Here is a 72,089-nt window from a genome sequence, read left to right as displayed (position 1 = left end):
CATTAGTTTTCAAGAAGCTCTAGATTGGGCCTGTGGCCCTGGTTATTCAAATTGTGGCCCTATACAACCTGGTGGGTCCTGCTATGCGCCCAATACTTTATTCGCCCATGCCTGATTTGCATTCAACAAGTATTATCAAAAAAACATGAAGGCACCGGGGTCCTGTGATTTCCAGGGTGCTGCAATGCTAATAGATGTCAGCCCAAGTAAGCCCAATAATATTAATATTCCCCCTTCCCCAATTTGCAACTCTATTGTAAAAAAAATGGAATGCATGTTCATTTTATTGTACAGTTTGTTTGTTGTTTGAGCAGTTGATTTTTCTGCAGGCTTCTTCTAAAATGCTTGTGCTTTTGTCACTAGCCACGCAGGTTACCCTGGCTGCTTCGACGCATTCAGGTAAATTCATGCGCTCAAGTTTTACTGATATAAACCATTTAGCGTTCTCTGTCAAGGTACAGAGTACTTCACTGGAATGGCTCCTGTAATTCTGCATGCATGACAGTATATTTTGCAACCCAAGAACAACTGGTTTTATGGTGCAAAATAATGTGTTCGGTATTTTGTTGTGTTTTTCAAGGTCTGGGCAAGAAGTTGCTGATGTGAGTGGAGGGCCAGAAAAGAAATCTTGCACTTCTGCGCTCATGCTGCCTTTGTTTCTATGGTTGTCTCTTATTATCACTCTTCTTGTGCCTTAAGAGACTAGACTTCCATGAATGCAACCTAGTTGCAGATTTTATGCTAAATTTGTTAAAAGCAGTTGGCAAAACAGCCTAGTTGAAGATGTTATGGTAAATTTGTTTGCTAGAAAGTGTGGTATTTTGGAAACACTGGCTTGCTCAAATTTTGATTTTGATTATCAGGCTATTATAGAAATGAGGTGATAAAATTTGGAAGGAAATGAACACTGTAAAATATTAGGCTTGATTTTCTTCTTGTAGTGTGGCTTATACGAGAGTCGAGCATGCCCAAGGCTTCAAATTCAAATGAATTTGACTGTAGCTTTAATCATTAAATATTGTACTTTTTCCTTCCTTTCACCTCTACAACTTTTGATGTCTTTTAAATGATAGTAGTGGTTCTCTGTTCTGATCAACTTTGCAAAATTATAAATCACTCATAATTCAAAATGGTTTTAGAAGACAATGCAAACAACAATATTCTAGGCACATTATGAATTTAATTTTTGTGATCACCTATCCTTATGAAAGAGAAGGGCCTTGAATCAAGGATCAGTGCAAAATGTATAAGGGCCTTGGATCAGGGATCAGTGCAAAATATTTACACTGGGTTTCAGGAAATGATATCTCATTTTTCACAACTTTTAAGAACTAGGGATATATTATTGTTATCCTATAATTTTAATACCAGGTAAGAAATGGTGAGCCAAAATCTTATGTGAGGTGAGCCAAAATCTTATGTGAGGTGAGCCAAAAAGTTGTTGAAGTGTTATGATTTCTTTCCTATGTTGTTGTGAATAATATAAAATTGCAATGAATTGATAAATATCTTTGAATGGGAGAGATGCATCTCAATGGTTATAACCTATTGGTAAGTTGCTTGTAAAAGGTGCAAGGCCTATACACAAACCCTTAGACTGGGAATGAGTTGATCACTTCACTAATTGGTTTTAAAAAGCAATTCAACTTTTTTATTTGGACTAGGAATGAGTTGATCACTTCACTAATTGGTTTTAAAAAGCAATTCAACTTTTTTACTTGGACTGGGAATGAGTTGATCACTTCACTTTTTGGTTTTAAAAAGCAATTCAACTTTTCTTTCTTATGAAGTAAAAAGTAAAAGACAAAAAATTCTGCATAAATGTTATTAGAAGTATGGATAAATGTTGTTAAGAGCATAGACACGGTGTATCAAAACTTTTAATAGGATATACCTTTTAATACCTTTAATATATGGCTCTTAAATTTTATTATTATTATGCCAAGCTTTTATTAAAAATGAATTATAGGTTGCAATTTTTATTAATAAAATTCATATTTAAAAAAAATTAAAATAAATGTTTTTCATGACGTTGTTTCCAATTTTATATATATATATATATATATATATATATATATATATATATATATATATATTAATTTTATTTAATTTATTTTTTATTACGTAAAAAATTAATTTAAAAATAATCTATATATTATTACTACTATAATTTAAATCGCTCGCTAATCAGTTTTGAAAACATTTTAACCTTTATATTATTTTTAATTAATTTTTTAATATTTGTGATATTATTTTTAATTAAATTTTTTAATATCTCTGCGTTCTGTGTTTAGTTTGGAGGAGATATAATATTTATAAATAAAACAATAGTTTGGAAGAGATATGGTATTTGTAAAATTAAACAATGTTATTTTGGTTTGGAATGTGTAGGCTTAAATTTTTCAATGTGATTTCTTCCAAAATTGTTTTCAAACAGAAAAATGTTATTCATATTATATTAAAAAATTAAACTATAAAACATATTAAAAAAAAAAAAATTGGGTATTTAAAAAAATGTGAAATTTTATTATTAAGGTTTAAAAAAATAAAAATAAGAATGTTTTGTATTATCAAGATTTAATATATATTCAAATGTGAAATTTAGATAAATATTAATAATATTAATAAAAATTAATATAGTTTTATTTAAACTTTAGAGTTCCAATTGTTTGCAAGAATCAAATGTCTCTAAATAAAAACCTTTCTACAAGTTTTTGCATTCAAAAAAGGTTAGTAACCATAAAATATTTTATAATACACTATTGAACAGATATTATAGTAACAATAAAATGGAGTATCAAATAAATAAAAATAATAAAACATAATGTCAACACAATTAAAAATTAATAACAAGTAAAAGTAGTCGTAATAATAAATTGATTGAACTCAATTTGTTATATTGTAATCTTGTTTTTATTAATAAAATTAAAACAAATTTTCACAATACATATCATTGTAAAATAAAATTAAATAATAATGATTCATACAAAGCATATAATCAATAAACGTATAAAATTTAATAAATTTAACTCATATAATTAGAAAGAAAATTATTTTTAAATATCTAATTGTGAAATATATAAATATAAATAATAGTTATAAATTAATATCCATTTTATCATATAAATTAAAATAATTATCCATATTCACTTTAATGGAGTGTTGGAGCATATATATAAAGAGGAAGGAGTGAAGAATTCTCACTTAGCTACCATCTGAGGCATTAAATAGGGAGCTAATTATCCCATTCAATAACATATTTTTATTATTATGACTATATAAAACATTAAACTAGAAATTTATCCCTAATATTATTAGAGTTGCCTTATTGTTTTCTAAAGGCTAAGAGTTTCCCTATTGTTTTCTAAAGACTTCATTACAACCTACTTGTGGGATATTTCTTACGTTGCATCCCCAATTGTGTTATGCTTGTGAAGGCCTAAGCCCCCTTGGTCGAGATTTCCAATGTTCTTCCGTTACATTTGATTGGATTCTTTGCATAGTTCAAATGCCCATCAGTGTGAATGTGGTTGGTAAGAGAAATGGTGGGTGGGAGGGCCAACACTAAGATTCCATTGTGGTCTTCTGGAATGCATTTACACCAACACTGTTTGTAAATTTGTTAAATTTCTAATACTCTTTAGTCTTATTATTACAATGTTATGGTTTTGGTTTAGGAAATTGGTCTTGTTATCCTAGTTAGAGGCTTCTTTCATATGTTGTTGTTTGTGGGGAGATTATTTGGTTCTTCTTTAGTTTAAGAAGGACCTCTACCAAATGTAGTTCCCTATCAATTTTCACATTTTTTATAAACTTTATAGAGCTTAAGAATATGTACTTATTCATAAGAGGTTATTGTTCAAATTTAGAGGGGGTAGAATATGGACACCTCCACTGAAATCCTTGCAATTTGGTGTTTGTTGTAACTTTAATATTAGATTATTATTATTATTTATAAAATTTTGAAATATATATTTTTTCTTATTATATCCAAAAAATAGCTCAATCACATAATCAATACAATAATTAAATTAATTAAAAAATATTTTATATTAAAATAGATTTGTTACTTAAAACTTCCAATAATATTATTTAAGTAAATACATCTTATACACCAACGATTTGGTGTGCATCCTTGCAGCTTTTATATATATATATATATATATCTATATCTATATATATATATATATATATATATATATAATTTTGATATTATTATTCTCTTTTACCTGGTTTTAAATCTTGGGGTCCCTATTGAGTGACATCTTTATTCTGTGTGATAAGGCTCAAAGAGTAAGCTCTCGTGCGAGTCTAGACTTTTGCTAAGTCATAAATTCCTAATATATTTAGCTTACGGTTATTGGATATACTCTAGCATTATAGTGACAATTTCTAAATTTAGCATTTATTTCTTATAATTAACAAGTATGAAACTCAACTCATTTAATTGATATTTTTATATTCATTTTTTTTGTCTTTTTTCATTTGAGTATTTTTTTCTTTTTCCATATAATGAGACACATTAACATGCTTTTACTTTTAAAACATGTTTCTTCTTTTCTAAGTAAGAACAGTCAAATGTTGACTTGGAAAAATGCATGGCTTACAGTGTAAGGGCATCTTTCCGGTATGAAATCATCTCATTCTTTTTTTCTTATTAATATTATTTTTAACATGTTTCTTCCTTTCTCGGTAAGAATAGCCAAATGTTGACTTGGAAAAATGCGCGACTTACAGTGTAAGGGCATCTTTCCAGTATGATGTCCCAATTAGACTTACAACGTCTCATTTTGGATGGGATTCTAGTACCAAACATTGTGAAGTCCAATTGGGACATCATATCTTTTTAGTATGACGTTCCAATTAGACATTACATCGTCCCATTCCAAAGGGGACTCTAGTTCCAAATAGTGTGAAGTCTATGTGGGACATCATATTTTTCGAGTATGATGTCCCAATTAGACTTCACACTATTTCGGACTAAAGCCCCAAACAATGTGAAGTCTAATTAGGACATCATACCAGAGAGATCCCCTTAGAATGTAATTAGTGTATTCCACCTAGTCAACACCAACTGACAAGGATTTTCTCTTGGTTAAAAGAAGTAACTCACATGGGTTGATATATGAAAATGTAAGAAGGGAACAATCAAGAAATCATAGGATGAATGGTTATGTGAGTGTGTAGAAATAGGAGGTAAAAAACAAAAATCACTTTCTCATGCAAATTGTGACATACTTAGAAAGGTGCATATTAAAGACTATGACTCAATATTTTGGAAGAAACTAGTAATGGGAATGGGGGAAAGTACCATTTTTGAAAAACTTGGAAGACCCAAATTTGAAAAAAAATAAAAAAATCAGCATGTGTGCATGGGAGAGGGCAAGAGGAGAGAGACTTTGGGTACATAGTTTTGTAAATACAATAAGGACAACCAATTTAGATACCCAATGGAATCCTATGTGAAATTCATCCAAGAAATTGCAATTGGTCCCTGAATGGAAATATCTGTAAACATGTATTGAAAGTTGAGATGTTAGTGAGTAACACTATTTTGGGTGAAAATGTAGCACCTGGTGTCAGTGATCCCACTACAAAAAGGCCTAGAATTTTATTTGATTTGAATGAAACACATATATTGGGCCCAGAAATCCAAACAGAGCTTTCACCATGCTTTGATTCTCCTCCCAATATGAATTATCATAATGAAAAAAACATTGATAATTTAGAGAATTTCTCATATAATATTGAATCAACCAATGTACGACAAGATAGTGCATTCTCTGAAGATGATGAGATGAAACGTGTTAACTCATCAACTCATGAAAAATTGAGATCCATAATACCTACAAATTTGGAACATGCATATGCATTGAACAACTTGGTAGACAAAGCATGTCAAGAATACAACAAAATGTTTTTCAATACTATAACTCCATCTAAGATCACTACCAAGAGAAAACATAGTTTCTTGAGTCCAGTAAATAAAAAGAGGCGATGTGGTCGCAATTCAAAATCAGGGACGTATGAACTACAATTTGAAAGGGTGGTATGAGTTCATGCAAGGAAAAAAAGAATGGATGAACAATTGGAGTCATATTCTCAAAAACAAAGAAATGTGGACCACATGTCTGAGATAATGCAAGATTCTATTATACCCAATATTGGTATGGAAATTTCATGCTATGCATTGTTTTATGTTAAATGTGATATATTATCATGTTCAACACATTTGCATAACTACATGAAATATTTTTATTGTTACAACTGAGGGACCCACATCTCACAACATTCCAAATTGTCGAATTCATTTATCTGATGAACATGCTATTGAAAAAAGATCTAGCATTGGGAACATTGCTTCATCCATTAACATCCCAATATCCTCCCCAAGGGTGCTCCCCCCTATTGTAGAACCAATTAGGATGTATCATCGCCCACACCCACCACCTTTTTCCTTCATAAATTCTTCCATCCATATAACCAACTTTGTAATACCTTCCCAATGCTCATCCCTACCCTTCAGTCATTCACCATTCTCATTTTTTCAATCATCCACCCTTAACATTCCAATTTCCCCCTTAGGTTAATTCCCCAACCTACAGTGATTCCCACTATCGTACAACCGGTCAGGGTGCATCGTCGCCCACACCCACTACCTTTTCCCTATTTCACTTCCACCATGCCTTTATCCAGCACCCATGAACCATGCCTATATCCGTCACCAAGTGCTCCACCATCTACCCAGGAAGGACTGTCTTCTCCACTGCCTCAGATCCTCATGGCAAGAATGAGTATTTGATCAAAATATCATCATGAATTAATGAAATTGATTATATGCCTTTCAATTTTTACAACTAATTGATTATTGTAATTTTTGCAGAGATATCAATTTGGAAATCCACCTGGGAGTGCCAAGAGGGACGAGGATGACTTATAGACCCATACTTTAGATCGAGCACGATGTTGTTTTTCCATTATGTCATTTATGGGCATGAGATTCCATTATCTATGTTGGAAATGAAGTTCTATTTTGTAAAAAAGAAACATGTATAGTTGGACCTATTTTGAATAAAAATACATAAATTTAGACTTGTGTTTATGACATCATCTTGATTGAATTTTAAATCCTTATGTGGATGTGATGTTATATTCTATCAATGTTACATTACTTTTGATGAATGTAGTTGTAATGGATTTTGCTTTTATTATTTAAAAATTATCAAGTTTACAAGTTAAGTTACTTTTATATCTTATTTCTGTATATGCGCAATTTTTGTATATGGAAGTTGCGCATATATGGTAGATGCACATACATAAAAGACGTGCATACACGGAAGATATGCACATATAAGAAATTTATGCATATACGGAAGATATGTGAATATACGGAAGTTGCGCATATATGGTAGATGCACATATACAAAAGATGCCCATATACGAAAGATATGCACATATATTGCGTATATGCACAATTTCCGTATATGCGTAATTTCCGTATATGGAATTTGCGCATATACGAAAGCTATGTATATATGGAAGATATGCGGATGTCTTCCGTATATGCACAATATCCGTATATACACAATTTCTGTACATGGAATTTGTGCATATATGATGCAAATACATAAACGACGTGCATATATGGAAGATATGCACATATAAGAATGTTAGGGATATATGGGAGATATGCACATATCTTCCGTATATGCACAATTTCTGTATATGTGCAATTTCTGCATATGGAAATTGCGCATATACGGAAATTGTGCATATACGGAAGATATGTGCTTATCTTCCGTATATACATAACTTTCTTATATGTGCACATTTCTGTATACGTGCAATTTCTGTTTATGGAAGTTGCGCATATATTGTAGATTCACATATATAAATGACATGCATATACGGCCAACTCCAGCTCGTAGGTAGAGTAGCATTGCTCATAATCCTTCAGTTTACGTGATTCATAAGCTATGACCTTCCCTTCTCGTGTTAATACTCCATCGACACCCTCCTTACTTGCATCTGTACATACTACAAAGGATTTTTCTGGATCTGTTACTTTTAGCACCAGGGCGGTAAAAAGAAGTTGATATAGTTGCCCAAAACTTTAACGACATTCCACTATCTAGTGGAAAGCAAGCCCCTTTTTCTAAAGTGAAGTCTTTGGAAAAGATATTTTTGAAAAGCCTTTAATAAATCGGCAATAATACCTTGCCAGGCCCAAGAATGATCTTATGTTGACAACGTTTTTCGGAGTGATCGATTCCATAATAGTTTTGATCTTTTGTTGATCCAAAATATTTTGCTTATAGATGTGTTAAATAATTACATGCATAAATTGTAGCTTAACATAGAAAACTTAATGTGCACATGAGACAAGAGGAGAAACACATAAAGCATGAAAGAAGACAACAAGACTTCATAACGGAGTTTTTCTGACTTGGATTACATCTTCAGGCCTTGCTCAATCAATGGGGAGGCCTTTATTCATTAAGTGGCATGAGAAAGAGGAGTACAAGTATCAGTTAGAAAAAGGAGTCTTACACCTCCATACTGAAAATGTTGAAAAAATGCATAATTCTGATGGAGAAACAAATAGTGCCATTGCATTCGTGGCATCGAGAAGAGCTGAAACCATATAAAATTTGTCAAATTCTGACAAAGTGAAAATTGGGCCCTCCTGCAAAATTTTACCGCGAACTGCGTGCACTTCCTCCTTTGCCTAGGCACACTGACAAACTCTATTTAATTATAATATGGGTGGAAGATTTCTCAATAATTCTATTGGTGGAGTTGGTTTGATATCTATTTAATAAGGAGGAGGTCAGGCACTCAAACCCTGCCTCCTCCTTTTATAATACATCGAATCTCTTTAAAATTTAAACAAACCCTTTTTTTAAACTATGGGTCGATTCAGGCCCGCCTTGGGTGGCCTACCTAGTGTACCCACCTCCGCGTTTGCAATAATTTTTAATGATCTATTGTTTTGTTTGTTCAGAGTGGGCATGGTTGGGTCTATGCCCCAAGGGTCGACCCATCACCTGTTGTTGGTTACAGTGTCAAGGTCTCGGAGGGGTCGAGGGTCATGGCCCACCCCTCCATATTTAACATTACAGTTACGTTTGGGTGGCGGGGTTGGCGGCCTGCCACCCCCTTTTTTTAATATTTTTTTGCTAAATAAAAACGAAATGGCGTGTTTTTGAAAATTTGGTTTTGGACCATATGAGTCTTCTAAACTAGGCCACGATTTCACTCGGAATCTAGCCAGAGTTGCCCGGATTCCATCTGCTAGGAAAGTGCAAATTGTGTCCTTGTTAAACCTACCCAGTCATCAAAAGTCAACCCAAATTTGACTGCTTCTATCTCCTTCAAATGGACTGGGATTGGAGTGTCATTCGCGCTGTTGGAATCAAGGCGATGAGCACTTCGATTTGATTTCAAGTTCATCACCTTTCCACCACTTTGAATTTTGAGCTTTTCCCATGCCAATGTGTCTAAAGATCCACCTAGATCAATCCTCCCCATTGAGGAGCTTTGTTATAGACATTTTTGTGCCTTACTGCTATAAGAATGAAATGTCCATAATTCAAGGGATCCAAAGTCCCTAAAGATGTTGTTACAGCTCCTAAAGGAACAAGGTCAACCAATGACAGCTTCTCCCAGAACTTCTCCACCAAAAACCACTCAGAAATAGTCAATTCAGGATCAATTCAGAGGCTCCACTAGCTGCCTGCGTTGAAATGCAGAGACTACATTGGCTAGGTGCACTGCAACGCAGGTGGAAGCACTACCTGGGTGTGCTGAGTGGGAAATGACAAATGGCAAGCTCATTCAACGAGGTGGAAAGACCCTGGAAGCTTCCAGAATCTTCTCCAATGACACTTGCCTCAATGAATTCGACTAGTGATGAGTAAGAGGTTCTCAACCTCCAAGTGGAAGCAAGAACTGACAGAGAGAAGCCACAAGTCAAAACATAAGCTGACTCATCCTCTCTGCTTACATCTATATATGGATCTCTCACCCAGAGGTTCAGGAGGGCTGGAATTTTGTACTTTGCAGAGAATTGTTGTTGGTTTGAGATTGAGATTAGTACATTGGGTGATTTATGCTTTGTTGGAGGAGAGGAAGGGATTCCTTTGCTAGGAGGTAGATGCTGGATCGGAACTCACTTGGTTGTATCTCCTCTTGGACTTTTCTTATTCTATCAATAAACTATTTGAGTTTCTCCTACATGTTGTGTACCAATGATGTTTTGTTATGCTTACATGTTTAGCTTAATCTGATCTTGAGCTTTTTATGAATGTATATCTGTATCTTTGTGTAGTTTCTCTCTCTTGTGATCTTGCAGGAATTCGGTGAAGCTGGGCCGGTGAAGGAGCAAGAAGCTGGGAGCTACTGAAGAGAGGAGTGATTTGGATCGACAAACTAGCGGAAGACACAGGTTAGTTACATCCTTCTTCCTCATTTACATTTCATAAAGAAGAATACTCAATTAGTTTACCTTGTTTGTTGCTAAGGCACTATCACACCTTAGAGTGGGATAGGGGCATTCCGAATTGGATACTTTCCCCAACAACAAATTGGCGACTCCACTGGGGAGAGTATCTTGTTAGTTTATTTGTGTTTCTATTGTTGTTCTTCTCATAAACTGAGGAGTGCCGAATCGAAATGCATTTGCCATTTTCAAATGCAAAGTAGAGATCTGCCACTCTAGTCCAATCACTGGGCCTGTTTTTATGATCTAAACAAACAGATCCACAAGTGCTCTAACAGCCCTTTGTGATAGATCTTAGTCCTCCTTTAAATCATCCTCCTAATTGTACCTAATTTATAGCTTTTATCCGGCCAAAAACTGTAGATTAAACTGCAAACCGTGACCCAAAACCGAGAGACAACTCTCGTTTCTGCTTTAGCGCAGACTCTATGAAGAGGTTCTGCATTTCAACGCAGGTCCCGTGAAGGCTACCTGTGCTGAAGTTCAGTTTCTCTGTGCTGAGGGTGCGCTGATCAGCCCTTGCCTTGTGCAGCTGTGGTTCCCTGCTTCCTTTTGCTCAGTTTTATCTCTATTTTTTTGCAGCCTGTTATCAGTCAGTGTACCTATCTGAAACCCCTTTTATTTGCCTCAATTCCACCTCAGTTGTATAAATAAATTGTATTTGTTCTTTGTGTATTTGTTACATCATTTGCAGTTTCCCATTACAAAAGTAAACTAGTCATACTTTCGCCCTTAGATCTAGACGTGTCGTAAGTGTCGTTTTGATCTTAGGAGTGAGTTTGTTTCCTGTTCACAGTTGATTGAGCTTTTACTTTTGCTGTTTGGTTTGAATTTATGCATTTCTAGTGTCTAAACAAGTAAATCATAAAGTGTCGTAATCGTCTTTTTGATTTCGAAAAAGGAACTTGTTTATGTTTTCACTTGAAATCGAATTCAAATTTGTACAACAGCTTTCTTTTTAGGCATCAATATTAAGAAAGTGAAAACAAATGCATGCATATGTGCATTTTCATTTTGATAGTTTGCATGCTTTGATTTAGGAAAAGTGCATCTACAGTGTGCTCTATGCTCTTTGAGAAAAGATTGTGTCTTTATTTTCCCCTTGTAGCTAGGATTTTCATTGTTGAAAAGATATAAAAGCTTGCTTATCATCTTTAGACTGCATTTAGGAATTGTATCATACATCTCGTGGTGATCCAAAAAGGCAAACTTCTAAGAAAGATCAACCTAAAATAAATTGAATGAACTTAAAAACGCTTTGTAACTTAACGCACAACATAGAGGTCTAGGCTAGAGACGTGTTCCGGCGTCGTAAAACCTGGTGACTGTCGATCTCGATGATGGTTGGGTGATTCCTCCTGAGAGACGATAGCGCCAGTACGGATTGTGCTCCCACGTACCGTCGAGTATATATTGGGAGACCCCTATAGGCATAAAACCTTTATCCTTAGGAAGCCGTGTCAGCTGCCCTACTAATCGCAATGCACTGAACACAGCATTCGGGAAGATTGATCGCCCGTACCTTAAAAAGTATTATGCGGTTTTGCGAAAAGTTTGGCACACCCTCTACCTAGAACTCCAGAGCAGTTCCTTTTGGCCTTCTTCAGACTCTATAATGGGAAAAGTCCATCGGAGCATTTGTCACTTCGGGCTCGTTAAAACATCGAAGGAGACTAGAGTCATCTTTAGCTTTTTCTCGACTCTTTAAAATTGAAAAAGCAAGTTGTGTCTAAAGCGTCTAAAATTCATTTAATTCGGAAACATTTTTCCCCTTTTTGTATTTTGGTTGATCGAGTAATCCACAATCGTGGAAGAAAGTCAATTGAAACCCTGTCGTTCGCGAAGGCTTACGAGTCAACCGTCTTTGTCTCTGGAATCGAAAACAGTACGGACAAAGCGAACTCGTTTAACCGGTTCGAAATCTCCTATCAAAGTTAGAACAAGTGTTCCAACAACATTTGAGATTCCGGTTACTCCAAACATTTCTGGAAACACTGCCTCTACAGAAGAAGTTCAATGGCCACAGAGGGACAGTGATACTGATCCTAGTCTGAGAGCAAACACTTGTGTTACTGAACCAGTTCCATCTGTAACCGGTTCAAAGAGTCTTGTTCCTCAAACATCTGTCGCTGTTGATTCAACCCCTTCTTCGGCACCAGAAATATTTTACGGACCTGACATTCTTCCCCTTCCACCTAGTTTGATTGCGATAGAGGAAATTGTAGAAGATCCACAAGCAAGTACTCCAACACATTTTGGAGTCGGGGTCACTCTATTTTCTTCGACATCAGAAGTTAGTCTACCACCAGTGGAAGTTCCTGTAGAATCGCTAGGTAATCTTTTTGATAGTCTCAAAATTTCTGAACAACCGTCAACATCTAGGACTGTGTCGACTGACACAGCGATAGCAGAACTCCCTGCCGTCACTCCGACAATGTTTGTCGGCATACCATCTGTCCCGACTAGTTCACAACCGCTAGAAGGAGTCCATCCAGGGACTATTTCGACAGTATGGTCCGTTCCTGTTTGTTCCTTCGGAATAATATCCGGCAACTCTTATGTTGAGACTCGCCAAATTGATCCATTTGGAGGTCACTTTGGGCAATCCAGTCCCCAAGGGTAGACAATCCCCTTGAGTTCCGGATTGCCACCGTATGGGGGGCAGTATGCCCTTTCATTACCCCCTCTGGGAGGATATCCATACGGGAGTTCACAACAGTATTCAGGTTATACTGGAGTTACATCAAGTAGTTGGGTACCTATACTACCCCAACAACCAAGGGTTGTGTATTCTATGCAACAATGTGTACCTATCTCGAACATCCCGACTACACCAGCTATTGTGACCGTGTCGCAAGTTCAAACGTTGCCTATTGTATGTCAACCTCAGATTTCTCAGGTTGTAATGCAACAGCCCCTTGACCCTGTGACTCAACCACAATCGCCTACTGGTGGGGCGACACAGGTCCAAACGGGTACAATTACCCCACACCTTGGTCCAACGGTTAGTATAGCGCAACAGAACATGGCTTCGCAACCGTGGCTGGTGCAATATCAACAACCACAATTCCAACAAGTATACCAAGGTTCTGAGCAGCAGATCTTTACGAACAGTGGACAACCGTACATTCAAAACGGTCAAAATCAACCACTTTACAGTGGTCATGTCCACCAACCGTATCAGTCATACCAGCATCAATTACATTATGCTGGTATGCAAAGGTCGACTGCTCAGGCAATTCCATCGTATCCTAGGTATGCTTCACCTAATCTGAATCAACAGTTACCATTCGTGGCAACTTTAGAGTTACCCAATTTACACCGGTTAACAAACGATCCAATTGCTTACGCCCCTTGGTGGCCAGCGATTCCTCACAAACTTCCTTCAGATATTCCTAAATTTAATGGAAATCCAGGTGAAGACCCATCGAATCACGTGATGAAATTTCATCTATGGTGTTCATCAAACACCCTAAACGATGATTCGATAAGGCTTCGCCTTTTTCAGAGGACGTTAACGGGTCCAGCGACAAAATGGTATATTGAATTTTCTAGAGCTTCGTTCGACAATTTCGGCACCTTAGCCACGACTTTCTTAACCCATTTTCAATTACCGATAAGGTATGAAATGGGAACAGAAATCTTAACCAACTTCAAACAGACAACGGCCACTCACATATCTGATCATATACATGAGTGGCGACGTCATCGTAGGATGGTAAAAACGTACGTTCCCGATCAGCTATTAGTTGAATGGTTTATCAAGTCGTTACTTCCTGCCATAACGGAAGATGTGGCGAAGGGGGGAGTCGTAACGGAAGAGCAAGTTATCGCTCGTGCGCAATATCTAGACTTGGTCTATACTCAGTCTGGCACGCTCTACGATAAAATACCTAACACCCCTAGACCGGAATTCTCAATTCCTCCTCCTCCTAAATCAAACAATGACTCTCATGCCGGTGATGGCATGATTGGCACGACAAACGCGAAATCGACAAAGGCCAACTCCAAGAAGGCCCGTAAGATTTCAGATCAAAATGCAAAAGATGAAATTCTTGCTTCGGAAGTAAATGCCGTATCAACAGATAAGGGCAAAGAAACCAAACAACCAAGAAGCAAGAAGAAGCAAAGAAAAGGGAAGAAGAAGAAACAGGGTGAGTCATCTCCTGAAAAAACTTCTTCAAACCCTCCTGGAAATAGGAAACCACCCTCAACGGGATGTCACATATGTGATCAGGATCATTGGACCTCACAATGTCCATACAAAGCTGAGCTTAAAAGATTCTTTAAGAGTTCACAAACCTCAGCCGTGTTAACTGATCCGTTTCCAAATCCAGGCACAAATCTAGTTGATAGTGGAAATGCTTCCCCGTCGCAAGTGCTAATGTTGTCGATTTCGGAGCAACAAAATGATGCTTTGATTTCAACAAGGAACAAAGATTACGGGAATCCGCAGCTGTCGAACGACAAGGAAAAAGATCGACCAAGCAGTTCGACAACAACTTCGACAGAAGTTGTACCACCCATCATTCCTGAATTAACAATAAAACCGCCAAAGGGAGTAGTACACAAGTCGACATTTAATCCTCGCGCCAGAGCAGAGCAGCATTATAACATAGTGGAATATTTGGCCCAATCACCATCCGCTATGTCGACTCTTGAAGTACTATAAAATTGCCCATCCCAAAGGCAGGCTTTGTTATCAGCCATTGGTGGGGTTGATCCTAAGGATTCCAATCTTGTATCCTTTGACCACAAAGGATACGATCCTCAGTTACCGGCTCAACTAGCTTTCCTTATCCAAGTGAAAGCCCTCAACAAAACTGTTCATCGAACAATTATTTATGAGGGGCATCTACATGTATTATGTCGATGAGTTGCTGGAAAACTTTAGGATCTCCAACCTTGTCACGATCCTCGACAACATTAAAAGCATTCGACGGAAGGACATATACCCCATATGGTATCCTAAATAACTTGAAGGTTGAACTAGGGGGAAAAACAGTAGAAATAGATGTTGAAGTCATCGATGGGAATCTTGATTACAACATCCTACTAGGAAGACCGTGGATCTATGCCATGGCAGCTGTTGTGTCGACCTATTTTAGAAAGATTGCATTCCCCTTTCAAGGGGGGATTACGATCATCGACCAACAAAACTTCCTCCCTAATGGTTCACAAGTTACAGGAAGCATTCCCATGATCCATGGAAGCCCCCATTCGCTTCAGAATATCGGAGTAGGCCTACTAAAAGATCCTATACTAATGGGAACTTTCGCTCTTCCACCTCCGATCGACTTGGCGGAAGTAGCGTTGATAGGTACCTGCAATATGATAACTTCCATGAAGATCTCAGAAGACGATATCGACATGGATCATGCAATGGTTTTGCCCCCAAGCCCAATAGAAATATTGCAGCAATCAATGTTTCTGGCATGGGAGGCGAACCCAAATCAACACTCATCAAGCGTTTGGGTAGATAGGTCTAGAGAATGTGGTAGCCCTTTAGATCCTTGGTCGAGAGTGCATGGAACCGACGAAGGAATTCTACAATCAATGTTGATTGAAGGGACACCGTGGAATGATTGCCACCATCGTTCCCTTCTTCCAGAATATGAAGAAGATACTCAAGATGACCTTTATCACCCTACAGTTTTTGAATTCCTATCAAATACTGTAAATACGGTGGATTCCGAGCGAAACTTATCCAATATTGAAGAGACTATAGCCATAAATATCTCGACTAAAACAAATGTTGTAGAGAATATTTATGTCGGCAAAGGTTGTTCTCCTTTAGAACTGGAAATATATAACGCTCTTTTTCGCGAATTCAGAGATGTCTTTGCTTGGTCATATGACGAAATGCCAGGCATTGACTCGAGTATCGTTGAACACGAAATTAAGATGTATCCAGATGTCAAACCGGTACGACAACGGCTCAGGCAGGTGCACCCCAAGAAAGCCGCTGCCATTAAGGCAGAAGTTGAAAAACTTCTCCATGCTGGTTTCATCTACCCGGTTCCTCTAACCGATTGGGTATCGAATATTGTCCCTGTTATGAAGAAACAAGGGACAATTAGAGTGTGTCTCGATTATAGGGATGTAAACCAAGCTTCTCAAAAAGACAACTATCCTACACCCTTCATCGACCAGATAATTGATGAATGCGCCGGATGTGAAATCTTTTCATTCATGGATGGATTTTCCGGGTATAATCAAATAAATATCCGCCCGCAGGACCAGTCAAAGACCGCATTCATTTGTCCGTGGGGCACATTCGCATATAGAAAATTACCCTTTGGTTTAAAGAACGCAGGGGCGACGTTTCAGAGGGCAATGAATTATGCCTTCCATGGCATCAAGAACATCGTTCAACCATACCTCGACGACCTTCCGGCTCATTCGCGAAAGCGGACTGATCATCCGCAGCATTTAAGAGCGATATTTCTACGTTTCCGACACTACAAGATACGACTCAATCCACACAAATGTGTATTTTGCGTCAGTTCTGGTCGTTTACTTGGATTTGTAGTCTCCAAGGATGGGATTCGTCTCGACCCTTGCAAGGTCCAGGCAATCATCAATTTGCCTCCACCTTTGAATTTGCTTCAGATTCAGAAACTCCAAGGGAAATCAAACTTTCTGAGGAGGTTCATTCCAAATTACGCCAAACTTGCTAAAGGTTATACACGTCTTCTGAAAAAGGAGGTACCCTTCGTCTGGGATCAAGTTGCGCAAGCTTCCTTTGATGCTTTAAAGGATTCCTTAATAAAAGCATCATTAATGTACGCACCCGATTATCAAAGAGACTTTAACCTGTATCTGGCTGCAACAGATACAACCATCGCAATGGTTTTAGTTCAAGAAGTCGATGGAATTGAACACCCTATATATTATTTAAGTAAAAACTTAAATGATACAGAAAGTAAATATTCTTATGTTGAAAAACTAGCGCTTGCAGCTGTTCAAGCGATACAAAGGTTTCGACACTATGTCCTCTTTCGGAAAACTACTATTTTGTCTGATTGCAACCCCATGACTTATATATTGTCGCGACAGTTGTTGGGGGGCAAATATTCAAAATGGATAGCAATACTTCAAGAGTTTGATCTGGAATTCGAAAATCCAAATCAAAGAAAGCTCTAGTTTTCGCAGAATTATTGTGCGATCTCCCATCGTTGTCCAACGATGAAACATCCGAAGAATCAATCGTGGACAAGAATTTGTTTCTGATATCCACAAGCGATGAGTGGTACGGAGATATAATAATTTATCTCCAAACCCAAAAGTTTAGGCCTAACACCTCTCACTCAGAACAGAAACGTATACGATACAAAGCAAAATACTACATGATCGTCGGTGATACGCTTTACCGTCGTGGTATCGATACAGTTCTGAGAAGGTGCCTCACCCATGAGGAGGCCGAAAAAGCCCTGAATGAGTATCATTCAGGCGCGTGTGGGGGGCATCAATCTGGATATGCTACAGCACAAAAAATCTTACGAGCAGGATACTTCTGGCCAACCATGTTCAAAGATTGCATAACCGCAGTCAGAAGTTGCCATGCTTGTCAAATTTTTGATAGCATAACCAGAAGACCACCCGCACCTTTACAGCCAATAGTTGCTGTTGGGCCTTTCGCCAAATGGGGCATCGATTTCATGACATGTAACCCCACCGCGACCGTGGGGCATGGGTATATTATAGTCGCCGTTGACTATTTTAACAAATGGGCCGAGGCGATGCCTACATTAGATAACACTGGTGAAACAGCTGCCCTTTTCTTTTTCAATCATGTAGTCGCCAGATTCGGCGTACCACAGGCTATAGTTACAGATCATGGATCGCATTTTCGCAATCACATGATGGATGAATTAGCTGCCAAGCTAGGGCTATCTCACGACAGCTCTACCCCGTATTATCCACAAGCCAACGGACAAGTTGAAGTGATCAACAAAGTCCTGAAGCGTATGTTGCAAAGGATGATCGGAGTTCACAAAAGAAGGTGGCACCTAATCCTGTACTCAACCTTGTGGGCTTACCGAACATCGGTAAGGAATGTGACCGGGTTCACACCTTTCCAACTGGCATATGGCCTGGAAGCAGTCTTACCAGTCCAGTGTGAAATCTCGTCTCTTAAACTCGCAATTGATCTCCTCCCCGAACTTTAGAAGAAGAGGCTCGTTTCTTAGAATTAATCCAATTGGATGAAACCCGTCCTGATTCCGCTTTGGCTAACGAAGCCCGTAAGAAACGAGTCAAGGCGCAGTTCGACAAAAATGTCAAACCCCGTGTCTTCTCAGAAGGTGACTTGGTCTTGCTTTACGACCAAGAATCTGATAAATTGGGAGCAGGTAAATTTAATTCTTTATGGATGGGCCCCTATATTGTTAAACGAGTTTTAGCAAAAGGAGCCTATGAGTTAATGCATTATGATGGAATTCCACTGGCGCAACCCCGTAATGGGTTGTACCTCAAGCGTTACTATGCTTAAATAGTAACCAGTATGCTTTTGTTGTATTTTGTTTTCGCTGAAGTGTTTGTTTTGGTCGAGTAATCCACCTTTTTACATTTATTGCAGATGTCAAACCTTTTGGAGACATGTGTTGGATATGCTGACGGAGCGAGTCGTAGTTCGCGGAACCTGTCCTCCGCAGCCTGGGCCATTTTTGATCCAAGCGGCGAGTTAGTAAGTTTCAGAGGTTTATGTATTGGGCAATCAACGAATAACATCGCTGAGTATAGCGCGTTGATAGAACTTCTCTCTGATGCCATCACCCATGGTATACGCCGACTAATCGTCAGGCTAGACTCACAACTCGTAATACTACAACTCAATGGTATATATTCCGTCCGCAACCCAGCTATTTATCGCATGTTCCTAAGGGTTAAGATTTTGGAAAGACAATTTGATTTAATTCAATACCAACATATTTCCAGAAACTTAAACACATTAACCGACTCATTAGCAAACTATGTGTTAGATAGACATTTGCGACATTTATAAAAAGAAACACATCATTAATGTTGTACATGTGGATCATATAACTCAACCAGAATAAAACCCCGAAAATCAGAATATATATATATATATATATATATATATATATATATATATATATATATATATATATATATATATATATAAGCTGTTTATGGTTTACATATAATGTTCTGTAACCAAGACAAAATCGGTCACATGACCCAAAAACTCAAAAATGCTAGGGGGCACCCTAGTCTAGTGATGCTCATGATAGCACGTCACAGCCTGTGCGATCATGCGTAAGAGACGAGTCCATCGTCTAGGCACACCAGTAGTATGCCACTGCAATTGTAGAGGTAACTTGTCAATCCTCACGTCTGGAATGCCGAGAGTAAGGCTCTCAACCTGCTTCTGCACAGCTGTGAGGGTCTCGGCCACATCAAGGTCATGAAGAATAACCCTCCTGGCAGCCTCTCCTGCTGGGGCAGCGGCTGGCGCTCTCGGCCGAACTGCTGGACGAACAGGACCAACATCTGCATGCACACATGAGTTTGATTAAAGTCTTTATAGAATAAAGCACAAGGACATTATGAATAAAAACAGTAAACAGTGATATGGTCGAAAATTTTACCAATAGCGCCCCACTGCTCGCCGTCTGGCAGTACTAAATCCGGATCACCTCGGAAGTCCATGCCAACATATGGATACTCGGAATAGACCATCTCCTGATGCTCGAACCACCTGAAGAAGGTATCAGAGAAAGAAATATGAGATTGACCAGCATGCCTAGACATGTGATCAACCCATCTCTGCATGCGTGGTTCAGTAGGAGAAGGCAAGTCGAGTGCAATGTACTGTGGCTGCATCAGTGGTATCTTCTCCGAAGCGAAGGCGGTCAAAATAGAACCAAACCCAAAGTTCTTCAACTTCGCTTCCTTTACCTTGGTCAACTGACTTTTCATCTGAAGAAGTACTGCATCACACCAGTTGAATATTTTCGGTTGGAGGCACTCCAAGGCATGCTGCACATAGGATCTGTTGGCCACATGAAGAGATGCACTATCGGCCATCCTACCAATAGTGTACAGGATAGACCTAAGGGACCTGTCAGCAACCTCATGGATAATGATCTTGCCGTCTTTACTCGGCTGAGATCCTTCCCTGCAATACTGGCAGACATAATCTCTCACAGAGTCACTCCCTCGGGCCGAACCTGACAAAGAGATGGGGGCACCCCGCCTCGACAAGCCGGTCAAGAAGTAAATGTCTACTGCGGTCAAGGGGATAGATTTGCCCCTAATCTGGAATACTTGGTTGATAGGATCCCAAGCATCGAGCAAATATTGCAGTAGGCTGATCTGCTGTCTCATGCTAGAGATGCGGAAGAACTTCAGCAGGCCACAGTTCCGCAGCGCGTTCACCGTAACCGGATCATGTAGGGCAATCATGTCCTCTTGTTCATGTTCTCGTTCTCGCCATGTAAGGGTCATTTTGCTCCGATATCTCTGAAAAACAAACATGAGAGGAGTTAGATCCTCGATTGATGAGAAACTGGCAAAAATGTTCATCAAAAACTGTGCAACAAAACCGTTTTCTGCGCCCAGCGCACCTTCCCAGTGTTCCACCTGCGTTGAAGGTCAGACTGCCTTCATGCTGCATGACATTCAGCGCAGGTTTCGAGTGCACAAGGTGCACTGATGGCAGAGCGACCCCATCAAACCCCAGGGGCTCAGAAAAATAGGAAATCAAGCACAGAATGCAGAAAGCAAACCATGAAATGAAAGAGCTCAGGTTTAGCTCCTACCTGGTCCAGACGACGCCGAGAATCGTCCACAGAATCTCCCGAAATGAGCTCATGAAAATCAAGGGGAAAAGGCACCTCCAAAGTTCCAACAAACCAAGTTCAAATGAAATGGTAAAATGAGAGGTAAAAACACTTTTTAATTGCTTTTTACGTAGTTCAAAGCAAAATATTAGGGTTTTAATCTCATTTTCAAACAAATGTTATGCATTTCTAACTAGTTTGATGCAGCAATTGAGGGTATAGTACTATCTTTGAAAAGGGCAAAGCTATTTATGGTAAAAAATCAAAACTAGACCATGTTATCGAGCAGTTTTAGCACATAGTTCATGCTCGTTAAAAAATAAACATAAGACCGAGCAGTGTTTTTCCGCGTTTAAGCTCGTTAAAAAATGAACCACCCTCCGGTAAATAACCACCGTGAATGTAACATTATCAGCCATTAAAGCCTTGGTCGTGTTTGCACCGTCACCTCCACTTTTCCATTGGCCGATCATTCACCTCCATATTGATTGTTTACCCATTTTGAGGAACAGCTGCGAAGAGTGATTTCACTAGCCATCCTTGTGACACTGTCGTGATTGGAAATTCCAAGCCTTACTTGGAATCAGCTGCTAACCCGTTTTATCACTCATTCCTCAAAAGACGAGTCTTCTTTAAGCTCTTTTCATCTGACTCGTAAAATATGAAAAGGTTGCCGAGTTTTGGCCTTCCAGCTCGTTAAAGCGACCGGAAGTGCTATCCCTCCTCTAGATTTTAATCTTTTTGGACCTGAGGGATTATTGCACAAAAAGATCGAGCGCTTGTTTTGTTCGGCTCGTAAAAACTATCGAAAATTCATCCCTTCTGTATTGTTTTATACTTTTTCGGACTTAAGGGATTAGATGACGAAAAAGGAACTTTGGAGTTATCTTTACATACCTTTTTAGACTCTCTAAAAATGAAAAGGGACCGAGTTATCTTTGTCATTAAACTCGTTAAAAAACATTAATAGCGACAAACTTGTCTTTAGACGAGAACGAGTTTAACTATCGCTAGGCTCGTTAAAACATAGCGATGGGTTTGCCCGAAGGGCAAATTATAGAACAAGCATATGTTATCCTCCTCAAGCTTGACAAAAATAAAGAGGTACTGGTTAGCAATGACTGGGGAAAAATTGGGAAGAAACTCAAAGAACTTTATTGGTAGCAAGTCGCTCTTGAACATGACACTTCCACTCCGTGCCAGAGTCGGGTTGGGTTGTTTCATTCACCGATCACATCGCCATGGTCTCACCATACCATCCACCTTTGGGGTAAATACTACCAATCCATCAAGTGTCGGCGATATGTTCAAGAGAAGTCATCCAGAGAAGTCAACCGTGTCCCATCCACTACCATAGATTATCCTTCATTCTTTCATGACCGCCACCCTGAACCATATATCGTCAAATCATTTTCACCTCCATCAAAATCATTTCCTTCGTTCCGTGTCACTGATGTGGGATACATTAAGGCCCTCCTTTGACGGATCGCTTCTTGTCAACATCAGCTCATTATCCAAGAAGTTGATCTACGGACACCCCCTTCAGTACTTTGAAGCTTGCATGCCTCAATGGCAAGTTTCTCACTTCCGGCGACAGGTATACATGAATGACCTTCGACCGAAAGATTTTGCGTGGTGTTCGACGTCAAGTCCTTTATTCACACCACGTGAATTGTACTGCAGTACCTTGAGGGTCATTATCATTATCGGTGATTCCTCTCGCGCTTGTTAACGGTTCACATCATTGACCGGTAATCAAGCGATGTCTTTCCATGTTCGACTTCAGAACGTTTCCCACATGGATCGACTTGTACTTAGAGTGAAGATCAAATGAGTTTGAAGACCCCGGATCTAGCTTCATCCATCCGGGCTGCGATATATATTTAGGAAAAAAAAGACATTGACATGTACAGCATTGCAGCACAGGCAATCATCCTACCAAAGGATGATGATTTCAGCAAGATCATCAGTCTATCATCAGACAATTGTCTGTCCTATGTACATAAAAATGAATTTATAAAGCTGAGCATGGGAATGCCTGCCTCAGCTAGATCATGAAAATAGTATGAAAAATAATGTATTGTATTGTATCTTATTACAGGTCTCCTCCCAGCATTGAATGAACTTCGGATCCTCATAATAAAGCATTTCACCCGATAAACGACCTCATACTTTAGGGGGCAACTGTTATAGACATTTTTGTGCCTTACAGCCATAAGCATGAAATGTCCATAATTCAAGGGATCCAAAGTCCCTAAAGATGTTGTTACAGCTCCTAAAGGAACAAGGTCAACCAATGACAGCTTCTCCCAGAAGTCTTCCACCAAAAACCACTCAGAAATAGTCAATTCAGGATCAATTCAGAGGCTCCACTAGCTGCCTGCGTTGAAATGCAGAGACTACACTGGCTAGGTGCACTGCAACGCAGGTGGAAGTAGTACCAGGGTGTGCTGAGCGGGAAATGACATATGGAAAGCTCATTCAACGAGGTCGAAAGACCCTGGAAGCTTCCAGAATCTTCTCCCATGACACTTGCCTCAATGAATTCGACTAGTGATGAGTAAGAGGTTCTCAACCTTCAAGTGGAAGCAAGAACTGACAGAGAGAAGCCACAAGTCAAAACATAAGCTGACTCATCCTCTCTGCTTACATCTATATATGGATCTCTCACCCAGAGGTTCAGGAGGGCTGGAATTTTGTACTTTGCAGAGAATTGTTGTTGGTTTGAGATTGAGATTAGTACATTGGGTGATTTATGCTTTGTTGGAGGAGAGGAAGGGATTCCTTTGCTGGGAGGTAGATGCTGGATCAGAACTCACTTGGTTGTATCTCCTCTTGGACATTTCTTATTCTATCAATAAACTATTTGAGTTTCTCCTACATGCTGTGTACCAATGATGTTTTGTTATGCTTACATGTTTAGCTTAATCTGATCTTGAGCTTTTTATGAATGTATATCTGTATCTTTGTGTAGTTTCTCTCTCTTGTGATCTTGCAGGAATTCGGTGAAGCTGGGCCGGTGAAGGAGCAAGAAGCTGGGAGCTACTGAAGAGAGGAGTGATTTGGATCGATAAACTAGCGGAAGACACAGGTTAGTTACATCCTTCTTCCTCATTGACATTTCATAAAGAAGAATACTCAATTAGTTTACCTTGTTTGTTGCTAAGGCACTATCACACCTTAGAGTGGGATAGGGGCATTCCGAATTGGATAATTTTCCCAACAACAAGCTTTTACATTGCCAAAAGCTTTATCATTCAACTGGCAAGTGAGGCAATTGTTCCCTCACTCTTTCTTTTTCCATCGATTTTTCCTTGCTAGGGTGCATCCCCTTGAGACCAACTCGAAGGTATTCCACGTCTCCCCATCATGAAGTCTTCGTTCTTCTGTCAAGGGTGATGTCTTCAGGTAACTCATTGAGATACTCTGGTAAAAATTCATCAACTGTAGAACTGTGCCCATCTCTTCAGTGTCAATAATCAATGGTGGCTCACACAGCTTTAAGTTCTCCACATTCGCTACGGAGTACATCTGCATATATATTGAAAAATCAAGATGAAAGGCATTGTTTCCAATCTTCTCCAAGATGTTGAATGAACCATACTGGATTGATCACAACTTCTTCCCTTCTCCCTTCATCCTGTCCTTGCTGATGTGGAACCCCACTTGTCGTCGACTTGAAATTGATGGTCGACTCAATGTTTTTCATGTCGAGCCTTGTAACGGGCTTGACTTTTCTCCAACTTCTCTGGTACTGCTTGGTGAATAAACTAGATCCGCTAGATGAACTACTGTGCTTTGTCCCTATCATTACATCCACTAGAGTCATCTTCCCTTCCAAATACCATATCAAAAGGGTCCTTTGGTAGGTAACCAAAACATGCCTCAAATGGTGAACGTTGCGTAGATGAGTGAACTGCTTGGTTGTAGGAACGTTGCACATATGGAAGATTCTCATCCCACAACTTAGGATGTTTCCCACAATAGCCTCGCAACAAGTGTACCATAGGGCAGTTGACAACCTTTGTCTGTCTGTCAGTCTGTGGATGGAATGTCGTGCTTCTTTTCAACTTGGTGTCCATCATCTTCCACAAGCTGGTCCAAAACTCTCCAAGAAAGTGAGAGTCCCGATCTGACACAATTGATGTGGACAACCCAAAATGGACCCAGACATGCTGAAGGAAAGGATAAGCAGTTTGTTGTACAGTGATCTGCTTTTTACAAGGCATTAAAATACACATATTACTAAAACGTTCAACGACAACATACAAATAGTCATGACTTTTTCTAGACAAAGGCAAACCTCCTAAAAAATCCATCGACACACTTTCCCATGGACGACTCAAAATAGGGAGTGGTGTGTAGAGACCGATTTTTCTATTAGAGGGCTTTGAAACAGAACACATCACACACCCCTTTACATGGCGAGTCATAATTTTTTTCATATGAGGCAAAAGACAAAATCTTTGTACATGAAACAAATATTTTTCAATACCAAAATGACCAGAAACAAGGGAGGTGTGGGCCTACCAGATTACATGTACCCTTTCTCCTGTGGGTATGCACAATTTTCCAAGGTGATACAAGAGTTTCTCCTGCAAGTGATAGTTGTCTGCCAGTGAACCATGGGTTAGTTTTGCATAAATCTCCTTAAAGTCATCATCGTTAGCATATTGTTCATCATAACTTTCAAAAGATAACGAAGCATTATGCAAAATAACAGAAGCATAAATAGGAGGGCGAGATAACATATCAACAACTTTGTTGCTAGTGCCCTTCTTATACTTTATTACCATATAAAACTACTGAAGAGAACCCATCCACTTGAAATGACAAGATATCTACAACTTGGTTTGTGACTGAAGATATTGCAAGGGTTGATGATTCGTATGGATGATGATCTCCTTCCCGATCAGGTAGTGTTTCCACTTTATCACACTCTGGACCAAGGCATATGATTCCTTGTCATAAGTGGGACAGTTTATCACAACCTGAGATAACTTCTCTGAATGGTAACATATCGGCTTCTTTTGCTGCATCAGTATAGCTCCCATGGCATATCTACTATCATTTGTCACGATCTCGAATGGCTTTTGGAGATCTGGTAAGGCCAAGACTGGTGCGGTGTTGATCTTTTCTTTCAATGTTTCGAAGGACTTATGCTGATTTCCTCCCCATTGAAAGACTTGCTTTACTCTTGTCAATGCATTTAAAGGTGCTACAATGATAGAGAAATTGGAAGTAAATCTCCTCCAATATTGTACTGCACCCAAAAAGCTGCGATCCTCGGTTACACTTGTAGGTTTAGGCCAATTTACAATTGCTTCAACTTTAGAAGGATCAATTTTTAATTGACCATGACCAACAATATGACCTAGGTAAACCAAAGAGGTTTTCCCAAACTCACACTTTGACAATTTTACATAGAGTTTTTCGGTTTTCAATACATAAAACACTTTCTTCACATGACATACATGTTCATTCCAACTTTTACTGAAGAAAATGATATCATATAGATATACAAGAACAAATTCATCAATGAAAGGCCTAAAAAGATCATTCATGACCCTCATGAAAGTGGTTGGAGCGTTGTAAATTCTGAATGGCATCACCATCGATTCGAACAACCCTTGTTTGGTCCTGAAGGCAGTTTTCCACACATCCTGCTTTCCAATTCAGACATGGTGATAATGACTACGCAAATCCAATTTGGTGAAATAGATAGCAGTCTTTAACTGATCTAATAAGTCATCAATGCATGGAAGAGGGTAACGATTTTTCACCGTGATTTTGTTTAGTGCTCGATAATCCACGCACATCCATATATACATAATTTCCGTATATACATAACTTCCGTATATGCGCAATTTCTGTATATGGAATTTGCGCATATACGATGAAGATACATAAATGACATGCATATACGGAAGATATCTACATATAAGAAAGTTGGGGATATACGGAAGATATTCGCGCATATCTTCTGTATATACATAACTTTCGTATATGCGCAAATTCCATATACATAAATTACGAATATACAGAAATTGTGCATATACGCAATAGATGCGCATATCATTCATATATGTGCAATTTCTGTATATTGTCTATGTGCATGTACTATATATCCGCAACTTTTGTATATGCACATATCTTCCGTATATATGCAACTTCCGTATATGCACATATCTTCCGTATATACACAACTTATGGAGGATATGCTTTAAAAGCCACAGCATACGTTGTCATAACCATGAACAAAACCTAGCATTGGCCATGGATTACCTACAATCAAACGCCATCTACCATATATGTGCAACTTCCATATACAAAAATTGTGCATATACGGAAGATATTCGCATATCTTCCGTATATGCGTAACTTTCTTATATGTGAATATCTTCCATATATGTACGTATTTTATGTATGTGCATCTACCATACATGTGCAACTTCGATATATGGAAATTTTTCATATATGGAAATTGTGCATATACCGAAGATATGTGCATATCTTCTGTATATGTGAAACTTTTCTATATGCACATATCTTCCAGGTATATGTGCAACTTCCGTATATACACATAACCACCATGTATGTGAAACTTTAATGGAATTCCATATCAACAATATGCTATGACCTCATGCATGACAATGACCATTGCGTTATTTGTTGTTGAGAAACTGAGGAGAAGGGAATTCCCATATCGAGGTGGCCAAAACCCACTGTCAGGGTACTGTCTCTTGTACTCTTAAGCTATAATAAATATCCTATAGGGGTGGAAAATGCTTGCTGACAGTAATGGCTCAAACAATTAATCTAGATACTCTACATCCAATCTCATTCTAAAATATTCCTAAAATATATAATCTTCAATTGTAAATTTCACCACCATACCCACAAAATACTGACTCATCCGTAAGAGAAAGGAAAGAACAATAGAGAGTAAAGAATCCAATTATATTTTGGAAATACTAAAACATGTCTCGATATAAACAGGGCCACGCTATTAAAAATAATATGTTTGCCAACTAAAAGTTGGGCATTAATATTTTATATGGAGTTTTAACAAAACAAATTGTATATGAAAAAAAAATATCTACAACTGTAGCATCTATATGGTCATATCACAAAAACACTTAACCCTAACCATGCCCTAACCATGAATTCAGTGCATCCTAAGTCATGTGCAATCCTCACAACTTCACTGGCACCTTGGAATTCTTAACAGTCACTGTGTCCTTGGCATCGAGCTGGTCGACAATAAGGTCCCATCGCACGCGAACTGTTATCTTCCATAACTTCAATTTCCGAAACTTTATCTTCACGGGAACATCTATGTTCAATTTGAGGGGAATGCTCGCTTGATTTATCTATGCATTGAGCGTAAACTTCATGGCGTTGGTGAGCTTAGCACCGATCCCATTGAGTTCCACGTCCAACAAAGTGGTTTTCTTATGGCCCTGGTAAAATACCGATAGGGAGCCTGTGTAGAGCTCCGACCCTAAATACAAAAGCGCGAGATGGCTGTTGTCGAGATAATACATATCGATCCTCTTGTTGGGATTCTGGGCCTTTATTTTCACATCGAATTGACAATTTGTACTGAAACGATGGGGTTGAAGGTGAAATTAGTAATATGGATGTTGTCGACAGAGTATTTGGGGATCTTGGGCCGGAAGACAAAGTACAGAACGCCACAGGTGACCGTGACGATCACGACGAGTGATTAAAAAGCAAATGGCACAACAGAAGTAGCGACAACAAGAGCACCAACGCTTGGGAGGTGGTGACAAGTATTTGGGATGCTCTCTTCTGGAGATAACTTGGTCCTTTGGAACCTTAACTCTCATCCGTCTATTTGAAGCAGGCGGAATGAGCACGGGATCGACCCCGCCCTTCTCAGACGAAAGATTGCTGGAATTGGGCGCCAATGGAGTGCTCAGCTTCTCGTTTACATATTCGCCTGCATCCTTCTCAATATTTGTCGTCATTGGATAGATTCTCTCGTGATCTGTCATCATGGCACCCGGCCCCTAGTTGCGAACAAAGTGATATGAACCACTTATGCCGACCAAATTCGATCCTGGGACTCCCTGAAACTTAAAATGGACCGACTTAAGCCAATGAGACTTAATGTTGGGGCTCCCAAAACTTAAAATTCACTGACTTAGGCCAACACGATTTGACCTTGGGGCTCCCATAAACTTAAAGACCTTCATGCAATGATGTGAATGAATTCTGAAGGCGCGGAGCATCCACAAAATAGGTGTTAGTCTACGGCAACCAATATTTCCAATCTGCCTTTTCGAAGGTTAGGTGAACGAGGATATGAACCATTCTTTCAATCAAAATAAATCCCAAATAACTAATAAACGAAAACATATCACAGTTAAAATTAGCAGCGCCAGGGAACTCTTTAACATTTTTGAAGAAAAGTGGACCAATAAAAAATAATCCACTGATTTTATTCCCAAAGGACTGAGTTACATTCATCTGTTTTATATGCCATAGAATCAGAATCTGTATAATATGTAATTATATGTGTAGCACTAGGGGTGGGTGGTCTTGGAGGTTGATCCTCCACTGGTGGCTCTGGTGGTGAGAGAAGGTCTCATCTTTACAATCTCATGGTCATCAGCTCTAAGCCTTTTAGCCAATCGGCTTGCCTCAAAGAAACGCCTCACAGAATCCTTGATGTATTTGTTACCCTCTCTCACATTCATTTTCTTCCTGATCTCCTCTGGATAACTCCTGAGAGTATAATCTCCATTCAATTGAGCTGCCAGCTGCAGCAGTTCCTCCTGAAACTTGCTTAACTTTGCTTCCTCATTCGCTCCGCTCTGCCTTATCTTTGGAGGGTCTGGTAGTGTCTCTGCAAGGCCATAAAAAACCAGATCGAAACTACTAAGTTTGGGTAGAAGCCTAATTCGATCAACAATTAGTTATGGTGAGAAGAAGATTTGTTAGGTCCTAGAGTACCTGGGTAGTTTGTTCTTGGGCTGCTGCACTTCTGTACGACAACTTTGAAAGTTCCAGCCCAGGCATCTCTCTTGCTCAGGAAATCGGACTGTAGATTGAATAACTTCTTGACTGTTGCAGCAATGGATGAATGCTCAAACTGAGACGATGGATATGGTCCGTTAGCCCCATGTACCACTACAACAATAATTTTTTTAATATAATACTCAATGTTATGGAAAATAATCGAATTATGCATGAAGGGAAGAAGATAGTGCCATGAGAGTCGAAACCTGTTCCTTTGTCAATCCATGGTGAAATCATGATAGTGGGGACTCGAACCCCTAACCTCTCAAATTTGAAAAAGAAGGGTTCGGGGTCGATAATGTTGTCGGGGCTAGGCACGTCCTTCATAGGTGTGGGAATGTGATCGAAGAATTTACTGTGATCGTCATAAGTTATAAGGAACAACGTCTCATTCCATTGAGGGCTGGATCTAAGCGTCTTGTACACCTCCTTCACGAATTTCTGGCCCTTGGCTACATTGTGTGAAGGATGGCCTTCGTTGGTGGGGAAGAGCTTAGAATCCATGTAGTGCTGCTCCACAACCACATAATTGGGCAACTTCCAATTCTTGGAATGGGCCTTGAATTGAGCCGAGTAGGAGTGGAAATTGCCAATATACTTGAATTTTCTGAGATTTCTGTAGAACAGAGTGGCCGGTATGTTCTCGTAATAAATCCCGAATGACAAACCTGACTCGTCTGTTGATTCAAAGATGGTTTTCTGTGGGTATCCGTTGGCCAACAACTTGGGGATATTATTGGTGGCTCCATGGGAAGTCGTAGAATGAATGTAGAGTCTGTTGAGTTGAGTCGAGGCCGATACCTAAGCAACCACTGATTGAATACTGCGAACTCACTTATGAGAGTGTTATATACGGGAACAACCTCAGGTCTTAAGCCATTCATGACAACCTGAGACATGTTGGGACCCCCCAAGGAAGTCACTTGTTGGGCGAATCTGTTCATGGGTACAAGATCCACGGAGGTGTTCTCGAAGCCAAAAATTTGGTCTTGTATGGCCTGAAACGAGTGCCCCGGATCTGGATCCACATACTCTGCCTCGTCTTTGAAGAAAGGACTCACAGAACTAGGATCAGTGGTGGATATGGGATTCGACTCTTGGCTAGTAACCCCATCGATTTGTGGATTCAACCGCTTCTTCCATGGCCAAATTCAAAATAATGTGGGCAGGCATTGATTTGTGGATTCAGCTGCTTCATCCAAGGCCAAATTCAAAATAATGTGGGCGGGAAAATTTCAAAACTTGTTGGGAAAATTCAAATCTCAGTAGTGGTTTAAATTAGTTCAATTCACATGTATCATGCTTATGGGGATGATGCATCTAGCATTGGCATAAGTCATGGATCAGTTCACATGTATCATGCACATGGGGATGATACATATCGCATTGGAATAAGTAATGGATGGATGATTTACAAAGAAATTAACCCAATCCCCAGAAAGTATTTGCCGGAGAAATTATGTCCACGAATTGAAACTCAAAACTGATGTCAGAGTCCTTCTCCAAAAGTGATGCACATATAGAAAAATTTCACATATACAAAAGAGATGCGCATATCTTCCGTATATCCATAATTTCCGTATATGAAAAATTTCCATATATGGAAGTTGGACATGTACGGTAGATGCACATACATAAAAGATGTACATATATGGAAGATATGCATATATAAGAAAGCTACACATATACGGAAGATATGCACATATCTTCCGTATATGCACAATTTCCGTATATGCACAATTTTTGTATATGGAATTTGTGCATATACGGTAGATACAGATATATAAAAGACATGCATACACGGAAGATATGCACATATAAGAAATTTATGCATATTTAGAAGATATGTGAATATACGGAAATTGCACATATACGAAAGATATGTGCATATATGGAAGTTGCGCATATACGGTAGATGCACATATATAATATACGGAAGTTTTGCATATATGAATGATATGCGCATATATTGCGTATATGCACAATTTCCGTATATGCGTAATTTCTGTATATGGAATTTGCGCATATACGAAAGTTATATATATACGGAAGATATGCGCGAATATCTTCCGTATATCCCTAACTTTTGTATATGTGCATATCTTCCGTATATGCACGTCGTTTATGTATCTGCATCGTATATGCGCAAATTCCATATACAGAAATTGCGCATATACCGAAATTGTGCATATACGGAAGATATGCACATATCTTTCGTATATGCACAATTTCTGTATATGGAATTTGTGCATATACGATGCAGATACATAAACGACGTGCATATATAGAAGATATGCACATATAAGAAAGTTAGGGATATACGGAAGATATGCGCATATCTTCCGTATATGCATAGTTTCCGTATATGCGTAATTTCTGTATATGTAAATTGTGCATATATGGTAATTGTGAATATACGGAAGATATGTGCATATCTTCCGTATATACATAACTTTCTTATATGTGCACATTTCCGTATACGTGCAATTTCAGTATATGGTAGTTGCGCAAATACGGAAGATATGAGCATATACGAAAGTTGTGCATATACAAAACATGCATATATACAAAAGTTATATATACTAAAGTTTCACATACATGAAGGTTATGTGTATATACGGAAGTTGCATATATACCAGGAAGATATGTGCATATAGAAAAATTTCGCATAGACAAAAGATATGTGCATATCTTCTATATATGCACAATTTCCGTATATGTAAACTTCCATATATGGAAATTGCACATGTACAGTAGATGCACACACATAAAAGATGTACATATATGGAAGATATGCATATATAAGAAAGTTACGTATATACAAAAAATATTTCCGTATATGCACAATTTTCGTATATGCGCAATTTTTGTATATGGAAGTTGTGCATATACAGTAGATGCACATATATAAAAGATGTGCATACACGAACGATATGCACATATAAGAAATTTACGGATATATGGAAGATATGCGAATATATGGACGTTGCACATATAAGGGAGATATGTGCATATACGGAAGTTGCGCATATACGGTAGATGCACATATACAATATACGGAAGTTGCGCATATACGAATGATGTGTGCATATATTTCTTATATGCACAATTTCCGTATATGCGTAATTTCTGTATATGGAATTTGCACATATACGAAAGTTATGTATATACGGAAGATATGCGGTAATATCTTCCATATATCCCTAACTTTCTTATATGTGCATATCTTCCGTATATGCACAATTTCTGTATATGCGCAATTTCTATATATGAAATTTGTGCACATACGATGCAGATACATAAACGACATGCATATACAGAAAATATCCACATATAAGAAAGTTAGGGATATACGGAAGATATGCGCATATCTTACGTATATGCACAATTTCCGTATATCCGCAATGTTTATATGTGGAAATTGCGCATATACATAAATTGTGCATATACGGAAGATATGTGCATATCTTCCATATTTACATAACTTTCTTATATGTGCACATTTCCATATACGTGCAATTTCAGTATATGGAAGTTGCACATATACTGTAGATTCACATATATAAAAGACATGCATGTACTGAAGATATGCGAATATACAGAAGTTGCGCATATACGGAAGATATGTGCATATACAGAAGTTTCACATATACAAAAGATGCATATATACAAAAGTTTCACATACATAGGGGTTATGTGTATATACGGAAGTTGCACATATACCTGGAAGATATGTGCATATAGAAACATTTCGCATATACAAAGGATATGTGCATATCTTCCGTATATGCACAATTTCCGTATATGAAAAATTTCCATATATGGAAGTTGCACATGTACGGTAGATGCACACACATAAAAGATGTACATATATGGAAGATATGCATATATAAGAAAGTTACACATATAAGGAAGATATGCACATATCTTTCATATATGCACAATTTCCATATATGCGCAATTTTTGTATATGGAAGTTGCGCATATACGATAAATGCACATATATAAAGACGTACATACATGGAGGATATGCACATATAAGAAATTTACGCATATACGGAAGGTATGCGATTATACAAAAGTTGCGCATATACGGAAGATATGTTGATATAAGGAAGTTGCACATATATGAAAGATATGTTCATATACGGAAGTTGCGCATATACAATAGATGCACATATACGATATACGGAAGTTGCGCATATATTGCTTATATGCATAATTTCTGTATATGGAAATTGCGCATATACGAAACTTATGTATATATGGAAGATATGTGCAAATATCTTCTGTATATCCCTAACTTTCTTATATGTGCATATCTTCCGTATATGCATGTCGTTTATGTATCTACATCAGATATGCACAAATTCCATATACAGAAATTGCGCATATATGGAAATTATGTATATACGGAAGATATGCTAGAAAAAATAGTTTTATAATAAATTTTTATTTTAAATTTGGAAGAACTTTTAAAATATAATTTAATAAAAACTTTGAAAAATGAGTATAAACAACCGTGCTATTTTTAAAATTTAGTTAGAAATGAATCTCCACACCACAATTTTTTATGAGATTCTTTTAAAATTTAAATAGAAATGAATCTTTGCCTTAAAATTTATGTGACTCTCTATATCTTATGGATGATGGAGTCAACCATTTGACAATTTGTAGATTTTTTGATAGGGAAGCAGGCAAAAAACTTAGGAGAGAATAGCTTCAGGGCCCACAAACATTAAAATTAATTTTTTTAAACAATTTCCAATGAAATGTAATGATTTTGTTTTTTGAAATTTCATTCCTGTTCGAATTTCAATGTCAACATTGTGGTAATATATGCACTACTCTGGTTCACTAGGATTTGTTATTTGATCTACTATGATTTTTTGAGAATAGGTAAAGTCTTATATAAGTGGTGTGTTATAGCTATATCGTGAATGGTTAAATTCATTCCATATAATTTTTTCTGACTAAGCATTTATATGATGAATATTTCTTGTTCTTTTGAATGGATTTGGAAGATATTTCCCCCATAAAAAACCATATAAATAGAATGAATTTATATCAATTTTTTCAACACTCACATGATTACTGCATATATTCCCTTTATATATTAGATTATAATAAAAATTTATTTATATTTGATAATATATTGATAATAAATAATAAATTATTAACTATGCATACACATACTTTATATTAATAAAAATATTGATAATAGGGACGTAATTGTGTAATTCATTAATGTTTTAACAATAATTACCATTATATAAAATTTATAGTATAATATTATACATTTATGTATAGATGGTTTGTTATAGTTATATGGTGAATGGTTAAATTCATTCCATATAATTTTTTCTTACTAAGCATTTATCTGATGAATATTTCTTGTTCTTTTGAATGGATTTGGAAGATATTTCCCCCATAAAAAATTATATAAATAGAATGAATTTATATCAATTTTTTAAACACTCACGTGATTCCTTCATATATTCCATTTATATATTAACATTATAATAAAAATGTATTTATATTTGATAATATATTGATAACAAATAATAAATTATTAACTATGCATACACATACTTTATGTTAATAAGATATTGATAATAGGGACGTACTTATGTAATTCATTAAGGTTTTAACAACAATTACCATTATATAAAATTTGTAGTATAATATTGTACATTTATGTATTCCTATTTATTTATCAATTTTTAATTTGGTTTGATATTTATGTACTTATATTAAAAAAAAGCTACTTGGTTGTATTTAGTTGGAGTAGTAAAGGTAAACTACCAAAATTATTCTAAAATGATTCATCTTTATATGTTGGAATAAAATAACATAATTAAAAACTTAATATAAACATAAAAATAATAAAAGTTTCTATTTAATAGAAGGTTTAAAGTGAAATTCAATTCATATGAAATTTCTAAAGATGATAGTTCATTTTATTTATAACACTTTTGAAAAAAATGACAATTGTTTTTATATATAAAGTTTACATTCAAATAAATAAAAAATGGATACATTATTATCTTTATAATCATAATTATAAGGAAATTTTATAATCTGAAGATAAAAATATTTATCACGTATTAACATATAAATTTAATTGAACAATTATTAACACTTTTTATGTAAAGTAATGCATTCAAGAAATATATGCATCTTTAAATACATGAATTGTATATAATATTTCGTAAATAAAATTCATATCTTTTTGCATTTATTTATCACTAGCTCTTCAATGAATCAAATTCTATCTTGAATATCATAGATTTCTACCCATCCATAGTGCATAGAAATACCAACAAAAATGTGACTAAACTATATATAATATTCCAAAGGTTGATAACCTTTTAAATAACATTTGTTATAAAACAAATTTTACTTAACCCAAGATCAAATTTAGCAAGATTTTGTCAAAACTTTTGATGTTAAAAACTGATAAAGATATATGCCTAGTTGGAGGGAGCACATGTAATATTCCACAAACAAAAACTCATACTTTATATATCTAAATAAAATGATTTCTCATTAAACAAAATGTATCTTTCATGTTTTAGTTGCCAAAAGTATTGGTATTCAAAACATTTAAAACAAAATAAAAGAAAGTTAATATATTGAAACTGTCCTTGTAGCCCCTTTATAGGCAAAAGAATGGTTAAAGTTCTATTATTGTAGCCTAAGTCATTTAAACTTGTTGGAATGTTTAGACTTCAAAGTAACAAACCTAGTGGTTTAGTGACAGCAATGTTAGTTGAGCATATATGCTCTATGTATTGTTTGCGTGACTTGAACCCACGTGATTTCAAGTCCTTTGGCATGATTTTGGTCCTTTTAACCATAGCATCAACATTTATCTTTTTTGTTTTATGTAGAAATTAAAACATTATCTATAAATATCAAAATCCACATAGATATAATGAAAATATGGGGACCATGTAATGAATATGAAAAGACAATGCATTAACTAGCTATAAATAAATATCAAAATCCATATAGATATAATGAAAACATGGGGAACATGTAACGAATATGAAAAGAAAATGCATTAACTAGTCATAAAAAATATGTCAATGTTATTATGAGGTAAGATATATAGTTTATAACTTACCTCTCTTAGATTATATGTAAGTCTAGATGAATGTCGCAATGGTTGAGGAGAATGTGATTTTTGCTGACTATCATGTCCACCATCATACATGTGCAAAGGTGTTTTAGGAGATGTATATTTATTACTCTGAACATTAGATTATACATAGATATAAGTATGTGACTAAAATCGAATTAAATGTAAAAATATGATAAAATTATAAGAGTATAAATAAATATAATCTTACTTTGCATTCTGACATTGGATGTGAAGCTGGTTGTAGAATTTGAACCATTTCATTTCCATTCTTCTTAAGGCTTCGACAATCTTCACGGGTTTTCGTTGACTGCAATGGTTCCAAAGGGAACACCTGCACCATAAATAAGAAATAACACACACACACACACATATAATCAAAACAAATCAAGGATAACAATATAGAATATAGAACATCCATTTCTCATCCCATCATTATGGTAAAACATAACAATTTATATATTAATGTTTTTTGTGGAATAGGTTATATGGATTAAAAACTTAATGCCCCAATAACCCCTTGAAAACCTTGAAATCTAGGCGAGCATCATAATAGTTGGTAGCTTGAATTTAGGGAATTTTGTTGATTAGGTTATGCATATCAATAACAATTATAATTAGTATACAATTATAATAAATATAAATATTATTTAATGTTAAAATGTCTAAAAAATTAATATATGCAAAAAAGAATTAGAGTCTAAAGAATTAATATATTCACCCTAGGGCTACCCCCCTTGACTTGTCTATGAGAGAGTCTAAATAGAGTGAGTAAGGATTAGAGTGACAATGCTTACTCTGAGTGTTGTCGCAGTGCCTAGACACTTTGTGTGACAACAGAGCTCACAAGAAGAAGCAATACAAGGTTGACTTAAAAGTCTGATGGCGAACTTTGGTAATTGTGGTGCCTCTGTGCCACAATCTATACACCAATGAGCTATAAAAAAATAACAAAAAAAATTATCAGTTTGCAATGCCAAACATATAAAAGAGAACTAGCAAAATTACAAGCTAAGCTCTAACAATTTGCACTTACGAGGCATTTTCTTATCCTTCAGACGTTGGCTTGAGCTGAATCCAGATATCACAGATGCTTCTTTGTACATATCTTGTTGTATGTTGATTTTGTCTTGAATATCTTGATCCGGAAACATCTTCTCAATGCAAATCATGACACCTCTTATCACCCTCGGGATCTTTGTGAATGTTAGACCCCTCATTATAGAATAATCTCAGATTGAGATATACTCCTACTACATGCAATGGTGAATGTACTTTCCTATCCCACCTGGAATCAATAATTTGTCATAAGGGAGATATTTAGATTCATTTCCCTTATAGAAAGTCTTGATGGCCTCTTTGGCCCTGTCCATGCCCTCATAAATATATCCCATTGCGAGTTTCTCTCCAACCATAAATCTCAAGAATTTCATAAAGGGCTCAATGAAGCTAACAATCTCAGTGACTTGTTCCACAATCTATCACCAAATACTGATGCTTTTGATGAAAAGAGATTTTGGGGTAAGGCAAAAACCCCTTTTCTTTACAATATTCGATCCTGGGACCTATGGGTTATGAGCCCATTACTTATCAGAAGTGTTTCATAAGGCTTTAAGCCTTTAAAACCTACGGACCATACAACTATCGGAAATACACGGGAATGCATAGAAACACATGGAAACTCTGCTTCGAACCCTTTGTTCAGACTTCAAAAACAATTCACCTGGATCTATATATCCGTCGGGTCCGCTCTTCGCTCCGACCCTTTCCGCTGCTCCGATCTCCTGAACTTTGATCACCGATTTATCGCTATCGGCGTATTAGCGTTCCACCACATTGGCGCTATCGCAACATTCATTACTGTTAACCCTTTGACCTCTCCGATTGTGATCAACGATTAGATTTGGACTGTCGATCTAGCTTCCGATCCGACGGTCCATGTTCCATCGCATCATCGCGATCGCAATTATTCAAGACCTGTTCCGATTAGTTCAATGCATCGGTCCGATATGTCTATAAAATTTCAGGTCTGGATCTCAAACTCGGACTATGTTTTTGTTGTTTCTTAGTGTAACTGGAATTCGGCTTGCCTTCAATGGATTTCTACACTTAACACAGTTTCTGCCATACTCTGCTACGACACGCACAACATTCATTAATATATATCTTTGAATCGCCATCAATCCTACAGTGATCAATGGTCGATCAACACGCATACAAATGGGATTCAAGACACCAATGCATATATACACAGTATAACTGGAAAAGGCGTAAAATACACAGACACGCATAAATCCACACAACACACATATTTCTATTATACATATACAGACTTCTATTACAGCCTAAGGCGTTTCAGCCTTGGAACAAGTCCCCCTTCAACTACATTGTGTCGATCTCTGTTTCTACAAATATTTATCAATCGCTCTATATCCTCTCTGTCTCTGTCTCATTACATATATATAGAACACACAGGTTCATCAGTTTCTAAGAAACATTGGAATGGATCACTGAAAGGATCCGATCAATCCTCTCCTTAATCTTCTCTAACAAATCACTAACAACTCCCTAATCTTCCGTTATGCACACATATGGCAGATTACCTTAAGTCTCCTCGAGACTTTTATCCATTCCATCATTTACTCTGTTTTGAACAGATTTTTCCCCTGTTTCTCTCGATGGTCCACATCTCCTCCTTCTCTACTTTGGATTCCTCCTTTAATTAAGGGGGGTTAGATGCTCCTGCACCAGACTCCCGAGGCACAAAAATTTATGACCTCCTCGTCATATGCTTCTCCTTGTCCTTAGCAATTCTACCCACTTCTCAGTGGAACTACCTTCATGATATTCTGTGAGCTGCAACCGACCTCTGCAGTAAAAATCTTCCTCTGTTACATGATACCTCACCAAGCTCTTATCACTTAGTCTTTTGGCATCCTTCTGGTTCTCTTCTCTGGAACCAATTGAGCACACCTTGCTCTAGGTTTTTTCAAGTCTTCTCACCTTCTGTTGCTGCTATCTGCACGATAGTAAGACCACAAACTCTCCAACTTTAAACAACTGTACCTCCTTTCCCTTCTTCCTTCTCGCAAGAAAAATTTCCCTACTGTGATACCACTTGATGAAAAAAAAATTTGGCGTAAGGCCAAAACCCCTTTTCTTTACAATATTCGATCCTAGGACCTATGGTTTATGAGCCCATTACTTATTGGAAGCGTTTCATAAGGCTTTAAGCCTTTAAAACCCGCAGACCATAAAACTATCGGAAATACACGGGAATGCAAAGAAACACATGGAAACTCCGCTCTAAACCCTTTGTTCGAACTTCAAAAACAATTCACCCAGATCTATATATCCATCGGGTTAAATCTTCGCTCCGACCCTTTCCACTGCTCCGATCTCCTGACCTTTGATTTCCGATTTATCACTATTAGTGTACCGACGTTTCACCACATCGGCGTTCCACCACTATTTCTGCATTTTCACCTCCTCATCATTCCATACTTCTACTAGAACTTGTTGCTTAGGATTCTGTGTTGTATCTAGCCCTTTGCATCAAATTCCCCCCATTCTTTCCTCCTCTTCATTTTTACTACAACGCCAATATTTAAGTTTCCTATTGTTGTGTCAGCCACCAGAACCAAGACCTTTCTCTTTGAGATTAGCCATATTTTCCCCCTGAGTATTTAGATCTATGAGTTTGCTTGAGTTTACCTTGTTGGAGGACAATTGAACCAAGCCCTTGAATTATCTCTTTTAAATTACGTGACATATGGAGTGCAGCAGAAATCCCTCAGATAATCTTCAAAAGAACTCCTCTCTTTAAGATGCCCTAGGCACTGGTCTGCTATCAACCCAGAGGTTGTCTCTAGGAGGCTTCTATATCTTCTGAAGAAATTGAGCGACAGGTGATAGAAAAAGTGACAACAGTACTTGCATGCAATTTTGTGTAACCATGACCTCTGGATATTAACATACACCTTCTGGTCTTCCATATTTTCTTTGAAGGTCCTTGCTAAGAAAATTTTATTCACCTTCTGCCATGTGAGATATGATTCCTTTTCTACATATAGTTGAGTGTCTGAGCATACTGGCAAGTAAACTAGCGTAATCTCAATTGCCTCCCCGGTACTTCTCTTTGTGGTATCTTTTGAAGCAACTCTCTTGGGTGCCATGATAACAGTGAATGATGAAGAGAAATGGCCAACACCTGTAATACCCAAGAGAGGAAAAAGCACTCATGGCAGACAATAAATTAGCTTCAACAAAACAACTTACAAAGCAAGATCAGGCACAACCACATGCATTGACTAGGAAAATTGTGCAATTCTAGAAGTGAAGGGAGGGAGATTGTTTGTGGGAACTACACATTGTGCAATCTCAACAGCTAGTGATGCAGCTTGAGGCTAGAGACAGAACAATTCATAGTCCAACCTAGGCAGATTGTGGGAGAGCCTATGCATCTCAAAGTCTCAGTGGCCAAGGTGGTAGACCCGAGCCTTGTAATATGCACAATTTTTGTATATATGCAATTTCTATATATGGAATTTGCGCATATACAATACAGATAAAAGACATGTATATACGGAACATATGCACATATAAGAAAGTGACAGATATATAGAAGATATGTGTATATCTTCCGTACATGCACAATTTCCATATGTGCACAAAAATGGAGCTTCTATATAGGTGCAACCTCTGTATATACACATCTTCTATATATAAGCAACTTCTGTATATGCACATATCTTCTATATATGCATAACATTTTGTATTTTCACATATATGAAAGTTGTGCATATACGAAAGAGATGCGCATATATGGAAGTTGCACAGATACAAAAGATATGTGATGCAGAAGATGTGCACATCTTTAGTATATGCATAACTTTTGTATATGTGTGTATCTTCCATATATGCACTTATTTAGTATATGTTTACTTCTTTCATATATGTTCATATTTGGAAGTTTCACATTTATAATAGATGTGCAAATACAGAAGAGATGTAAATATACGAAGGTTGCGCATATACGGAAGAGATGTGCATATATGGAAGTAATCTCTACTCCCCTTGCGTCTTGTAGGCAAACCTGGGATAGAATATGAAAGTCTTCTTACACACTTGTGTTTTCCACCTCCCTTTAGTCACACATAATGTAGTAGGAGAAAGAGTAAGCGGCCCATTATCCGCACATCATTTCTTTTTCATGCAAGGAATAGTGGAAATATAGTGTAATTAGGAAGACCTCTCATTCTTGGACTTTGATACATCCCTTCAGATTAAGAGGGGAATATTAGATATCTAATCCTCTGCTGATGGTTTGTGTAGTTTCCATCATCAAGGCTGGGCTGTCATCTAGAACTGTGCAGTTCTCAAGCTTAAGGTTGGCCTGCCAAGAGGGATTGCGCAATTTCTGGAGGCAAGGTTGGCCTGCCTCCCAAGATTGTGCAATTTCTGGAGGCAATCTCAGCAATGTTGCAAGGTGTAGTCAGAAGGTTGCTTGTAGCTGTAAAAGTTCAGATCAAGGTCGAAACAAAGAGTCACAATTACCATATAAAAAGATAAGTCTTGAACATACCATGAATACTTGACGACAATAGAAGATAAGCTTCTGTGGACAGAAATAAGGCTCCAAAATCAAAGCACAGGAAAAATTTTGGAGGATGGTTGTAGCAGCTACAATAGTCAGACATCACTAACACCAACCAGATCAGTCTCTACCCAAGTTTTCCAGGGCTCCAGAGCGTTTGTCCCAACTATGGCTCCAGGAACTAATAACTCAACCCATAACCTTCCAGGGCTCCAGAGCGTTTGTCCAACCAAGGCTCCAGGACTAGTAACTCAACCCAAGTTGTTCCAAGGCTCCAGATCGTTTGTTCCAACCAACGGCTCGAGGAACTAGTAACTCAACCCACAGCTATAAGGAACCTGGGCACCAATCAGAAACATGTGGAAAAACCCACAATACCATGGTTATCCAAGAAATGGAAAGGCTAGGAAAAAACACTATCAATCCAGGTAATCCTCCATGTCAATGACATATTATAACTAAATAACCAAATGCATATACCATGCATGCCAAAACTAACAAGGAAATCATACATGAAACTCGATACTTGCAAGGCAATCCCATTGTAGTTGTTGATCCTTCTATCCCCTTGCCCTTTCTTACTTTTCCTTTGCCTTCTTTCTCCAAATCCATGAAAACTAGAGTGCTCCAAGCATGCTCCAAGATTTCTCTAAGTGTGCAAGATTATGAGAGAGAGAGAAAAAATAATGAGAGTGTCAAAGACTGAACTCACAAAACCCGTGAACTAATCCTCGGAATCCTTTTTATCATTGAGGCCTCTATTTTCTTCATTTTCCTTTATTTTTCCTTGAATTTTCCTCACATGCAATTCTATGACCTTTCATCTCCCTTTTCTCCTATTTTCCATTATTTTCATAAATAAATTCCAATTAATTCCACTTTGTCTTTGCCAATTCCCATAGTCATTAATTAATCACCAATGATCCCCATCACTATGTTTTACCAAAGATTCTGTTTGCAATATGTGTCGCATGACCTTGGTTATTAGTTTTATTTATTTGCATAGGAAATCAACCAGGGGTTGTTACAGGAGCTCGGTCATAAGGTTAAATTACCCAAAGGATAAGACAATGGAGGTATGGTTAAGATGATAGTCAAAATCTATGAGGGGTTGGGTCAATGATTTGGAGAGATGTGGCCTGAGGGATACATGTTATGGAAAAATGGAACAAGTGGAAATTGGAAATGGCAGGAACATATTAATTGGACAATATCCATGGATTGGGTGTGATGGTAGGCATAGGATGTCTGCAGATCTAGTGGAATTTCTAAATTCTCACGATGTTTATTATATTGTAGTTGTGGCTAGATATGATCCCTCAGATGTTGATAATCATTTATGGGTGTCTACTCAAGATTTAAAGATCTTCCCTGTTTTTATAGGTGAATGGAATATTTTTTTTTATGAATTTGGGGAAAGCAGGTATTTTTTTAAATAGGGATGAAGAAGATAGTCTTTCTTGGTCTAAAAACAAGAAATGTGGGGTTATTTCAGCAAAGCATGGATACCATGCTTTGATTAAGCAAAATATGTCTTGTAATTCACAATGGTGGTTTGATTTAGTTTGGAAATGTCAAGGACTCCAGAAATGTCGTCTTGTTTATCGCTTCTCCTTGAAATGAATATTCTTAGTTGGGATTTTAAAAAGATGGGAAGGTCACGGATTTTGTATTTTATGTTGTCAGAACAGTGAATCTATTGACCATTTATTTGTTTTTTCCCTTTCGTTAAGACTATTTGGAAAGAGGTTTTGTTAGTCCTTAAAACAAAAGGTTGGTGGTTTGGAAATTCTGTTAAAGAAAGTTTGTGGCTTTAGGTTCAGAGATTTAGTTTGTCCTCTTTTAAATTTATCCCCACATTTATGATGTGGGGCATTTGATTAGGGATAAATAGTTTTTTTTTAGAATGATGTTGTATGCTCAACAATAATTGCACATAATTCTAGAGTTTCATTTTTGGAATATGTCAAGCCCTTGAAATCAAAGAAGATAAGAATTATAAGGGAGCTAGTGTTATTTGAAGGAAATGTATGGGGTTTCTTTGATGGTTGTTATCAAAGGGAGAATTGTGGGGTTGATGTTTCCATTCTATTCCCTAAGAATGTGGTTCTATAATGTTAGTTGGGCATTGGAAATGGAACGAACTTTGTTGCTGAGTTGATTGCTCTGTGGTGTGCTTTAAGGTTAGATTTGTGGAAGTAGGTGAAGGTTTTCAAACTAATTGGTGATTCTAAAATAATAGTGAGTTGGTTCAATGGAAAGGTGGATCTCCGAATCCTTCGCTTGGAATCATGGAAAAGGAAGATCCAGTTATTACAACAATGGTTTGAAGATCTTAAGATCCTTCATGATTACAAGGAGCATATTGTTCTTATAGATCTACTCTCAAAGGAAGCTTTAATTTTGGATGTTGGCATTTGTACCTGTTCTAAATTCCACAATAGTGTTATATTGTTAATTTTTTCCTTTAATCTCTTTAATCTTTCTTTTCCAATGACTAATTAGTCTTTTTTCTTTAAGTATAACTGAAACATAATTTAGATGTTAAAATAAAAATGTCTCATAAAAAAATCAAATAAACTACCATGTAACCAAAAACTTACACTTTTTTATTTCTATTCTAAAAATATAAAATATATATATATATATATATATATATATATATATATATATATATATATTTTTCCTTTTATAAAAACATAAATACATATTTGAATTTTAATTTCATTATTTTCATATATTAATTTTTAAATTTTTACATGGTAAAAGTGTTAAAGCTTATCTATTTCATATGGTTTGAAATATGGATATAACACCTAAGTTAAAATGCAATATACACCTATAGCAACTTACATACATTTTGAATTTTAAAAATGATCAAAAGAAGTTTTAATTTCTTTCCCTAGCTCAAAGTAAGGAGAAGAGATAATGAGCCCATGAGGCTGTGAAGAAATAATAACACTCACTGTAATTGAAATTTATTATTTTTTAAATTTAGTTACATAAATGCTTACATGTATTTCTATTGTTAAATAGAAGTTTCATTAACTTGACGTTAATGAACTCAAAGTTGTTATAGAATATCCAAGCTTATAAAAAATAAGAAATAAGTCTTCTCAAATCTATTTTAGGTAATTTTTCCGATCTTATTCCATTCAATGTATTTGGTATTTTTGTAACCTTCAAATTATTATATTATATTATATTTTTTATTTAATGAGAAATATATATATATATATATATATATTTTTAATTTTTTTTGCGTAAAGACTATTTCTATTAAAAAAGAGAAAAATATGTACAAAGAGGTTGAAACCTCAGAGGGGGCAGAAGCCAGCCCTCAACCAGAGATTCTGAGACATACAGATCCTTCTATTCACCCTTTTGAGGATTGAGAGACTTTGAAACATGATTTGTAAGACCCTGACATACAAAAAAATAATCCAGTTCTATGTCTAGCATAATAGTACTATCGCCGACAATGGCTTTGCTGATAAGCATTCTGTCATACCCGCCATAAACAAAATTAAAGAAAAAACAAGGCTTGCTGAGCCATGATTTGTTGCTGCTCATTAGATTATATTAGCTCGCATTGATACAAAAACAAGAACAGTGTCCAGGGACCCAAAACATAGACGCATAACATAAAATAAAACAGAGCAGAGGCAAGAGTGCCACCAGTAGGCATTGAACCAGAACCATTAGACATGTTGCGCAGAGTCGGGCGCATCCTTGTCAACCTGGCTGGAAGAGGCAATCGATGTGACTAGTTCATTATCTTCATTCCCCTCGATACCGCCATCTGGAGGAATTACCAAATTCAAGATGCTACCTGGATGATGAACCGGCTCACAAGAAAGCACCTCGCACTCACTGGATTTTTCCGGAGGTTGAGGAGCCTCAGGAACAATGTCGTCTTCCTGCATGTTGTTGTCATTGAACACGACCCCAGCCGTCTCCCCCTGAAGGACATTGTCATCGTGAGACTGAGAGGTGGTGGTGTGGGCCGAGTTGCTGGGCTTATCCTCCTCCTCAGCAAGAATTACAGTGATGCTGGCTGACAACACTGGCCTTTTGAGCGTGCTATGGAAGGTGAAGCGGGTTGTTTGAAAGGCGTTGTGCGGGAGAGGTCTAGCATGGCCAGAGGCGGAGAGGACGGGGAGGCAGAAGAAATAGGGACAATGTTATGAGGAGCAGAATGAGAGGCCCTGCCTCGATTACCAGTGTTACCTCCACAGCCAGAGACTCCACGACGGCGAGGCATCTTCGAATTATCAGAGAAACCAGGTAAGGGAAAATGACAGAGCTGAAGGGGGAAGGACTGAGCGCCGATGAACCAGGCAAGACTTAGAATCCAAGAGAGCTTCCTATCTGCCTGGACGAAACAGTGGTGCGGGAAGAAAATCAGGCTGAGGTGGAAAGAGTTGAGGGCAATGGCATAAACCAGACACGAGGCCATGGATAAAACAACGAGCATAGTCTCTCGAACCAAGCATGCATTGAATACGAAATGTGCGACCATAATTATGTACTCTGTCCAATTGATATCGCATGCCATGGAAATGTGTGATCCTCGTCTGCGAGCCAGGTGCAGGGACAGCTGCCTGCGAGGAATAAATCCTCATTAATGCGCAGCAGTAACACCCGCATCCGGGTGATTTAATGAGATAACTTTCATATCTTTTAATTTTTAATTTGTTGTAAATATGATATATAAATATATTAAAATTTTTAATTACAGTTACCAATAATTAGAAATATAAAATTAAAATAAATTATTTATATAATTAAGAGTTATTTTTATTTAGTTAAGACTTAAGTTAATGGTCCAAGAATCAAGGGTATCTGAGAGGAGTGAAAGCCTATCCTTTATGGACCACGAGTAAGTGGGTAATCCACGTGGTGTGGTTTTCCTTGAATAACAATGATGAGCTAGCTTGCATTCGTGGATAGCAAATAGTAATGGTTGTCCTCATTCTTGGTTTGACAATTCAGCTATAATAGGTTTTTCCACTATTTAAAAAGAAAAAATAAGAACAATAGAAATATGGGCTTGGAGTATTGTGCTGAAATTATTTTTTCTTGACTAAGAGCTACTCCGAACAATGATGAGTCAGCTTGCATTCATGGATAGCAAATAGTGATGGTTGTCCTCATTCTCAGTTTGACAATTCAGTTATAATAGATTTTTACACTATTTAAAAAAAAGGAACAATAAAAATATGGGCTTGGAGTATTGCCGTGAATTTTTTTTCTTGGCTAAGAGCTAGACTTTTTCGGAGGTAAGGAAATAAATTAAATGCCCAAGACCCAGAGGAAAGCCTAACCCTTTAAGGGCCACAAGTGGGTACTTACAAGTGGTGCGGTTTTCCTTGAATAATAGTGATGAGTCAACTAACATTTGAAGATAGCAACTAGTGATGATTGTCTCTATTACTGGTTTGACAACTAAATTAAGATAAATTTTTCCATTATTTAGAGAAAAAAACACCAATAAAAATAATACAACAAAAATGATAATATCTCCATTTATGACTCATGTAAATATAAACTCATAATATTATCTGTTGCATAAAATTTGACACTTAAATTTCTGAATATGTACATGATTAGTTGAAAATCTATTTGTACACGACATAGTTTACAATCGAAGTAGACAGTAGTATCTAAAAGCAAAAAGACAAGCCCTGACTGCCAATATGACTCATATGTAAATATGAACTCAAAGATTTCGAATGTTATTGATACTGCCACTCATGATCTGGTTTGGAAAAGATTTAAAAATACAACTGAAGTGTGTAACAAGTACGAGGACAACAGGCCATCTTAACTTGATTGAACTTGTATAAATGATATTTGTGACGTAAAAAGCATATAAATCATAATTCTATTCGTACTACTAAAACATGAGTTTGCTGAATATGAAGTGATATAAACAATTATTCATTAGTCTCATAACATGAGTTCGCTGAAAATGAAGTGATATAAACAATTGTTCATTAGTCTCGTAGTGTCTCTTTCATGGATATAAATAATGCAGTTTTTTAGAAGTGTTTTTTAATTTTAAAAAACAACTCAACAATTAAATCCATAATCCATGGGATCGAGCGAAAGGATTTTAATTTTAAAAAGCAACTCAACAATTAAATCCATGGATCAAGAGAAAGGGTAAGAGGTACTGGAAATCTGCTATGTGCAACAAAATTTCTGATTGTTTTTGTACATGTCCACAATATTCATACAATTGACAATCAACCTGCTAATCACTACAACTAAAGCCCATTCATGATTTCATTGCCAAACCCAAAGGCAGCAAAAACAGTTTGAATAAAATATTCAAAAGAACTTATCGTACACTTTAACTCATCCTCTACATTTTGTACTTGTTATAGCCATCAACATGCAAATCACTTAATAAGCAGAAAAGCGCCGGATCTGCACGGATCCCCTGTTTTTCTTGCTTTCTGGCTCTTCTCAGGTTGAAAAACTGTTCTGTGGACGATCTTCTTCTTTGAAGTGTTGATCCGTAGATTTCAATGTTATCTTCTTAGTACGATCTGATATAATCCATGAAAATATGTAACTTTCTATGTTAAGGACGATCTGATATAATCCATGAAAATATGTGACTTTCTATGTTAAGGAATGAAAGTCTGTTTTTTTCGTCTGAAAAAATAAATAGAAAGCGCCGGATCACATACTATTGTAATGCAGTGATTTGAAAAAGAAAAATCATTTGAAAGGCCACCTGAGATCATGGTTTATATACTGAGAATATTGAGAAGAGGGTTTGCACAGCGGTAAGCAACACTACAATAATTGCCGCCGCCAGAGCTAAACTTCTCCACGGCGATGAGAAATGCTCCTTCATGAGCTCGGCAAACCAAACCTTGAATTTACTTCTGTACTGAACATTCACTTGTCGTTTCAGTTGCCTGAGTACATCTACCCGGCTAACGGTGACTCCCTTACATAGACCATTGAAGAGATCGGCAACCTCTGCGTCGCTCCCAAGGTAATTTGTAACGATGTTACTTCTTCTCATCACAGCCACGTCTTCATCAGAGTCGATCAGCTCGTCCATCAAACTCAGGTAACACGTCACATAATTGATTTTAGATGCCTTGCACACCTCAAACGCTACTAGGTTATGGAAGAGTACCTAATCTTCTTGATGCCTCCATCCGATCGCTCAAATTTGATCCCAGCATTTCTTAATTCCACTGCACGAGGGATGCGTTTGACGTCATTTTCTGCTCCTTCGTCTGGGCCGTTGGGGTCGATTTGATCATCTGCATAGACAATCAGCCCGTGCAACAAGCCCAGAAGATGCTGAACATGTTTATCTGGCTGCGGCCATGACCAATTACTCATATCGTAATTGAAAGGATAAAACTTGGACCTTGTAGCTTTTACCAACACTTTGAAAAGCTTTCTCTGGACCTCAACAATAGGGACCGAGTCGAGCTCCAGTTGTAGCAGCTTTCGGAGAACGGTTACGGGGATTTGATTCTCGAGCATCAAAATGTCGTTCAGTATATCGAACCCAGTGTAATCAATCTTATTTCTCTCAAAAATAGGTTCATAGTAATTACTCGCGTCCGCTACTGGGAATTTGTCGCCGCCCAGAGTCCTCAATACCTCTAAAATGAAGCAACCAGTCGAAACTGAGCATCATAGCGAGGTTCTCTCCGTCGCAATCGATTTTTTCTTCGTAGCCCTCCCTGATTTCGTCCTCCACCTGCAGGATCACATTCTTTGCTTCGGGAGAAATTCATATTATTCGGAACGTTGGCGAGGTTCCTTTTGATATTAAACCGCGTCGTCATTCTACGCAGGGCTCTTCCTTTGTGATTATCCATGGAAGGGAGCTCTGCTTTCCTGTGATGATACAGACCCAACGAAACTATTTTAGGAACATATGCTTCTCTTTTTTTTTGAGTCTTTCAGGAAGTTGGGAACTTTAAATATCGACACAGCGGACGGCGATCGCAGGCAATCAACATCGCAATTCTGTTGAATAGTGATAGTCCATTCTTCCTCGCTGATCCATTCTCGGTGGCGATTGCCGCGACATCGATCTATCATCGTCACTCTCGGAACCAGATTCAGCTGGCAGAACAGAGAGAGGTCCAGCTATAATTAAGCATTCACCCATGATTGATTTATGGCTACAAACACAGGTTTCAGTTTCTGAAAAACACAGGTTTCAGTTTCTGAAAAACACTAGTAGAGGGCAACCAATATTTCGGACCCCATTAATACATCGGTACAAGTTCAAATTTCGAATTTGGGCGGGGCGGGTCTTGTGTTCCGTATGAGGCCATTTCAAATTTCGAATTTGAGCAGTGCGGGTCTTGTGTTTCGTATGAGCCCATTTCAAATTTCGAATTTGGGCGGGGCGGGTCTTGTGTTTGGTATGAAGCCTTTTCATGGCTATCAATATCAGAGGAATGGATGGCCCTATCTTACCCATCATTTCATGACCATCAATACAAACAGCCAGATGGATGGATGATCATATCATGAATATCTTTATAATAAAAAATTAAGTATATGGATTCACCGGTAGATGTCAGAGTTCTCATGTACAGATTTACTAGAAAGAGCATTAAAAGATCTATAGAGATGAAAATGGACAGAATTCTCATGTACCGATTTACTAGAAAGAGCATTAATAAATCTCTAGAGATGAAAATAGACATTGCTGTCAAAAAGATGAGCTATCAAATGGTTCTGGCACTTCGTCACTGCATATATCAGAAGAGTTAAAGTCAAATTGGTATGCCCTGATTACCTCACTACGTACGTCAGAAGAGTTAAAGTCAAATTCGTCTGGCCTCGCTACGTCGGAAAGATGGAGCTATCAAATGGGTCTGGCATGACTACGTCACCACGTGCGTCAGAAGACTTAAAGTCAAATTGGCATGGCCTGAGTACGTCACTACGTACGTCACGAGAGTTAAATTCAAATTGGTCTGGCCTGACTACATCACTAGGTACGTGAAATTGGTGCGGCACAAGTTTTGTGTATATTTATATATAAATAAGTGCACTAGAGATACGAGAGGCAGGTACACATATCCCAGAGAAGCGCATTACGTTTGAAAAAACAGATTTCATAACAATGGAGGGTTGTGGAGAAGATGGGCAAGTAAAGCTCTTAGGTGGGCCTTACAGTCCCTTCGCGGCGCGGGTTCGCGTGGCACTCGCTCTCAAAGGGATCCATTATGAGTTAATCGAAGAGACTGTGCCAAATAAGAGCGAGCTGCTGCTGCAATCAAACCCTGTTCACAAGAAGATTCCGGTGCTCATCCACAACGGGAAACCTGTTTGTGAATCCATGATTATTGTGCAATACATTGAGGAGAAATGGGGAAATAAGGCACCCAATTTTATGCCCAAAGATCCATATGACCGAGCCATTGCTCGCTTCTGGGCTGCCTTCATAGACGATAAGGTAATTCACCCATTTGTTTGCTATCTGCTATTTGGGATTTTGTGAGTTGCAATTAGTTTTTCGCATTTCTGCCTCTAACATTAGTTATTGGTGGCTGCAGTTCTCTCCAAGTATTCGGGGAGTTTTCATGGGCGACGGTGAGGAGCAACAGAAAGCGGTGGAGGAATCGGTGGCAAACCTCCTTCTGTTGGAGGAAGCGTTGTCCGGGAAAGCGTATTTTGGAGGAGATGAGATAGGGTTGGTTGACATTGCATTGGGAGGGCTATTGGTAACGGTCCAAACGATGGAGAGGATTACCGATAGTGTTTTAATAGACAAACAAAAAATGCCGCTATTAAGTACATGGGCCCACAAGTTTTGTAAAGCGGAGGGAGTGAAAGAAGTTTTGCCCGATCCGGCCAAGTTATTTGAACTTGTGTCGGAGATGAGAGCGAAATTGACATCGCCACCCGCTGGCAATTAGAAAGGAGGAGGCTTACAGATGGCTAAAATAATATTTATTTAGATAATAGTTGTAGTGTTAAATTTAGTGAGTTAGAATGGCTAAAATAATGTTTAGATAATAGCTGTTGTGTTAAATTTAGTGAGTTAGAATGTATCAAGTGAATTCGAATTCGTGCATGAATTGGTGGGCGATAAATCTGCCGTGCGAGTCATTGCAGTAATACTGTTATTTGTTCCTTTGAATATTGGAGTTATGTTTCATGTGAATTTGTATTTGATCAGAATCGGTGGGCTATCTAGCTTCATAAGTGTTTAGGGTTATGAATTATTTTATTATTTCAAAAACATATTAATTTTAAAAAAATTCCCAAGACTAGGTCCACCCGTGAGTTGATATATATGCATATCCGTGAATAAATTGTATGAATACGCCAAAATACGTAAATAAAAAATCAATAAAAATTTTAAAATAATAATGATAACTATCTTTACAATTTCTTAGATTTGATGGAATGAAATGTTTCAATAATTGGTTAATAAATATGACAAAATAATTAGTTAGATCTATTTTAAAGATCAGATTTCTACCCAAAAAAATGGTAGGGTGCAAAATACAACGTCATTTTTAATTATTTAAAGTATATTATTGAATATTAAATAAAATGTATATAGAATTAGTTAAAAAAATTAAACATAAAAACTTAATTTATATTTTTATTTTAAAATAATATTCACAGACAAATTTACACATCACTATCCTAAATTGTAAATAAGTTTTTATTTTTATTTTAAAACAATATTCACAGACAAATTTACACATCACTATCCTGAATTGTAAAACAAGCTTATGGACTCAATTTAATTTGTATGACTTTGACCTCCCAAAGCAAGTAAGATATTGGAGTAGCGCCTTTTTCTTAGGAGTACATGAAATAAGGAGAATGCAAGGAAAGCGATGAGAGAGCTTACTGTTGCGCATGGTACCCATACATCCGCCACTCCAGGGACGCGATCAGACATTGCAGGTTGGGCATCTATCTCTCGTCAAAAGCGTTGTCTCCCAAGGTTGACAGCTTCACAGCAACCTATACACGCTGTGGTCGTCTCACGTCGACGATATAGCTTACGTATGGAGAGAGGAAAGGTCCCTATTTGCGTTGATGTTTGTTTCTGAGTAGTTAAAGGGAAATCAAAGGCCTTAATTTCATTCCTTAGGATCAAAGTTACATTCGGTTTATAAACACTTCAACGGTGTATTCTTGACATTTAAAAGCCCACTAAAAAAAACCACAAACATCTCGCATCATTAAGCATCAAAGGTTAGATCAGAGCATACATAACACAGCGGGTTTATACTAAATGGAGAAACAACAAGATTACTCAATTAGAAACAACGGAATAGATAAAACAAACACTGGAGAACAGAAATCACTTTTGCTTTCCTTGGCCAGAGAAATTACAAATTTATGGAGGCAGAAGAAGGATCTAGAATCCTGTATGTGATTTAGATGGAGATCTGGAATGATCTAGAGACTAATGGGGTGTTAAGATCTAGAAGGATCTAGAAACTAATGGTGGTGTAAAATAATCTAGAATCCTGCATGTGATTCTAGAAACCACTGGTTGAGTAGAAAGATCTAGAATCAGTTGAGAATAATTAATATTATTTTGATATTAATGGAGAAAATAGTTACATTGTTGTAACTTTCTCCCTAGTTTAGGATTAGTTACTATAGTTATGGGGTTTGGGTGCAACTTCCTATTTCCTAGTATTGCATTTAATGATGTAATCTTTGATTGATTAGTGAATAGATTGGACGAGAGTGATCTCTCAATTTTTGTGAGTGTAGTCCCCAGGTGCAGGCCACACGTGAGAGCTACATCTCTTTCTTTTCAAATCTGTTAAATTTAAAATAATTTATCAATTACTTGTATTCTTTTCAGGTCTATCTAATATTTTTTGGGCATAAGCGATAAATACTGCTGTATATTTGAAAAATAGAAGTCCTACTAGGTTTCTTGGCTTCAAAACCCCTTTTGAAGCCTTATATGGATTTAAACCAGCAGTAAACCATTTAAGAGTCTTTGAGTCAAAGGCATTTTCACATGTACCCAAAGCTGATAGAAAGAAACTAGACCCTAAGGCAGTAAAATGTATCCTTGTTGGTTATGGTACAGAGTTTAAAGCATACAAACTGTTCAATCCTGAGTCTCGTAAGACATTTGCAAGTAGAGATGTAGTCTTTCATGAAAAGGTATAAGAAAGGGAAGCTGATGTTGGAGATGATTGGCACATTCCATTGCTGTTGGAGGAAAGCAGCGAGGATGAAAGGGAGCAGGAACAGGAGCAGAAAGAAGAGAATGAAGAAGAACAGCAAGAAGGTGAAAAAGCAGGCCAATTATTGCAGAGGAAAACAAATTTGAGGTAAGTCCCCTACCAAGGAGGTCAGCTAGGAAGACTCAATTACCATTGAAGTTGAGAAACTATGCGTTGATGTCAATGTTTTTGAACATTATAGAGCCCTCTAATTATAAAGAAGCTAGTCAATTTGAGGAATGGAGAGCTACAATGAATGAGGAGATGGAATCAATTCTTAGAAATAATACTTGGGAATTAGTAGAGCTGCCTAAACAAAAAATGCCTATAGGAAGTAAATGGCTGTTTAAACCCAAAATTAATGCAGATGGAAGTATAGATAAGTTAAAAGCTAGGTTGGTTGCAAAAGGATACTCACAGCAGGAAGGTATTGATTTTGATGATACTTTTGCACCTGTAGCAAAGCTAAATACAATCAAATTACTTATTGCTTTAGCTACTAAACATAATTGGGAATTACACCAACTAGATGTTAAATCTGCATTTTTAAATGGTGATTTAAAAGAAGAAATTTACTTAGTACAACCAGAAGGATTTGTAATGCAGGGGCAGGAACAACTTGTTTGTAGGTTGAAAAAGGCTTTATATGGTTTAAAGCAAGCTCCCAGGTCTTGGTATGAAAAGGTTGATTCTTTCTTTATAGAGCATGGTTTCCATAGAAGCTTAAATGACCCAAATTTGTATACCAAGTACAATGATCAGGGGCAGATTATTTTGATTTCTCTATATGTGGATGATATGATTCTAACAGGAAATGCAAATGACTTAATCAGAGGAATCAAAAGGCTCATGGCACAAGTTTTTAAGATGAAAAATCTCGGAAGCCTTAACTATTGTCTGGGATTAGAAGTATTCAGAGATACTAGGCAAACTTTTCTTACCCAAGGGAAGTATGCTAGAAATATGTTGGAAAAGTTTGGGATGGATCAATGTAGATCAGCAGCGACACCTTTGCAGCAAGAGGAAGAGCGACGACAGAATCTGAATCTGAACCCCCAAAGTGACGATCTTGCGCTGATGGCAAAACGATGACTATCCAAAGGGAAGCAGTCACAACAGCAATCAATCCAGAAAGGAGGAAAAACACATAAAAATCACTGTCATAAAGGTATGCTTGCAAATCATTCTGAAAAGAAATGCTTTTATTGTGGAAAGAAGGGTCATATACAGAGAGATTGTTATTATAAGAAGCAGGCTGATGAGGCAAGGAGGAGACAGGTAAATCCAAAACACAGAGGATATTTTGTTGAAGAAGAAGACTTCAGTCATGAATTTCGACTGTTCACAGTCAACTGTGCCCTTTCAGTATCGAATGAAGATGACATCTGGTATGTCGATTCCGGAGCATCCTCTCACATGACAGGTAATAAGGAATTTTTTGATAATCTTGAAGAAATTATAAATGGATCAAAAATATATCTAGGGGATGATAATGGATATCAGATTAAAGGTCATGGGGTGATTTCAGTTAAGTTACCAAATGGAAAGATTAGTCACCTTTCAAATGTTTTATATGTACCTGGAATAAAGAAAAACATGATATTTGTATCCATGATGGCTGATCAAGATATGCATGTCGAATTGTTCAGGACTCACTGTGTGATAAAGGACTGCAGGAATGAATTTGTTGCAACAGGCATGCGAGTTGGAAGCCTATACAGACTGGATGCAAAAAGTATATCAAAGCAAGCCATGGTTACAGGAGAGTCGACAGCTGAACAACTCTGGCATGTGAGGTTTGGTCATCTGAATATGCAGGATCTCATGTTGTTACAGAAGAAAGGTATGGTCGAAGGTCTCCCCATCTTTCGTAACATTCAGTTAAACTGTGATGGTTGTGCCTTAGGAAAGATGCACAGAGAACAGTTCCCTCTGCATGATAGGAGGAGGAAAACAAGAATCTTAGAGCTAGTGCACACTGATGTATGTGGTCCCATGCAGACAAGGTCGCTAGGGGGAGCATACTATTTTTTGTTGTTTACTGATGACTGCACTAGGTATTCATGGGTTTATTTTTTAAACAAGAAAAGTCAGACTTTCCAATGTTTTATAGGTTTCAAAACCCTGGTGGAAAAACAGTTTGGAAAAAGTATTAAAATTCTCCCATCTGATCAAGGAGGAGAATACAAATTAAAGGAATTCATGAAACACTGCAAATCTCACGGGATTGTTCAGCAATATACAGTACCGCACACACCATAGCAAAACGGAGTTGCAGAGCGTAAAAACAGAACCTTGGTGGAATGCGCAAGGAGCATGCTGCAAGGTAAAGGTCTATCTAATATTTTTTGGGCAGAAGCGATAAATACTGTTGTATATTTGAAAAATAGAAGTCCTACTAGGTTTCTTGGCTTCAAAAGTTGATAGAAAGAAACTAGACTCTAAGGCAGTAAAATGTATCCTTGTTGGTTATGGTACAAAGTTTAAAGCATACAAACTATTCAATCCTGAGTCTCGTAAGACATTTGCAAGTAGAGATGTAGTCTTTTATGAACAGGTACAAGAAAGGAAAGTTGATGTTGGAGATGATTGGCACATTCCATTGCTGTTGGAGGAAAGCAGCGAGGATGAAAGGGAGTAGGAACAGGAGCAGAAAAAGAGAATGAAGAAGAACAACAAGAAGGTGAAAAAGCAGGCCCAGTTATTGCAGAGGAAAACAAATTTGAGGTAAGTCCCCTACCAAGGAGGTCAGGTAGGAAGACTCAATTACCATTGAAGTTGAGAAACTATGCGTTGATGTCAAAGTTTTTGAACATTATAGAGCCCTCTAATTATAAAGAAGCTAGTCAATTTGAGGAATGGAGAGCTGTAATGAATGAGGAGATGGAATCAATTCTTAGAAATAATACTTGGGAATTAGTAGAGCTGCCTAAAAACAAAACACCTATAGGAAGTAAATGCTTGTTTAAACCGAAAATTAATGCAGATGGAAGTATAGATAAGTTAAAAGCTAGGTTGCTTGCAAAAGGATACTCACAGCAGGAAGGTATTGATTTTGATGATACTTTTGCACCTGTAGCAAAGCTAAATACAATCAGATTACTTATTGCTTTAGCTACTAAATGTAATTGGGAATTACACCAACTAGATGTTAAATCTGCATTTTTAAATAGTGATTTAAAAGAAGAAATTTACTTAGTACAGCCAGAAGGATTTGTAAAGCAGGGGCAGGAACAACTTGTTTGTAGGTTGAAAAAGGCTTTATATGGTTTAAAGCAAGCTCCCAGGTCTTGGTATGAAAAGGTTGATTCTTTCTTTATAGAGCATGGTTTCCATAGAAGCTTAAATGACCCAAATTTGTATACCAAGTACAATGATCAGGGGCAGATTATTTTGATTTCTCTATATGTGGATGATATGATTCTAACAGGAAATGCAGATGACTTAATCAGAGGAATCAAAAGGCTCATGGCACAAGTTTTTGAGATGAAAAATCTCGGAAGCCTTAACTATTGTCTGGGATTATAAATATTCAGAGATACTGGGCAAACTTTTCTTACCCAAGGGAAGTATGCTAGAAATTTGTTGGAAAAGTTTGGGATGGATCAGTGTAGATCAGCAGCGACACCTTTGCAGCAAAATCTGAAATTGAGGAGTGACGATGGCACTAAGGAGGTAGATGCCACAATGTACAGACAACTGGTTGGCACCCTGATATATCTTACAACAACCAGACTTGACTTGGCATACTCAGTTAGTGTGTTGAGCCAATTCATGTTGAAACCGCGTGAAAGTCACTGGGAAGCAGCAAAAAGCGTGTTGAGGTATCTTTGTGGTACCGTTCATTTTGGTATTTTATACACTGATGTGTCTGATGTTACTCTAGCAGGTTTTTCAGACTCAGACTGGGCAGGTAACCTGGATGATCGGAGGTCCATCACAGGTTATGCATTCAACATAGGTTCCGGGGTCATAACATGGAGCAACAAGAAACATAGTATTGTAGCTTTGTCGTCATGTGAAGCTGAGTATCAAGCATTGTGTGCAGCAACATGTGAAGCGATCTGGTTGAGGAGACTTCTCAAAGATGCAGGAAAAGAGCATAAGCAACGCACTTCTATCAAAAGCAACAACCAGAGCACCATCAAATTAGCATACAATCCAGTGTTTCACAAAAACACGAAACATATAGACACTCAGTTTTATTTTGTTAGAGAGAAAATACAGTCAAAAGAAATTGCTGTTGAATATTGTAAAACTTGTGACATTATGGCAGATGTTTTTACAAAGCCTCTTGCACGAGTGAAATTTGACTTGTTTAGAAAGATGCTAGGAGTCCAGGAGAACCCTTTCTCCATTAAGGGGGGGAGTTGAGAATAATTAATATTATTTTGATATTAATGGAGAAAATAGTTACATTGTTGTAACTTTCTCCCTAGTTTAGGATTAGTTCCTATAGTTATGGGGTTTGAGTGCAACTTCCTATTTCCTAGTATTGTATTTAATGATGTAATCTTTGATTGATTAGTGAATAGATTGGACGAGAGTGATCTCTCAAGTTTTGTGAGTGTAGTCCTCAGGTGCAGGCCACACCTGTGAGTTACATCTCTTTCTTTTCAATTCTGTTCACATTTTATCTGAATCGTACATGAATTTGGCTTCACACTTAAAATCTAAAATACTTGAATATGACAAATTCATGATTTTAAAATTAACGAGACTCTAAATCTCTAAAACTAACAAAAAAACCATGCAACAGTTAAGGAATAATAGCAAAACATAAAGATTCCGACGGACAAAATTTGTGCAAAAGTGAAAAGTAGAGCATATCCAGTGGTTTTGATTATCATTTACTTGTGGGAACCTGTTCTCTGTCGTCCATGAAAGGCCTGTGGAAAAATTTGTAGGACCTTCTTTGATGAGTAAGGGACCATGAGCAAACTCTATTTAGAAAGGTAATTCTTTGTCTGGTTCCTTTCCCTATAGAGATGTTCCTTTCCCTATAGAGATGTGAGGAAAAAAAAAAAAGACTCTTTATCCTCAGAATATATTGAAGCACATATGGGAAAAAAGTTTTGACATTGATGATTGTTATTGACCTAATTGATAGAAAGCAAATAACATTGACACAATTGATAGTAAGAAAAGAACAAAAAAAACAAGTAAAAGATCTCTTTATTCTCGGAATATATTGAAGCACATATGGGAAAAAAGTTTTGACGTTGATGATTGTTATTGACGCAATTGATAGAAAGCACATAACAATTGACACAATTGATAGTAAGCAAAGAACAAAAAAACAAGTAAAAGATCTCTTTATTCTCGGAATATATTGAAGCACATGCATGGGCAAAAACGTTTTGACATTGATGACTGTTATTGACCCAATTGATAGTAAGAGAAGAGTTGCCATATGCTTGAATCTAGAAAAAGGTTGTCATATACTTAAATCCAGTCACATCCGTTATAAAAAATAACCAAAGTTCAACTGAGTAGTTGGTACCCCTCCCAAAACCCATCTCGACGTGGAAACTTGATAGTAAGCAAAGAGTTGCCATATACTTGAATCTAGCAAAAAGTTGCCATATAGTTAAATCCAGTCACATCCATTACAAAGAAAAATAACCAAAGTTCAACTGAGTAGTTGGTACCCCTCCCAAAACCCATCTCGACGTGGGAAGTAGAAACTAGAACTCTTAGTAATAAATAGGACAACCCCCTCTACTCTGCTAAGCTTGCTCGGAGTCACCGTCAAAATAGCCTCAAGGAATAGATTTGTCCGGGTTCTCAACTCTAATTTGACGCACTTTAGTTAAGATGAAATGAGATATCATAAATTCAAGATACAAGAAATTGATAAATTATTTTAAATTTAAAATTAAGATATACACATATTTAAATGCATGGGAGAAAACAAGACAGGTAAGAATACAAGTAATTGATAAATTATTTAAAATTTAAAATTAAGATATAGAGATATTTAAATGAATGGGGAGAAAACAAGATAGGTAAGTGCAATTACTCATAACATTTATATTAAATTTGATATATTGTGATCTGGTATAAGTGTAAATTTTTTTATAAATTAAAATATGGTGAAATAATAAGTTTTTAATTTTGATTTTTTAATTAATAAAATAGTTTTTGAAAAATTATAATGGTATATGATTGACTAGGTTTAATCTATTTCATGTCTTTATGGGTAGCTCAATTGGTAGTCTTACCAAGTTTATAAACAAAAAAGTTTAGTTTATTTGTTAATTAGATTTATTTTAGACGTTTGGAAATAATGGTAATTATTTTTTCTATCTACATTCAAGTCTCACAAGCAATATACTAAAGAAACTGAAAGTTAAAGTAACCATGATACCAAGAAAGCTGAAAATTAAAGTATTTGCCAATACTAATATGACACTTGTGCCAAGTGGACATCGACATGGTAGAGACATGGCACCATGTGGGCTAGGTGTGGCCATGTGGACACCATGTAGATTCTTTTAATGACATGGCCTCCTTAATGAAGTAAAATCTAAATGACACAACATTCTATTTAGGCTATGAATGTGAAATTCATATGGTCTAAAAACCATAGCTACCAAGTTCGGCCGTACTGGCCAGAAAAATTCGGAAATACGGCAGTACGATCCGATTCGGTCGTAAATTCGGAAATTCGAATTCGGTACGGTTTTGTTTTGTTTTTTTTTTTAATAAATTTTTTTATATTAAATTTTTTTTATAATAAACGTTAATGTTTGGTTAAACTTATTACGATGATGATGGATGAAATTTGGTAAATAAAAAATTTTGTATTAAAAAAATTATAATAAATGGTAAATAGTATGTTAGGAATATTACAGTTATAATGGAATTTAGTAAAATGGTATGTAAAGAATATTACAATTATGATAAATGGTAAATGATATATTAAAAATATTATAATCATAATGGAAATTAAGTAAAATAGTATGTTACTAATATTACAATTATGATGGAATTTAATAAAAAAATTATTAGTATAAAATTTAATATTTAAAAATAGAAATTTCTATATTATTTAATTAGATAAAAAATTGTTAATATAAAATTTAATGTTTGAAAATAGAAATTTCTATTTTATTTAAAACATAAATTTTTATATTAAGAAAAATACATTTACTATTTAATTTGGTAAAGATTTTTTCTAATATATATCTATCTATATATATATATATATATATATATATATATATATATAATAGAAATTTCTATATTAAAAAGTATAGTAAATAGTAAATTGCATATTAAAAAAGTTACAGTTGTAAAGAACAATAAATTATATATTAAAATATAGTAAAAATAGTAAGTTTATATGTGTTAAAAATAATAAATTCAAATAAGAAAGAAAAATAAATTCTTAGTTATAAATATTTATAAAATATATAGTCTCCAAATTTTTCTATTTGAATTTTATACTTCTCTTATTCCCCACTAGTAACAAAATCGGAACGATGAATTAAAGTTGGGGTGTGTTTCTCCCTTCCTGTCTGTTGAGGTATGTTTCTCCCTTCCTGTCTGTTTTGAATTGAGTAGAATGCATATCTGAACTAACAAAATCTGCACTATAAACAACTCTTTGAAAGTGTGTTTTATTGGAAACTCTAAATCTACAAGGAGAGAATTATGTTGTTTTAGTTATTAATTAATAATGTTGTTATTTTTTTTTATTTCTAAAGGTTATATTAAAATTTAGGATTCGAGAATATGTTCTTTTTGAAATATATATTAGAATATAATTTTTTTTTTTAATTTAGAAATAATTTAATCTTGAAAGATCTTTACTTCCAAATTTTTTCCGTATTGTATTTTAGATAATCGAATTTTTTCCGTACCGAATCGAATTCGAATTCGTATTTGAATTCAAATTTGGTAACTATGCTAAAAACTCTCAACGTGCTAAACGAAATGACGATATTAATTTTAGAATTTGAAGATGGAAGAAAACATGTTATTGTAACTCCTTGATAAAAAACCTTAGAGATAAACTTAAATTAGTAGCATTCCCACAACCTAAAATGCCATAAGAGAGTGAGAAGTGTTACATAGTACTTTGGTCATCATATGAATTCGAAAGAGAGTAAGAAGTGTTTCATAGTACTTTCGGTCATCATATGAATTGGGGTCGTTAATCCTAACACTCATTGACACTACTTCATTGCTTCCATTTATAATGACCTTTTCAATGTTTATGGAAACGCGATGTGGTCCTATTAATGTAGTTTCATGGCTTCCATCGATAAATTGTTTATGAAGCAACCCATCTTTCCATCCACTTTGTAATGAGCCGTATAGTTGTAAGCAAATTATCAACACCATAGATAAATTGTTTATGAAGCAACACATCTTTCCATCCACTTTGTAATGAGAAGTATAGTTGTAAGCAAATTATCAACACCAAGTAATCCATTATTGGTCACAAGGCACAAATTTCATGTCTATCAATTATAGTCATATATGTATAGATAAGATAATAGAGGAAACTGCACATATCCACGTTAAAAACAAATTATAGAGTGATTTAATAAGTCTAGATTAGTAACAATGTAGGTTGGCGAAGAAAAAGGGCCAATAACGTTGTTAGGAGTGAGTTTCATTTTCCTCTCGGTCTAGATTCAAATAACACTTGTTATTAAAGCCATTGATTATGAGTTCATCGAAGAGGATGCTATTCATTATTTTTAGCAATTTCTACCTGTATTAACATTATTTGAATTCTGTATTAACATTATTTGAATTCTGTTTTGCTGACGTGGGATTTGATTTTTTTTGAAGTAAAAAATGGGGACGTAAGTCACAGCGAGGCTCTTTAAATAGCCAAATTTTTTTGGATGATCTCTCGTTACGGATTTTAATGCTCCATTGGCTTATGGATCCTTCCTCCTACGAAGAAGAAAACTTGGGAAACCTAAGCCTAACTAATTTTTTTATATACATAAAATCTGTTAATAAACCTAAAACTATTATTTAATAATTAATAAAATATGATACACAATTTATAATAGCATCATCAATTAAAATATAATAAATATTGTACAAATGATATAAGAATTATAATACAACATATAAAATGACTAGAACTTAATGTAATTAGTCCAAAGAATAAATTGTATTTATCTTTGTTATGACATTACAAATGAAAACTAATTTTAATTTATATAAGTAATTATAATTTAAAATTAACAATAATCCTCAATGTGAATAAGTAAAAGATAGATAACTATGAAAATGTAAATTTCTTATCTTTTAAACTAACACAGAACAATTAGTGTTTGTTTTAATAATTCACATTAAGAATAAATCATATATGAAAAAAAACTGGCCAATCTTATCTACTTGTTAATTCTCGGCTAAAGTAAACTAGAAACATAATTGTAACAATTTCTATGAATTAAACTATGTTTCAATTATTTGTTTTTGAAACAATTCAATAAACCAATAATGAAATAAAATAATAGATTGGAAACTGCTACAACACATGTATTAACTCAATTTATATAAATATAACATTCTTAACAATCTAAATCCTTAGAAACAATTCACAAGAACCTAGACTGAAACAATGTTTAGATCAATCTCATCTTTAGTACACAAGTTGTTGAGTTAAAACTACGATAAAATATAAACAGATAAAATTGAACTAATACAAACAAAAATAAATACAATAATTCATTGTTGGTTCATGGATCGACTTGAAGAATGATAGAGTTTTTTCTTTGAAACTTTTGTAAATCAAATTATATAAAATTAAAAAGGCATTGAAAGAGAAGTGACTATGGAAAACAAACTCATATAATTATTACTTGATTGAGTCAAATCGAATCAACACTCTTATGCAAAAGGGTTTTCAAAACAGTTCCATAGTCACAGTATATTTATTCAACATTTCTTTTTAGTTCTCTTTCACTTCCTTCACCTTCCAAATTAAAGCTTTATATAGAGGCTAATAAGGCTCACCATATTCAAACTTAATTTGCAAAATGAAAACTGTTTTTACAAAAATTACAATCCATTGTTTTTGACCTCTTGGTGGAATATTAACTACTTAAAAGAAATAGACATAAAAGAACTAGCAAGTCTTCCACACATGATTCAGGACAACTAAATGGAATCCACAATATCTTCTTTTGTTGAAACCAAGACTGCCATTGGGTATATAGGAACAACTTGTCAACGAATGAGGAAAATGATATTATCAACTTATATTGATATCAAGAAAAGGCTACTATAAAATGAAAACTTTGTAGTGTCCTTTTAAATTTAGTAAACAAAATCAAAACCAAAACCAAAACATACCTTAAAAACTCTGACCATGAAACATAGATAAACATTAAAAATTGTATTTCGTAGGGTTCAAATTTGGAGACATAACCAATATAACATTTGACGACTTAATGATTATATCTGTATCTCCTCTGTATGTTTCCACCTTTGATTCTATATATTTTTTTCTTTTTGTTTTCCCTTAATTGATTTAGAGATTTAAGTTGATTTTCTCTTGAATGGGCTAGCTAATGTGATGTTCAAGATAAGGAATTGTGACTAGAAACTATTGATGACAGTACATATCAAGTGTGGATGGATCATAACTAAAATTTCTCTAACGACATTTTCTTGGATTATTGTTACCATCTTGAACATATTTATTATTTTTAGCAAAACCAACATAATCCTTAGTCTGAGACTTATTTTTCATCAGGGAAGGCTTAGCAAGCATTTCAAGATCAACAAAAACCTCCTTTACTAGGATGTTCTTCCTTTGGTTACACTAAGCCCTTGATACTTTCCTTTCAATTTGTTTAAACTGTAGAGTCAGGATTATGCCCAGGCTAATTAACTTCCTCTTTCGTTGAAGGTTTAAATTTAGGACTATGGTCCAAGGCTTTTAGCTCATAATTTTCCCTAAATTATGGTTTCAATTCCACATGATGTAATTCATTATTCTTAGCCATAATCCCGGTGGCACGAATACATATAGTTTCATAGTTTTCAACTCTATTTCAATGCGAAAAATATTTTTTCTAAGCATGGAATGATTCATCATGGTGATCTTCATCAATAACACTAGAATCATATGAAACTAGGTCGGTTGCTTGAGGACTAAGTGAAACCAAATGTTCAAGATCTCGTTGATAAAAAACTTGGGCTTTATGACAACCATTACGAAGGAGAAAAGAATCCCAAACATCGCCATTTTTTATCAAATGATGGTTCACCAAAATGCAGATAAGCTCGTGATGAAAGAAAGACCTGTCAGGGTTAAGTTCGACCTAATGTGCCTTAGCCATTTTAGTGAAGCTTTTGTGAAAATAATGTGGAAGGTTAAGTTTATATCCTAAAAATGCCATGAACATATAAATATGGTAAATAAACGCTATCCTGTAACGCCCTTCAAATGTTATGTAACAACGCAAAAAAAAATAGATCTTTCCATATAGGTTTGAGGAAAGAAACCAACATACCTTTAACATTATATGCATTAATCTTATTTTCCAGGAACTTCGTCCATGGTATTTCACGTATAGGGTTGTTCTCCAACCAACTCTCACCTTCTGTAGGGAGATGCATTTCTTCATCTATGAAACTGACATCCATAGAAATATCTAAGTCATCGATCTTTTCCCTCTTTTCAGTAAAGGTAAAGGTGAAGAAATGAACTACTCCCTCACTAAAACCCTGAAAGTGTTGGAAAAAATCCCACCATCTGACCTGCTGGAACAATTGCAAATATTGATCATATGACACAATAATATCGCTCCCAATTTTCTCAGTTCTAATCGTGGGGGGAATAATAGAATACTTGGTGGAATTTTATTTGAAACTAGGTGTGAATAACAGGTAAAACAAGTCGAGAGAGGATTTGAAACCCTAAAAAAAATTAAAGAGGAATGAAAAGGTTGGGCAAAGAAATGAAATGCATAGGATTCAGAGATGAAACCCTACACCATGTATTAGATGACTTGCAAGCGCAGTCCCAAATGTATGAATTAGTAAAAATGACAACGAGGGGAGAGATATGACTTGAAAACTTGAGTTATGGAAACAGTTAAAGACAAAGATAAATGTCACTAACTGTGGTTGAAAACCCAGCTACTTGGTGCCATGTCACCCAAAAACATATATTTGATTCAACACAAGTCTCATTGAATTTGCATACCATTGCCACATATCATTTCACTATATAACACATTGAGAATGTTGGATACTAGTATTAAATTGCACATAGAACCACAGGTTGTATTATTAAATTTGATGTGAATCAAACCATAGAATTAATGAAACATGAATCCAAAGTTCAATAACGATACATAATATCACAACGTCATGGAATGATAACACTTGGCATATAGAGATACAAACTTATCAAAAAATATGTATACCTATGTTAAACGAAGGTCTAAGAGCACAATGCATAACCTTTGGACCTATATAATGTATAAAAATGATAATTCACACAAATTTAACCCAAAAATTAAAGTGAGAGAATACATAAAACTCAATGAAAACTTTAGTATTCATAGGTTGGTTTTGTTAAATAGGTTCATAGAATCATGAAGTGCCTTAAACAACATGGATCATTATTATTAGGATAGAAAAGGCAAAAGAAACCTCATGTAAATAAAATGACCAACAACCATAGTAAACAAACTTTAAGATGAGTTTCCTAGTTATTTGGAGCTAATAACACACCAATTATGAAAAGAAAAGAAAATCATATAACAATTGAGATTGAAACGTGCGTTTCAAAAACATATCATCATTTCATTTTAAAGTTATGTATGAAAATAGAAGACAAACAAATAAATCAAAACAGGGGCCCATTTCATGAAAAGTGAGAGGGGGGTTTTTTTGATAGCCAACAATTGGCGACTCACTGGATGAACCATTTATCTCTGTCTGAAACTGTATTATATGTTAGGGAAAAAATTAAGATATTGTATGAGAAATAAATGCTAAACAATCTGAAAAATGATTGCTTCATTTTTGCTCTAATGAAATTAATGTTACATTGTTAAAAGATATTTGTTCATAAATTAAATCGCTATACACAAAATTTACATAAAATCGATATAGATTTTTAGAGAACATATAACCAATAGATTGAGAGAATGAAATAGGGAATCGAGTAGATGGTGTAATTATGAATTTAATGCCATAGTCATTTCCTCTATTTCTAGCAAGTTCCCATAGCCTCGACAGGGGTGCCTCTGAACCTGAATTAGATGACTGGATCCAACCACACAAGTTATAAGCTCATGGTTAAGAATTATAATTATTTTCTACTAGGAAGGAGATTCAGAATCTCCTTAAAGGCATGGGATGACATGTAGATTCTGAAAGGTTTGCACATAAATTATTTCAAATATTGATTTGGAATCCCATATGTCATAAATGGAGCCACTACTGCTAGCAGGCGGCTATAGCCTCTTTAGGGATGCCACTTAAACCGATTCTACCTGAGTTTTTTGATCCCGAGAAGACAAAATAAAGAGAATATAGGAGCATGAATAATTAATCTTGATCTCAATTGATATTGTCTAGTAAATGGGGAATTAGGTGATGTAGGGAACCCCTTCATGGCGGAATATGATCATAAAGGTAGTTCCCCCTTCATTATTCAACCATCGGGTATGGACTTATGGTTATGGCCATACTCAATATCGGAAGCGTTCTAAATTCTATGTTGCCTTAAAATCCTGATATATAACTTTTATTTGAATTACAAAGGGAAACCCACACAACACCCATACATTGGACTTCAAAATATGTAAACCTGCTTGTATAAATCTTTCGGGTCTGCCTCTTACATATGCCTTATTGCCTATTCTCCGATATCCACTTTGAAACAAAAATACAAAGAAATATGCCCAAAGACGCATGGGTCGGATCTCAAATGGATTTAAATATTCTCTATAAATTCCATCAGGTTCGGATTGGGAATTAAGCCTTGCGCATGTTCGCGCCCAATATCCGTCCGATCGTCCATTCGATGGATGGTCCCGATCACTCAGATTTCAAATCAATATAAACCACAACTCATTACCTCATCGGGTCCATATTGTAAAATCTGCTTACGGCTTTTAAGGCTGCCCGATAACTGTTTACTATCGTTTGGAAACCACCATCTGGTCAATGTGCACGCCTTATCTCCACCATTGATCAAATAAATAATCAAACGGTCCACATTATATCAGAATGTCACAATCGGATTTTGGTAAGTGTTTAAGTCCGGTCCTTTCACACAGACTTCTGTCGATGCAATATATTGGCATGATCGAAATCGCAACTCTTTAAACCTTAAGGCACTGATTTGTAAAAGAAGTTTGTTGATGCGATAAAGTGTTTGGCTTTCTCTGATTAGATCTGGTCTGTTGATCTTACATATCTAACGACCATTGTGCATCGATCCATCTACTCCCTCTTAGACTTGATCTCGCTTGCTTTTAATGGATTCTGCGTTATAAACGATTCTCCTATATACTGTGTTTCCATGCAGGAATTTCATACATAACAATAAGTTATAATATATTTGAAATGCCCCACATGGTTATAATAATAAAGACCCAGCTATGCATTAACGTTGCGCTTTATGATTTAAGACATGAAAATAGAACAAAATGCTTCAGTTGTTCCGCAAGAAACCATATATAGATACCAACGAAGGATTTCAATAGAAATGGTCCATTAATGCACAGGGAATCATTTATTCATATATGTAATAAAGTTCTACAGAGTCTCAGCACTCTGGTTCAATTACATCAATAAAAGGCCCTGTTTCAATCCTGAAACCCTCGCTCTCTCCTCTCTGGGTTCTCTCAAACCTCTAACTAACCCATCTAACATCTCTGGCCTCTCTCTTACTAACCTATCCAACCTCTGAATTATACAAAAAGATCACAATTTATACAAAAGCAGATTCATGAACCAATTCTGGTTTAGAACCAAAAATCTCTCACTCTCTCCTAAAAAGTCTCTTCAACTCCACTCTTTTCTAAAAAAACACTAAATCAAGTTCCCAAATTCCTCATATTTTATTTAAACCAAATAAATCTAATTATTTGGCCTGATCTCCACACAGGGAGGATCAATGAGCCACTATACCCTTTTTAATCACTTTTGACAATAAATAAACACTCTTACACATTTAAATAAATAAAATTGACTAATCTCTTATCTTCCAACCCCTTGTTAGTCACAACATGTGATCATGCTATCACATTGCTGACTAGGCCTGAATGCTCGTTCATCATTAGGTCTAATATCCCCTTAAGAGAGAGGATGGTGTAAGAAGTTTATGATCACCAACCTTGAACTAATTACACTATTTATTAGAGCCTTTTTGGTTATAAAATGAGTTCTCCTGGTAAATTTAGGATCTAAATATGATTTTTTATGTAGTGATGATTAAATTCTCGGATATTTTGGAAATAAAGTGTTTCTTTAATCAGGAAACACTAAAGAAAAAAATTCGAGAGTTAAAGAATTAATAGATAAAATTTTCTTAAAATTTACCTGAAATTATATTTAAGACAAATTTATTCAATTTGCAGGTTATGTTCATCACCAAAATAAAGACAACAACGAAAATGAGGAGAAAACACATTGGAAAAACAAAACGTAAGCAAATTTTAAAACAATATTTATAGAAATAAGAGATCCCCAAAGGGATTAAAAAAAATAATCCTTAAGAAGATTTCCATTGACTGGAAGGGGCTCAGATGAACCTTCCAGATTTTGAAGATGAAATGTACTAGGGATAATATTTTTTGTAACAATCAAAGGACCTGGCTAGAACATCTAAAACTTAGAATGCCACAGTTTTTCCTCATGTGTCTTGTCTCACTTAAGAACCAGGTCACCTACCTCAATATTTCTATTAGAAGAATATTTTCCATCAAACCATCATTTTACAATCTATTGATGTTGATGCAGTTGGTGTTTAGACTTGTTTCTTTCTTTTTCCAATTTAAGAAAGGCATCAATCCTTGCATAGACAATTGGACTTCTTGTACTTCTTGTGACAATTATAGAGAAGGTAAAAAGATGTGAGGAGGTAAAATTGCTTCTCTACCATAAACAAGGAATAATGGATAATTACCAATTGCAACTTTTGGGGTTACCCAATCAACCCATAACGCATTAAAGAGGGTGGTATGCCAGTTTTTTTGATGCTTATAAATTGTTCTATCAAGAATTTTTAACATATTTTTTATTTGAGGAATTACTAAGACCAATACCCTTTGGGTAGTTTTTTGTTGAATACTTAGTATTAATACCTTTATTTTAGGCATAATAATCTAACTCCGGATAGGAGAAATAAGACACATTATCAAACACTCAGTTATTAAATTTTGAAACCCAAAATGAGTGAAAATGATGGAATCTAAAAATGTTATTACATATTTAGCATTGATTACTTGTAGAGGAGCTAACTCCACCATTATCATAAATTATGATACTTTTATTTTATTGAGATAAGGAGGGTTCATAGGACCAACAATGTCTAAGACCCATTGTTGGAAAGCGGCTTTGATAGTAACACACTAAAGGGGAAAGTCTGGTTTTTCATCCTACTAGTAGCCTTTTGGCAAGTCTCAAATATTCGAACTAGGGTATGAGCATCTTTAAATAAGGTGGGCCAATAATACCCAACCCTTAGCACCTTGTGAGCAGTGTTGTCCCCGCCAAAAAGATCACCAGTGGGACTAGAATGGAGTTCATGGAGTAATTTATAAGA

At 36.3% G+C, this 72,089-nt stretch overlaps 1 protein-coding gene and 4 pseudogenes across 1 annotated transcript; 2 read left to right on the top strand and 3 right to left on the bottom strand.

The window, feature by feature from the left end:
• LOC149204807 (uncharacterized) overlaps positions 1 to 698 on the top strand; it is a 5,231-nt pseudogene extending 4,533 nt beyond the window's left edge.
• Positions 699 to 28,283: 27,585 nt separating this feature from the next.
• On the bottom strand, positions 28,284 to 29,330 carry LOC149204806 (NDR1/HIN1-like protein 6; annotated as a pseudogene).
• Positions 29,331 to 29,780: 450 nt separating this feature from the next.
• On the bottom strand, positions 29,781 to 41,676 carry LOC149204805 (non-specific phospholipase C2-like; annotated as a pseudogene).
• An 8,105-nt stretch (positions 41,677 to 49,781) lies between these two features.
• Positions 49,782 to 51,185, bottom strand: LOC149204804 (UPF0481 protein At3g47200-like; annotated as a pseudogene).
• A 990-nt stretch (positions 51,186 to 52,175) lies between these two features.
• On the top strand, positions 52,176 to 53,287 carry LOC149204803 (glutathione S-transferase U17-like). The gene is made up of 2 exons (XM_089393375.1): positions 52,176 to 52,557; positions 52,658 to 53,287. The coding sequence occupies exons 1-2, from the start codon at positions 52,225 to 52,227 to the stop codon at positions 53,018 to 53,020; spliced, it is 696 nt and encodes a 231-aa protein (XP_089249501.1). The 5' UTR covers positions 52,176 to 52,224; the 3' UTR covers positions 53,021 to 53,287.
• Positions 53,288 to 72,089: the final 18,802 nt, after the last annotated feature.

Source organism: Pinus tabuliformis, chromosome 1_2 (genome assembly GCF_031772625.1).
Source record: "Pinus tabuliformis cultivar Carrire ecotype Pingquan chromosome 1_2, CPIR1, whole genome shotgun sequence".
NCBI classification, from domain to species: domain Eukaryota; kingdom Viridiplantae; phylum Streptophyta; class Pinopsida; order Pinales; family Pinaceae; genus Pinus; species Pinus tabuliformis.
This window is presented reverse-complemented; position numbering and strand designations above follow the sequence as displayed.

Bases quoted from the DNA above. Each gene is read 5' to 3' on its own strand.
- LOC149204803 (XM_089393375.1), top strand. From the start codon at position 52,225: ATGGAGGGTTGTGGAGAAGATGGGCAAGTAAAGCTCTTAGGTGGGCCT. The intron at 52,558-52,657 runs GTAATTCACCCA...TGGTGGCTGCAG, and splicing joins CTGCCTTCATAGACGATAAG to TTCTCTCCAAGTATTCGGGG.